The sequence below is a fragment of the Hypanus sabinus genome, unplaced genomic scaffold (assembly GCF_030144855.1).
Source record: "Hypanus sabinus isolate sHypSab1 unplaced genomic scaffold, sHypSab1.hap1 scaffold_793, whole genome shotgun sequence".
Lineage (NCBI taxonomy): Eukaryota > Metazoa > Chordata > Chondrichthyes > Myliobatiformes > Dasyatidae > Hypanus > Hypanus sabinus.
In genome coordinates, this window is record NW_026781644.1 from 49270 (window position 1) to 121358 (window position 72089).

General features: G+C 42.8%; 2 long non-coding RNA genes across 2 annotated transcripts; one reads left to right on the top strand and one right to left on the bottom strand.

Annotated features, from left to right (window-relative positions):
* Nucleotides 1-5628: 5628 nt before the first annotated feature.
* Nucleotides 5629-60519, bottom strand: LOC132390155 (uncharacterized). Its single transcript, XR_009510808.1, has 6 exons — nt 60056-60519; nt 49328-49420; nt 26200-26269; nt 20171-20522; nt 6886-6950; nt 5629-5766 (listed from the first exon to the last, which is right to left on the bottom strand). It is a non-coding gene; the product is annotated as an uncharacterized LOC132390155 (long non-coding RNA).
* Nucleotides 41423-47302, top strand: LOC132390154 (uncharacterized). Its single transcript, XR_009510807.1, has 3 exons — nt 41423-41474; nt 43123-43197; nt 47289-47302. It is a non-coding gene; the product is annotated as an uncharacterized LOC132390154 (long non-coding RNA).
* Nucleotides 60520-72089: the final 11570 nt, after the last annotated feature.

Here is a 72089-nt window from a genome sequence, read left to right on the forward strand (position 1 = left end):
TGAAATTTCTTTCTAAATTTGACCACAAATGAACGTACATAAATTTGCAGAACCTACTCCCCCTTTTTTTCCTATATATTGGCGTCTGAAGCGTAGACAACATAGAAACATAGAAAATCTACGGCACAACAGAGATCCTTTGACCCACAAATTTTGCCGAACATGTCCTTGCCTTAGAACTACCTAGGCTTTATCATTAGACCTCTATTTTTCTAAGCTCTACTTAGTCATCCACGAGTCTCTCAAAAGACCCTATCATTTCCGCCTCCACCGCCGCCGCCGGCAGCCATTCCACGCCGTCACAACTCTCTGTGCAAATAAACTTACCCTGAAATCACCTCTATTCCTACTTCCAAGCACCATAAAACAGTACCCTTTTGTGCTAGCCATCGCAGCCCTGAGGAAAAAGTGTCCGACTATTGTTACGTACCCCGTACCTGGGTGTTTTACCAGCAAATATAGAAGTATCCGTTAAAGTCTGGTGGTACTATTTTCAGCAGTGTTTATTAGTAAAATATACAAGTCAATATCAAGGCAAATATACAGATAATACACGTTAGCAATACTAAACCTAAAATAACAATCAATGATAAACAAGCTCTATCGTTGTCTAGGGGATAATGAATTATCATGAGAAAGTACAAAGTTCAGTTCAATTCATGTAGGCTCAGGTAGTTGCTGGTCGATGTGTTGTAATTGTTGGAGAGAGAGAGAGAGCGAGAGAGAGAGGACGATCAAACAGTGACAGCTATTGTCTTCCAAACCTTCCTTTACTTTCTGGATCCGTCGTTTCGTTGTGGCCATTGAGGTATGACTCCTCTGTTCTTTAGCTAGACCGTTCTTCCGTGGTGGACTCGTCACTCCGGCAAAGGTGGGCACACACACAAGCCCCCACCGGCCTTGCTATAACCGCTGTGAGTGAAATTGACCGATCCGTTCGGTCCCCGATGCCCCACACTTTCTCGTGGGTTTCTGATGCTCACTAGTGTGTCTCCTGCTGCGTCTGAGGGGGTGACACCCCAGACCTCACTTTTATCCCCACTCACGGGGTCTCAGGTGTCAATCAGTTTTGAATGGCTTAGCCCATCAAACCAGCCCACTCCGGCTGCCCACTGAGGAATTTTAATGAACAGAATAGTACCAAGAAAACAGCCCTCTCCGCAGCCATACGTCTTTCGGGAGTCATAACATGGTGGATAAACATAACTCTCTCTCAGGCTGTTATCGGTAACAGATGTCCTGGCATGTTTTCTTTTGTCTCTCCTACTCTCTCGTTAGCAGCGTGGTAACAGCAACAGTTTGTGATTCTCCCAGGGGAGGGGGACATTGACAACCTTGCACCCTTCTGCCCACCAGAGTTATTCATCCTTCGTAACACTATCCACTGATAAATGCCTCTCATTATCGTATACACGTCGACCTATTCATCTCTCTTCCTCGGTCGCTGCAAGGAGAAAAGGCCGATTTCACTAAACCTCATAAGGCATTCTCCCCAATCCTAGCTATATCCTTGTACTTTGGGGACCACATACCATTGAAAAATCTCGTTCTCATCCACAGTATCTCTTTTCTGTTCCACTAACAAGGAACACTCTATCGATACAGCTCGCCACATCTCAACCCATTACCTGCTGAGCCACAGAACCACAGTCAGTGCCAGAGACCTGACCGTTGAGACTTTCCCCAGCTTCAGCATTTGCACCTCTGTCCTCCCATCCAGAAGTATCCAAAGGGTCTACCTGCTATTGAGCGGGTTGGTCACAAGGGGTCTCTGCACGTCTCTGGATCTGCACTGTCTGTCACCCAGGTTCCTGTATCCTGCACGTTCGGTCTAAATACATCACTAAATATCTCTATCACCCCTATGCACACAGCGAGGAAGTTTCCTTGTTGCAGTACCGGGACTATCAGTGTGTGGCTGTCACTATGAGGGGCGTGTTCGTATTACGACGAGGGTTGTGTCTGTGATACAAAAGCATTGTAAGGGGTTTTTCTGTGTCCCTTTGAAGATGGTGTCTCTGTGCGTCTTTTTCATGCCGTATGCCTTCTGTGAATTGGTCGTTCCCTCTTGTTATCGATAAATCGTCAAGTTCCTTTTCACAAACTAACTCCCTGCACTTTCCACCGGATGAGGTCAGATCACTCTGCTCTTTCTACAGAGCAGAGAAGGTAAATCACACAACAGAACAGACCCTTTGGTTCAAGAATTGTGATATCTCAGTTCTGAATTTGTTCTCCCGACATCTGTCTCCTTCCATTCCTTGCACACCCACGTACCTATAGAAGAGCCAGTTAAAAGTCTGTATGGATTTACCTCCACCACCAGAACTGCCAGAACTTTCCAATTACCCGCCAATCTCTGTGACGACAAAAACTTGCCAAATTCATCTCCTTTGAACCTACCCGCTCTTACCTCAATGCAGGTCTTCTAATATTAGACATTTCCATCCTACGGGTAAAAGATACAAGCTCTCTGGTCTACGTGCGTCCCGTATTGTTATAAACCTCAAAACTAAACTTAACTCGAGGTTGCATCTATCCTTTTCCATACTTATCCTGTATCTAATGGCATTACCAACACTAGATGCAAATTGTTCCCTGACACACACTTCTGACCCCTGGCGTGTCCTAATCGCTAGGATGAGATCAAGTATTGCACTCTCTCATTGGGACTAACTATCTGCTGATTAAAGTTCCTTCCTTAACTGATTAAGAAACTATCCCAGTGGTCCTTTCACAGTCAGTACCAAGAATCTTAAACTCACCCGATGCCACAACCTGATGTCTCTTACAACAGACTCCGAACTCTCCACAGATTTGTTCCTCTAAATCCCCCGACTGTACGGTGGTCGATAATGTTGCCCCATGAACGAGTTCATACCCTTCTCATTCCTCAGTTCCACCTCTGAAGCCTCACCTTAGCTTAAATTATATAAACATTAGTACGACAAAAACAGCGGTAAACTGGAAGGCTGAGCTAACAGACTTGCCCCTCCTGCAAACAAATCTTACTAATGGCTAAACTATCATGCTTTCAATCGTTGGCTCCGACCCTGAGCTCATCTGCTCTTCGTATAATACTTATTGCTTTGAAATGGACATAGCTCAGAACCTGAGATCCAGCAGGTTCAACGTTTTGCTCGCTGACTTTATCTGAGGTCTTAACAACATCTGTCCCAACAATGACTCAACTTTCTGTTCAATCATTCTGGTTATCATCCCCCTGCAACTCTGGCTTAAACAACACATCGACCCCTTTCTTAATGGCAAACCTTCCCGCTGGGATATTAGTTCCACTCCGGTTCAGGTGTAAACTGACAGAGTTGCCAGATGGCGGAGAAAATGAAGGAGCTGCACAACGAGGGGCGGTGTGGCGCGATCTCCAGGCAGGAGTCTGTGCTGTCTGCCAGTGTTCATTCGGCAGAACACAAGAGCAGTTGTTGTAGTTTCTAGATTTCGGTGGCTTTTACACTGTCTAGGACCTCAAGCTGATTATATATACATGTGCTCGTGCGCGCGCGTGCGTGTGTGCGCCTGTACATAAAGCATGAATATATCTCACTGATACCCTACATATGCTTGCTAACTTGCTATTTTATACATATTACGTGATCTTGGTGTATCGTGTGACAGTTGGTGTTGTGTTTTTGAAGCTTGGCCCTGGCGGTCATATGTGATGGAATTGCAAATAAACTTGAAATGAATTGAATTGAAATGAAATAAACCGCTCGGTTTGCAGAGGTCGCAGCTTCCGAGCAGGAGCGCCCAGTGATACAGATATCTCAAGACTTCGTTCCAAATCCTAACATTTCAGTCACAGTTTAAACTGAATGTTCTTTCAAAGTTTGCAGAACCGGCTCCATTTTCCTGCCTATATACTGGTTAGTATATCGACCGCATACCATTGAGAAATCTCGTTCTCGTCCTCAGTACCTCTTTTCTGCTCACCTAACAAAGACTACCCTCAGGATAAAGCTCGCCAAATTTCACTCCTTTCCTTACTGAGCCACAGAGCCATAGTCTCTGTCAGAGACCTGACCGGTGAGACTTTCCCCTGCTTGGTAATTTGCACCCCTCTCCTCCCATCCAGAAGCATCCAAAGTGGTCTACCTGTTATTGAACGGATTGGCCGCAAGGGGTGTCTGCACTGGCTCTGGTCTAAAGTGGTCTAACGCATCTTTCCGCACATCTACCCTCATCCCATCCGCCCACCACCCCACTCGGGATGAAGTTTTGTCCATACAAACGATCGGCCTGTTCACACAGAATAGAGCAAAGGCTCAGAAACGAGAGATCAATATCCGTTTGAAGGGAGATGGTTGGTGTAACACTGGACGTCACCTCTCCCCCTTCCTCGCCATACTTCTATATAAACAGTGAGAGGGGGACGTGTAAAGGAGGAAGACGGTTAATGGAAGCGGGGTGGACCTGCAGGGGATCAAGCAGATCAGGGAGACGTGGACAGGTGTTGGAGAAGGAGGAGATGACGAAGACGGCACGCAGCGCAGTGAACGGAGGGTTGCTAGAGTCAAGAAGTGTGGAAGAAGAATGCGGTGGCGGAAACGGAGAGGACTGCAGAGGAAGTCGTGGCGGACGGTGACAAGGATGGTCGTCTGGGAAGGAGGGTTGACGAGAAACAGGAGGCCGAAATCTCAATGATCCAGAAACACCTTCTTCCCTTCCGCTGGCATTTTCTTGAACGTATGAGCACCACCTCCACATTTTTTGCGGCATTTATTAGCTTGTTGCATTTGTCGGTAATTTTTACATATTAGCGCCCCACTGATCCTTCAAAAGAACAAATCTCAGGTGGTCTACGTCACAGATAATAAAACAGACCGTGAATCCGGTAGAGAAGATGCGATACTGGTGGACAGGATATTTGACACGCTGCCCTTCATCAGTCAGGGCACTGAGTACGGGAGTCGGAGGTCACGTTGCAGTTGCAAATGACGTCGGTCAGGCCGCACATGGAGTATGGAGTTTAGTTCTGCTTGCCTTGCTCTGAGAAAAATCTCAACGAACTGGAAAGATTACAGAGGGAGAATTCCGAAGTTTCTGCCAGGATTTTAGGAGCTCAGTTATGGTGCAGTCGGAAATTTTCAGGCTTTATTTTGTGACCATGTAGAGCTGTACAAAACTACAAGGGGCACGGATAAGGCGAATACATGCACTCTTATTCCACAGGACTGGGGTATCGAGAACATTGACGCGCATGATTGAGGTGAGAGTAGCTGAAGACAGAAGCGGGAGAGCGAGTTGAGTTCGATAAAAGGGAAAGAGAGGGATTGGGAGAGTGTGTAGAGGGGGAATAGAGAATCGAGAGAGAGACAGGGATAGAAGAGGAAGAGTTCGGGGAAAGGGAGGCGAGATGCGGGAGGGAGAAAATGCGGATGAAATGGAAGAGGCGGGAGTGGAGTGGGATGAGAGAGAGTGTTCAGAGGAACGAAGGTGAAGAGTGGGCGAGATGGTGGGTAAGATTGCGATAGAGGGAAAGATAATAAGGCAAGGGTGAGAGGCAGAGCTGATGATGTAATGTGAGTCGGTGAGATAAAGACGGTTTTGCCACTTGTTTAAGTCGACCCTATTGACTGTTGACAGAGATCCTGGATCTTTTCAGAAAGATCTGAGCACAGAAGCGCCGACTTCTCGCAGATGAAGCAACGCTTATCCTCACTGCAATGTTCAAAGTGAGGGTACCATCCACATTCAATGCATTCGAAGACTCCAGCCTTCATTTGGAACACGATATTCGAGGCCACTCTCCTATCAAGAAGGGGTAAGCAATATCAGCGTACCTTCAGCAGGAAGCCGTGTGTTAGTCCCCAAAATCACTGACGCCCACTCTCGCCAACGACCTGCGGCACCCCAAAATTTCCCACAATCCCACTTTCCCAGCACAGCCCTGTCTCAGTATCCAGAATTTTCTCAATGGTCCACTTTCTCCCTGCAGCCCTTTGTCAGTCCCCAAAATATTCCCACAGCGTCAGTCTCTCCCAAGGCCCCATGTCAGTCCTCAAAATGCTGCCACATCTTCAATGTCTCCCCACAGGCCTGTGTTTTCTGCCTAAGTACTCAGACTCACCACTCCCACCACACAGATCAGTGTCAGTCCAAACTACACTGCCTGACTCTCTCCCCACAGCCCCGTGCCGGAACCCAAAATAATCCCACTGCTCAACCCTCTTCTTAGAGACCTGTGTCAATCACCAAAACACCTCCCGCTTCCCATGATCTCCCCACGGACGTGTCTCAGTCCCCAGAGTACTCCCACTGAACTATTCTCTCCCCTCAGATCTGTGTGTGTCCCCTATGTACACCCCTCCCTCATTCCCTCACCACAGACATGTGCTAGGCCCCAAAGTGTTCCCACTGCCTCACTCTCTCCTACAACCTGGGTCAGTTCCCAAAAGAGCTCTGCAGCTCCAGTCTCTCCCCACAGACCCGTGTTAGTCCCCAAAATACGTGTGCATCCCACTTTCAATCCGACCCCGCGCGAGTCCCCACGATAAACCCAATGCCTAGCCTTCTCCCTAAAGATCTGTGGCAACCACCAAAACACTCCCACTTCGCACTCTCTTCCCACAGCCCATGCAAGTTCCCACATTAATTCAACTGCACACCCTCTACCAACAGACTTTGTCAATCCCCAAACAAAGCCAATTGCACACGCTCTCCATACAGCCCTTATCAGTCCGCAAACTAATATCAATGCCCACTCCTTCTAGCAAACAGCGTCAGTCCCCAAACTAATCTCACTGCCCACTCCCCTCTCGCAGACTGTGTCAGTCCCCAAACTAAACACATTGCCCACTCCCTTCACTCAGCCTGCACCGATCCCCGACTCACTCTTTTCTCAGAAACTTGCAATACCCCAAATCTCACCCATAGTTGCATTTTCCAATCCAGTATGAACTGCCTTGGTCGCGGACAGATTTCTCAACAAAATTCTGTGAAAATAAATTACTATCATTAAAGTTTGAATTTAAGGAGCGTCACGTTACGTCTGACAAAGGGAGAGCGCGAAGGGATGGTGTGGAAGGAACTCTGTATCTCACACCAGTAGAATGTGATGGCAAGATGCAGGGAGCCTCACTCTGTGTCTGAACCGGGGAGTGTGTAATGCGACGGTGTGGTGGGAGATCACTCTGTGTCTGACACCGGGAGTGTGTGATGAGACGGTATGGAAGGGAGATCACTCTGTGTCTGACCATGGGAGTGTGTGATGGGACGTACTGGAGGGAGACTCACTCTGCGTCTGAACCGGGGAGTGTGTGATGCGACGGTGTGGAGTGAGCTTCACTTTGTGTCTGATCAAGGGAGTGTGAGTTGGGACGGTGATGCTGGAGCCTAACTCTGACTCTGAGCCCCGGAGTGTGTGATGAGACCGTATGGAGGGAGCTCTGTCTCTCTCTCTCTATCTATCTATCTATCTATCTATCTATCTATCTATCTATCTATCTATCTATCTATATATATATATATATATATATATATATATACTGCTCTTCAGTTCATCTGACAAATACCTCTTCCTGGCTTGAACTGATTTCAAGTAGATTCGATTTAGAGTTGCAGCAATGCAGATCGGCCTCAGTGTAGGATCATTCAAACGTGGATATGTAATAAAGCCGGTCTTCATTTCTTTTTTTAAAAACTTATTTTATTGCATTTTTAAATGTTTACAAAGTAAAGTATGAAAAAACAATGTATGTAACCCTTACCCCCTCCCCTTAACCCCTCCCCCTAACTGCCCTATAGAAAAAAAAGAGAATGAAAGAAAAAAAAAGAAAGAAAGAAAGAATGCCTGGTTGTTGGAAGAACTCCACATGCTCCATGGAATTCGTAATAACTTTAATATGTATATTTATTTCTTTCCCCTAATAAGCAATTGTTTCATCTTCAGAGCATCTATATATTTATTCCTGTCTTTTGTAAATAAGGGCTCCAAAATTTCAGAAATGTTTCATATTTATCTCTTAAATTATAAGTATTTTTCTCTAATGGAATACAACCATAGATTTCTTTCTTCCAAGAGTCTATACTTAAATGTGTATCCGATTTCCAAGTAACTGCAATAGCTTTTTTGGCTACTGCCAGTGCAATTTTTATAAATTCTTTCTGATACTTATTTAGTTTGAGTTTCGGTTTTATCCCTTCAATATCACCTAGTAAAAATAATATTGGATTATGAGGAAATTGTGTTCCTGTAATTTGTTCCAGTAAAAGTCTTAAATTTGTCCAAAAAGGTTGAATTTTAGAGCAAGATCATGTCGAATGTAAAAAGGTACCAGTTTCCTGGTTACATCGGAAACACTGATCCGATAAATTTGGATTTATTTTTTTTTATTTTTTTGTGGTGTAATATATAATTGATGTAGAAAATTATACTGCGCTAATCTTAACCGAACATTTATTGTATATGTCATACTATCAAGACACAGTCTTGACCAATTTGTTTCTTCAATTTTAATATTCAAATCACTTTCCCATTTTTGTCTTGACTTATGGACTCCTTGTTTAAATACCTGTCTTTGAATCAAATTATACATACAATATATAATTTTTTTATTATTTCCTTTTTGAATTAAAATTTCTATTTCATTAGATTTCGGCAATAACATTGTTTGACCTAATTTTTCTCTTAAATAAGCCCTTAATTGAAGTAACAAAATGAAATGTTATTTGATATTTTATATTTATTCTTTAATTGATCAAATGACATTAATATACCTCCTTCAAAACAATTCCCTATATATCTAATCCCATTTTGAATCCAATTATATAAAAGTTGATTGTCCATTGTGAAAGGAATAAGTCTATTTTGAATTAAAGATCTCTTTGCTAATAAAGATTTTTTTGTCTCATCATCAACATTTATATTATTCCATAAATCAATCAAATGTTTTAATATAGGAGATTCTTTCTTTTCCCGTATCCATTTAGATTCCCATTTGTATATAAAATCTTCTGGTACGTTTTCTCCTATTTTATCTAATTCTATTCTAATCCTTGCCGGTTTATCTTTCTCGAAAAAAGATGCAATAAATCTAAGTTGATTTGCTTTATAATAATTCCTAAAATTTGGAAGTTGTAATCCTCCTAGATCAAATTTCCATGTCAATTTTTCCAACGATATTCTTGACATCTTTCCTTTCCAGAGGAATTTCCTCACATATTTGTTTAACTCTTGAAAAAAATTCTGGGGTAATTGTATTGGTAATGATTGAAATAAATATTGTAATCTAGGGAATATATTCATTTTTATAGTATTTACTCTACCTACTAATGTTATTGGTAATGCCATCCATTTTTCAAGATATTCCTGAATTTTTTTCAAAAGTGGTAAATAATTTAATTTGTATAAGTTTTTTATATCATTATCAACTCTTATACCTAAATATTTTAAACCATTTGCTGGCCATCTAAATTGAGTTATTAATCGACATTGATTATAATCTCCTTTAGTAAGAGGTAAAATTTCACTTTTATCCCAATTTTATTTTATAACCCGATATTTTCCCACATTCTTCTAGTCTATAAGATAATTTGCGTAGTGAATGTAATGGATCTGTTAAATAAAGTAGAACATCATCAGCAAATAAGTTAATCTTGTATTCTTCCTGATTAACTCTGAAACCCTTAATATCTGGGTCCATTCTAATTAATTCAGCTGGTGGTTCTATTGCCAACACAAGTAAAGCAGGTGATAGTGGGCAACCTTGCCTTGTTGATCTTGTTAACTGAAATGATGTTGAAATTTGACCATTTGTCACTACTTTAGCTTTGGGATTAGTATTTAAGGTTTTAATCCATTTTATAAATGATGTTCCTAGTCCATATTTTTCCAGTACCCTAAATAAAAAATCCCATTCCAATCTATCAAATGCTTTTTCTACATCTAAAGCAACTGCCACACTCATTTCCTCCCTCTTTTGTGCTAGATGGATTATACTAAATAACCGAGTTACATTATCTGCCGATTGTCTATTTTTCATAAATCCTGTTTGATCCATATGCACTAATTTTGGTAAGCATTTAGATGATCTATTAGATAAGATTTTTGCTGTTATTTTATAATCGGTGTTTAATAAATAAATAGGTCTATATGATGTTGGTTTTAAAAGGTCTCTATCTTTTTTTGGCAACACTATTAAAATAGCTGTTGAAAAAGATTCTGGAAGTTTATGCGTTCTTTCCGCTTGATATATTAACTCCATAAAAGGAGGAATTAATAAATCTTTAAACTTTTTTATAAAATTCAGGTGGAAAACCATCTTCTCCTGGAGATTTATTACTTTGAAGTGATCCCAAAGCTTCTTCAACTTCCTTCAATGTAAAAGGCATACCTAATCCCTTCTGTTCTTCTGTATTTAATTTTGGAAGAGTTATTTGTGATAAAAATTCTTCTATCTTAACGTCATCATTCTTTGATTCTGATTCATACAACTCAGAATAAAAATTCTTAAAAGCCTCATTAATTTCTAGAGGTTTATAAGTAATTTCATTCACTTTTGTTCGAATTGCATTTATTGTTTTAGAAATCTGATCTGTTTTTAACTGCCATGCAAGAAATTCACCTAGTTCATAATATCTCTGTTTAGTTCTCATAATTGCTTTTTCTGTTCAATATGTCTGGAGTGTATTATGTTTTAACTTCTTATTAATAAGTTGCCTTCGTTTTTCTTCTGTCATATTTCTTTGAGATTCTTTTTCTAATTTTATAATCTCTTTTTCCAATTGATCTATTTCTATCATATATTCCTTCTTAATTTTAGAAGTATAACATTATCTGGCCTCTCAAATATGCTATCATTGCTTCCCACAATATAAATTTATCATCAACTGAATGTAAATTTGTATCTAAAAAGAACTGAATCTGCTTTTTCATAAAATCACAAAAATCTTGACGTTTTAGTAGAATTGAATTAAATCTCCATCTATAAATTGATTCCTCTTTATCTATCATTATCATTGTCATTATTAAAGGAGAGTGATCAGACAATATTCTTGCTTTATATTCCACATTTTTCACTCTATCTTGAGTATTTGTTGATAATAGGAAAAAATCTATCCTTGAATATGTTTTATGTCTATTTGAATAAAATGAATAATCCCTTTCTTTTGGATTGATTCTTCTCCATATATCAATCAAATTTAAATCTTTCATCAATGATAGAGTTAATTTTGCTACTTTTGATTTTGTAATAGCCTTTGTTGATCTATCTAAAACTGGATCTAAACAAAATATTAAAATCTCCACCTATTAATATTTTATCATGTGCTTTAGCCAAATTCAAAAAGACCTCCTATATAAATTTTACATCATTTTCATTTGGTGCATAAATATTCATAAGAGTCCATAGTTCTGAAAAAAATTGACAATGTATAATTAAATATCTTCCGGCCGAATCAATTAATATATTTTGTATTTTAATTGGTAAATTTTTATTAACCAAAATTGCAACTCCTCTTGCCTTTGAGTTAAGTGAAACTGCAATAACATTTCCAACCCAGTCTCTTTTTAATTTCTGATGTTCTATATCCGTTAAATGAGTTTCTTGTAAGAAAGCTATATCTATTTTCATTTTTTTTATTATATGTTAAAATTCTTTTTCTTTTTATTGGTCCATTAAGCCCACTAACATTAAAACTTAAAAAAAATCAATAAATTAGTCATTATTTTTATTTATGTCACTCCAATCTATAATAATACCTAATCTTTCAACTTTCATTGCATCCTGGGAAATCTTTTTAGAAGTCATCATGTTGCTATGTGTGTCCCCACCAATCATCCAGGCAAAACAATAGAAGAAAAATAGAAAATAAAGAAAAAAACAAAATACCCCCTTACTAATGTTGTGAAAGAAAAAAAACACAACATTACCCCCCTCTATTGTACGGGTCATGGCAATCGCCATGATTACACACGTGAATCCCGTAGTAACCGATTCAAAGCTCCGCAGGCCCCCGCAACATAAAAAGTATATATTAAAAAACATACTATTCTCAATTAATATTTCTAAAATTTTACTTTTCTCCCTTATATCGTCCTTAAATGTCCATCAGTTCCATTTGCTTTCTCTGTCTTCGTCTTTAACCATTACATTTAGAAATCGCTACGTTTAATTAACGAAGAGATGGAAGGTTTTGTGCAAACACCTCCGCATCTGGATAATCAGAAAAAAATCTTTTTCCTTCCTCCAAAAAATTTATCAGTGTTGCTGGGTGACGCATTAAAAACTTATAACCTTTGTCCCATAAAACATTTTTAGCTGGATTAAATTCTTTCTTTCTCTTCAAATGGTTATAACTTATATCAGGATAAAAAAGAACTGGTTTCCCTGCTATCATCAACGGACCTTTTCTACTTTTAGCACCCTGGGCAGCCGCCCTCAAAATCTTTTCTTTATCCTGGTATCTTAAACATCTTATCAAAATTGATCGCGGATTTTGATCATCTTGAGATCTTGGTCTTAAGGCTCTGTGCACCCTTTCAATCTCAATTAAAGTTTCTTCTCCCATTTCCAATTTCTCAGGAATCCATTTTTGAAAAAAAATTATTGGGTCTTCTCCTTCGGTACCTTCTTTAAGTCCAAAAATTTTAATATTGTTGCGTCTACTAAAATTTTCAAGCTTATCAATTTTTCCCACGAGTTGTTTTCTTTCTGATGTCCAGGCATCATTATCATCTTCCATCTTCTTCATTCTTCCATCCATTTCTTCCATTTTGACGTCCAAATCTGTAATTTTCTTTTCCATTTTTTCCTGTTTCTTTGTCATTTTATCAAACATAGCCTCCATATTTGTTATTGTTTTCTTTAATTACTTTTTGGTAACTTTTAATGCATTTAATTTATGCATTATTTGCCTCAAAATCTTTTTTGTATTTTCAGAGGAACTTTCATCTTCTTCTTCTGCTCCATCTTCGCCTGATTTTTCCAGAGAGTCCGCCTCTCTCTCAGACTCGATTCACTGTCGATTTCAGTCGTTGCTGGGTTTTGTAGTTCTGGTTGCTCTCTTTTGCGCATGCTCGTTCCTTTACGGTTGTGCAGTTCTCGTTGATCTTTTCCTTTAGAAATGGCCGATGCTGCCGCAGTCACCTTTTCTGTTTCACCGGTGCTGTGTTGTAACTGAGTCCGCGGTTCTTCAGTAGAAGTAGGCCTTGATTCTGTTCCAACTTGAGCGGTCTTCGCGGTAGCAGTTTTCTTCATCCTCTGTTTATGAGGCATAGCTTAAAACAATCCAAAGTAATTTATAAGTAACCTTAAAAAAGTATTAATTAACTTTTCTTCACTTAAACATTAATTTATTAACTTTTTTACGGGAGGGCTGGGTTCCAGCGTACCGAGCCTACGTCATCACGTGACTTCCCCCCCCCTCCTCCCCGGTCTTCATTTCTGATCCAGTCCTTGGAACAAGCATGCTCTGGAATTCAGGAACAAGGAACAGTGATTCTCCCTCTGCCCGTCTGGGAGTCAGTCATTGAATCGTTAACCCCTCCACACCGTCCCATCACACACTTGCGGGGCCAGACACAGAGTGAATCTCCCACCACACCGTCCCATCACACAATCCCGGTGTCAGACGCAGAGGGAATCTCACTCCACACCGTCCCATCACACACAACCGGTGTCAGACGCAAAGTGAACTTCCCTCCACACCGTCCCATCACACAATCCCGGGGTCAGACACAGAGTGAATCTCCCTCCACACCGTCCCATCACACACTCCCGGTGTCAGACGCAGAGTGAATCTCCCTCCACACCGTTCCATCACACACTCCCGTGGTCAGACACAGAATGAATCTTCCTCCACCCCGTCCCATCACACACTCCCGGGGTCAGACACAGAGTGAATCTCCCTCCACACCGTCTCATCACACACGCCCGGGGTCAGACACAAAGTGAATCTCCCTCCACACCGTCCCATCACACACTCCAGGGGTCAGACACGGAGTGAATTTCGCTCCACACCGTCACATCACACACTCCCGGGGTCAGACGCTGAGTGAATCTCCCTCCACCCCGTTCCATCACACACTACCGGTTTCAGACACAAAGTGAATTTCCCGCCACACCATCCCATCACATACTCCCGGGTTCAGACACAGACTGAATCTCCCTCCACACCGTCCCATCGCACACTCCCGGTGTGAGACACAGATTGAATCTCCCTCCACACCGTCCCATCACACACTCCCGGGGTCAGACACAGAGTGAATTTCCCTCCACACCGTCCCATCACACACTCCCAGTGTCAGACACAGAGTGAATCTCCCTCCACACCGTCCCATCACACACTCCCGGCGTCAGTCACAGAGTGAATCTCCCTCCACACCGTCCCTTCACACACTCCCGGGGTCAGACACAGAGTGAATCTCCCTCCACACCGTCCCTTCACCCACTCCCGGGATCAGACACAGAGTGAATCTCCCGCCACAGCGTTCCATTATACACTCCCGGGGTCAGACACAGAGTGAATTTCCCTCCACACCGTCCCATCACACACTCCCAGTGTCAGACACAGAGTGAATCTCCCTCCACACCGTCCCATCACACACTCCCGGCGTCAGTCACAGAGTGAATCTCCCACCACACCGTCCCTTCACACACTCCCGGGGTCAGACACAGAGTGAATCTCCCTCCACACCGTCCCTTCACCCACTCCCGGGATCAGAAACAGAGTGAATCTCCCGCCACAGCGTTCCATTATACACTCCCGTGGTCAGACACAGAATGAATCTCCCTCCACCCCGTCCCATCACACACTACCGGTGTCAGACACAGAGTGAATCTCCCTCCACACCGTCTCATCACACACGCCCGGGGTCAGACACAAAGTGAATCTCCCTCCACACCGTCCCATCACACACTCCAGGGGTCAGACACGGAGTGAATTTCGCTCCACACCGTCACATCACACACTCCCGGGGTCAGACGCTGAGTGAATCTCCCTCCACCCCGTTCCATCACACACTCTCGTGGTCAGTCACGGAATAAATCTCCCTCCACACCGTCCCATCACACACTACCGGTTTCAGACACAAAGTGAATTTCCCGCCACACCGTCCCATCACATACTCCCGGGTTCAGACACAGACTGAATCTCCCTCCACACCGTCCCATCGCACACTCCCGGTGTGAGACACAGATTGAATCTCCCTCCACACCGTCCCATCACACACTCCCGGGGTCAGACACAGAGTGAATATCCCTCCGAACCACCATGAGAGGCCTTGTTGAAAGCTTTTCAAATTCGACTAATACAATATCCACCCCGGGCTTCATCAATCAACCATTTTTCATAAACGATGTGATCAAGTTTGTAAACTATAATCTCACCCACACAAAGCCATTTTGCAAACCTCAAAAAAATATGCCTTTACCGATGTGAGTTGAGTCTATGAGTAAGAATTAATGTAAAGACTAATGCACGAGTCAACCATTTACCGGACGTACAAAAAAGCTGGATGAGCTCAGCAGGGCCGGCAGCATCAGTTGAAAAAAGCAGTCAATGTTTCTGGTCGAGAACCTTCGTCAGGTCTAAAGAAGCAGGGGCAGGGGCCCTATGAAGAAGATGGCGGAAAACCAATCAGAGGAAAGATCAAGGGTGGGGAGGGGAAGCAGGGCGGGGTTAGGCAGGAGAGGAGAAGAAGGAATCTAAGGGGAAAGCACAATGGGTTGCTGACCCCACCAGACCACCACACCAGCCTCCGGAACCAGCATATTATCCTACGCAACTTCCGCCACCTTCAACAGGAGCCCACCACTAAGGACATCGTTCCCTCTCTACCCCTCTCTTCTTTTCGCAGGGATCGTTCGCACGCATCTATCCGAACTTCTCTTAAATATTGAAATCAAACTTGCATGCAACACTCATTCTGGCAGCTCGTTCCAACACCCTCACAACCGTCTGAGTGAAGAACTTTCCTTTCCTGTTCTCCTTAAACTTTCACCCATCATCCTTAACTCATGCCCTCTGGTTGTAGTACCTCCCAACCCCCATGGAAAAAGCCGACTTGCATTCACCCAATCACTGGGACTTCATCTGTGCAGGGGTGATCGATACCAAAGGGATGGTTTCCATCTTCACTAGAAAGGGGTGGTGGTCAGTATCCTGAGGTTCTGCGCTGTTTTTTCACCACACGTTTTCTGACAAACGATCATCGCAATTGGCAAACAAGAGGAAATCTACAGCTGCTGGAACTTCGAGCAACAAACTCAAAATGCTGGAGGAGCTTCGCAGGTCAGGCAGCATCTTTGGAAAAAAAAGTACTTCTCCTGTTAATGCTGTCTGGCCTGCTGAGTTCTTCAAGCAATTTGTGTGTGTAGACCATCGTACGTTATAGTCTGTAACTTCCTTTTGGAATTGAAGACAATTCGATGTGGCTGAACCGAGGCGAGATAGCCGATCCTTTGCTGAGAGCAAGGAAGACACAAGCTTCGATCGATGTCAGCGCCGTGCGAAAGCCAGTTGCAGGTGCTGAGGTTTGGGCAAGATTGAGTCTGTGTTTTACTTTAGTAGCAATGTTAGATCTGTGAAGGGAGCACTGGTCTGAACTGCCCAGAGAAATTACACTTGCCAATGGAACTGTTTTGAACGCTGACATTAAATTTCTTATAATGGTCTGCACGAATCCTAATCTCTGAAACTACTTCACGAGAATGAGCGTGAAGTCTGTTATTGCAACTACGGGGTAATGGGATCAGATTTAGCTAACTGTACGGACAATAGCTATGTCACCAGTAATATCACAACTTCTGCTGATGGCAGTTACAGAGTCGGCTGGCAGGCTGAACAAACGCTGTCAAGGGGTTATTACAATTCGGCATATGTAGTACCAAATAAATACCATCTGCCAGCGTTGAAGGATGAAGGAGACTGAGCAACGTTACTGGATTGCAGTGTTCCTGTTCTGGGACCGTGGATAGACATGAAAAGCCAGAGAAAGTAGCACCTCCTAGTGGCCCCATATTTTAATTCCGCGTCCCATTCCCATTCTGATATGTCTATCCACGACTCCTCTACTATCACGATGAAGCCACACTCAGGTTAGAGGAACAACACAGCATATTCCGTCTGGGTAGCCTCCAACCTGATGGAATGAACATTGATTTTTCTAACCCGCTAATAACCTTCCTCCCTTTCTTAGCCCATCCCTGATTGATTTATTCCCCACCCTCCCTTTTTACGGAGACACTAATCTTACCTCCACTAATGCCCACTTTAAAGTACTCACCCTGGCATTTTAAAGCTGCACCTTGTCATATTTGATACTTGCACTCTGGGTAAGTTATTCTGCTTGTCTACTCCTCACTTAGTTTTATAAACTTCTACCATTTCACCTGTCAGCCTCCTTCACTTCGTGGAAAACAGTCCAAGTCAGTATGATCTTTCCTTGTAACTGAATCCCGCGGTCCATGTAACATTCCTGTGAATCGTTTTTGCATCGTTTCAGCTTAACCACATCCTTCCTCTCGTGGTGACCAGAACTGCACAGGGTACTCCTGGTGTGGTTTCATTATTGATTTGTACAACTGTATTATGATGTCCCAGCTCCTCCCAAAGCCTTTTGCCGATGAAGGCAAGCATGATGTGCACCTTCTTCACAACCTTGTCTACCTGTGTTGGCACCTTCATGAAATTATGTACCTGTACCCCAAGTCTTTCTTTTCGTCAACAATCCTCAGGAACCTATTATTCTCTGTCTGTGTCATAACCTGCTTTAACTTTCCAAAATCCATCATTGTGCATTTGTCTGACACTGTAAAAAAACCTCTCTATAAATATCTTCAGCAATAAATATCAATGAACCATTCACCTCTGAACCTTGGTCATATATGTTTTTATGAACCACTCACTACACTCATCTCTACTTTGTTGTGCAGGAGAACACATTGCCGCCTCTCTATTTCTCTCATTGACAATTTATCTCTACATAAATAATTGTCTGACTTTTGTTTCCTCCTGCTTCTCTGCATGCCATCACACTTTACCACATTAAGCTTCATTTACCAAGTATTCTTCTCACCAGCTTCCCCCTGTCTTGTTGGAGAGACCAAATGTTCAATCACAACACGTCCCCTCATCACGTTCCCCATCATTGACACCGTGGATTCCGCACATTCTGACCTTCCATCGGGTCATTAATATCAATAAGTCACTGATGATCCAGAACTGGTCCCTGGAAAACTCCACCAATTATATCCTCCTTACACGTTATTCTGTCTCAGTATGATAACCTGACTTCAATCAATATTAACACACTTCCATCCCAGCACAGAGCTCTTGTCTTGTGCACTTGCCTTACATGTGGTAAATGCTCCAGAAAGTACAAAGACACACTTCTCCAACTTCCCCTATAAAGTCTCAAAACTCTGGTATCACACAGAATGCTGGTGGAACGCAACAGGCGAGGCAGCATCTATAGGGAGAAGGGCTGTCGAAGTTTCGGGCCGAGACCCTTCGTCAGGACTAACTGAACGGAAAGATAGTAAGAGATTTGAAAGTGGGGGAGAATGCAAAATGTCAGGAGAAGACCGGAGGGGGTGGGGTGAAGCTGAGAGCCAGAGAGGTGATTGGTAAAAGGGTTACAGAGCTCGAGAAGGGAAAGGATCATGGGACGGGATGCCGAGTGAGAAAGAAAAGGGGAGGGGAGCACCAGAGGGAGATGGAGAACAGGCAGGGTGATGCGCAGAGAGAGAAAGAAAAAATAAAGGGAAAAAGGGGAAAAAAACTAAATATGTCAGGGATGGGGTAAGAAGGTGCATTAACGGAAGTTAGAGAAGTCAATGTTCATGCCATCAGGTTGGAGGCTAACCAGCTGGTATATAAGGTGTTATTCCTCCAACCTGAGTGTTGGGTGAAGGGTCTCGGCCCGAAACGTCGACAGTGCTTCTCCTAATAGATGCTGCCTGGCCTGCTGTGTTCCACCGGCATTTTCTGTGTGTTGTTTTAATATTCAGTAACCCAGGTTACAGGGTCCAAGACCAGGTTCCAGATGGACAGGGTGGTGAAGAGGGGTTTGGAACACTGTCCTTCAGTCAGGGCACCGAATATAGAAGCTGGGAAGAAATGGTGCAGATGCACACCACGTTGGTTTCGCCGTATTTTGCAAATAGTGTTTAGTTCAGGTCGCCCTGCTGTATGACAGACACCAATCAGCTGGAAAGAGTGCAGAGGAGATTTACTGGGATGTGACTGGATCTCAAAGGACTGAATTGTGAAAGGTGTTTTGGACAATTTTCCCTGGAATGTCAGAGAATGAGTGCTGGTATTGCAGAGGTGTATTGCAGTGTGGGTCGAATAAAACAGTCTTTCTGCCAGTGTTGGGGAATCAGGAACCGGAAGGCATTGGTGTAAGAGGAGATCTAATAGGAACCTGAAGGGCAACATTTCCAAGCACAGGCTGGACAGCAAATGGAATGAGCTACTGGGGGAGTGGTTGAATGAGGTACATCGAAGCAGTACTCGGACAGGCTAATGGGAAGGAAAGGTTTTGAAGGATATGGGTCAGAAGGTGGGAAATGGGACAAGGACGGAGGATAACATTGTTCATAATATCGTTGTGAGGCGGTTACAGACCAGAAGCTCAGATGGGAATTTTGGTCAGTGTGGACCATTTGAGCTGAAGACTTGTTTCTGTGCTGTGTGAATCTGACTGTAAACCCTCTTGGTTTAGTTCAATGACATTAAACTTTTCTAAATGACTTGTCATTTCTTCACAGATTATAGACTCCAGTACAGTTACCTACTTTGTTTTCCTTTCTCTTCCACCCTTCAGCAATGGTTTTCAGCTCCACTGGGACCTTTCTGTAACAGTGATTTTTGACAGATTCCAATGTCTCTACTTTCTCTCCAGCCTTCCTGTGAAACCGTCTGGTGCAGGTCGTTGGGAACTGGATATTTTTGCTTTTAGTCCCATTAGTTTATCACCCCTGATGGTGATTGCTACACATTATGGCACAGCATTGAAATGTCACCGTTAGATATCTGTAGGATGTTTGCTGTGTCCCCACTGAAAACACTAATGGAAATTATTGAGTTAACTAATCTGTTTTTCCTTGATATTTTTATCTTTTGTCGCATCATGAGTTACTGGAAAAATCCCGACTGTTTTGTCCACCCTGTCTTTGCCTCTTTGTTTGTTCTCTGAGTTAATATTTACCTTGAACTCTTTTAACCACAGACTGTTGTTTGCTCCCTGTGATTCCTCTGTCTGATCGGGATAAATGTCGGCTCTAACGAACCTTCTCCTTAAACATCTGCCACTGCTCATATTCAGGATCCTTCACCGCAAGAACTCTCTGTAATACCACCTCTTTACACAGATTACAACTGAAATGGCATGTTCCTGGGTAAATAAACTACTGTATGAAACTGTCTCTGACCATTCCACAAATTCCTCTTCCACTGAACCAGTCTGATTATTTTAATCAATAAACAAACAGAAGCAAACACACAGAGAATGTTGGAGGAACTCAGCAACCAGTCGACAGCTCGGGCTGGGAACCTTCATTCTGATTAAAGAGAAAGAGACAAAAGCCAGAATTAGGTGATGGGGGAGGAGTAGAAGGACAAGTGAGTGCGGGAGGGGTCTGGTTTCTGGAGGAACGATTATGTGAAGAGCTGAGTGACAGGCAGAAAAGGCAAAGAGATGAAGAGAAAGGAATCTAACAGGAGAGACGCAGGACCACGGGATTACACAAAAGAGATGGAGAGCCAGACAGAATTGATGAGGAGGTCATGGCGGTGCGTGAGGGGAAGTGAAGGAGTAAAAAGCCACCAGAATGGGGCGGGGGGATCCGAAGGAACGCTGAGGTGGAGTGGGCGGAAGAAGCACAGGATATTCATTTCTTGAATTTGAAGAAATCAATGTTCATGCCGTCGAGATTGGAGGCTACACAATCGGAATATGAGTCGTTGCTCATTCAACATATACTTGGCCTCATCGCAGCAGGAGAGGGGGCCATAGTCAGACATGCTGTTGATGGCCCTCCGCTGGTCAGGTTCGACCATGGATATTGTACCTTCGCGGATGAAAGTCAATATGCAAGTCAGGGTAGTACGATACATAAAGCAAGCTGTTGCCCATGCAGGGGTGAATGCTCTCCACGCAGCTGATGAATCCAGAGCAATGGTCGAGACCGATGCAGTCAGGCACCAGAGGTGTCGCAGAATTAGCGGTGTGTCTCGAAGTAGGGATGACCGTCTCTAATGACATTTGAAATATTTCTGTCACAGCCCAAGCTGTATCTACACTAACTTCCCTCAAGGTCCAAGGGAAAATCCTGTCAGGACCCAAAGGCTTTTGCCATTTTATATTCGTTAAAAGCGCCAGTACTTCCTCTTTTTTACTCATCATAGTTTCCACAACTACCATACTTGTTTCCCTTATCTTACACGATACAATTTACTTCTCCTTATTGAATACCGAAGAAAATAAATTGTTCAAAATCGACCCCATCTCTTTTGGCTCCACATATAGCTGTCCACTCTGATTCTCTAAGGGACCAATTTTCTCCCTTACTATCCTTTTGCTATTGATATAACTGTAGAAACCTTTAGGATTTATTTTCACCATACTTGCCAAAGCAACCTCGTATCTTCTTTTAGCGTTTCTATTTTCTTCCTTAAGAAAATTTATTTATATTCTTTATATTCCTCAAACGCGTCATTTACACCATGCTGCCTATATTTATTATAGATCTTTCTCTTTTTCGAAATAATCTTCCAATGTCCCTTGAAAACCATGGCTCTCTCAAACATCTCACACTCTCTCATACCCGGACTCCAGCACCATCAATACTGGTTCAAAAGACCATGTAATGGCCCCCCGTCGATCTCGGCTGCCACAGCAACCCAGGGCATATTCAAAATCCGGACTCCAGCACCATCAATGCTGGTTCCAAAGACCATGGAATGGCCCCGCCGTCGATCTCGGCTGCCACAGCAACCCAGGGCATATTCAAAACCCGGACTCCAGCATCATCAATGCCAGTTCCAACGACCATGGACACCTTCAACGCAATTGCGCAGACCCCAACTGCGACTCCAGCCTTGAACACCAGGCCGGGTCTTCACGTGCAGCGGTTGTGACTCCTGTCTGACCTTCCCCAAGCACCACTCTGCATTCTCCTCTCCCTCAATCCCATCGTCAGCTCCTGGACCCTCAGAGGCTCCACCTTCCTCTCACCCTAATCCTCCCCTCTCCACCGACTTCACCAGCCTCTCCCCTGTGATCTTATCTCTCACCCGTGCCGGGAATTTACCATCCCCTCCGACATTCAACTCCCTGAGGCAGAGTGCTCTGTCCTCAGTAAAGACCTCATCTTTGTGCTCCTTCGCCCACACCTCAGCGAGTTCGACGTACGCCATGATGCTGAACTTTTCTTCCGCCGGCTCCGTCTACGAGCCTAATTCTTCGGCAAGGACTCCCACCCCCACCGATGACCCGTCTTCAACCAAACTCCTCTTCATCAACACCCCGCTCTGGTCTTCTGCCTGCTCTGGATCTCTTTATTGCTAGCTGCTGACGGAACATCAACCATCTGGACTTCCACTTGTTCCACTTCCAACCTCACTTCTTCCGAAAGCTCTGCTCTCCGCTCCAACCCCAAACTCAGTATCAAACCCGCTGATAAGGGGGCGCTGTCGTGGCCTTGTGTACTGACTTCTACATGGCCGAGGCACAGCGACAACTCACTGATACCTCCTCTTACTTACACCTCGATCATGACCCTACTAAGGAGCACCAGGCCACTGTCTCCCACACCATCACCAACCTTGTCAGCTCAGGGGAGCTCCCATCCCCTGCCACCAATCTCATAGTTCCCACACCCTGTACTTCCCGTCTCAGCCTCCTGCACAAGATCCACAAATCCACATGCCTGTCCAGGTAGACCTATTGTCTCAGCTTGCTTCTGCCCCACCGGACTCATTTCTGCGTATCCTGACACTGTTTTATCCAACCTTGTTCAATCCCTTCCCACCTATGTTCGTGACACTTCTCATGTTCTGAATTTTTTCAGTGATTTTTAGTTCTATTGCCCCCCACTGCTATATTTTCGCCATAGACGTGCAGTCCCTATATACCTCCATCCCCCACCAAGAAGGTCTTAAAGCTCTCCGATTATTTTTGGATTCCAGACCAAACCAATTCCCGTCTATCACCACTCAACTCCGTCTAGAGGAATTCGTTCTCACTCTCAATAATTTGTCCTTTGGCTCCTGCCACTTCCTCCATACCAAAGGTGCAGCCAGGGGCACCCGCATGGGTCCCATCTACGTCAGCCTTTCTGTTGGCTTTGTGGAGCAGTCCATGTTCCAAGCCTATACGAGTATCTGCCCCCCTCTTTTCCTTCGCTACATCGACGACTGCATTGGTGCTGTTTTCTGCACGCATGCTGAACACGTTGATTTCATTAACTTTCCCTCCAACTTCCATCATGTTCTCAAATTTACCTGGTCCATTTCCGACACCTCCCTCCCCTTTCTTGATCTACCTGTCTCCATCTCTGGAGACGGCTTATCTACACATATCTTCTATAAGCCGACTGAATCTCACAGCTACCTGGACTATTTGTATTCCCACCATGTCTCTTGCAAAAATGTCATCCCCTCTTCGCAATTCCTGCGTCTCCGCCGCATCTGCTCTCGGGATGAGGCTTTTCATTCCAGGACGAAGGAGATGCCTTCCTTTTTCTATATACCGTCTGGGCAGCATCCAACTTGATGGCATGAACATTGACTTCTCTAACTTTCGTTAATGCCCCTCGCCTTCTTACCCTAGCCCTGATTTAGTTATTCCCCCCCGCCACTTTTTGTTCTCTCTCTGTCCATCACGCTGTCTGTTCTCCATCTCACTCTGGTGTTCCTCTCCACCTTTCTTTCTCCCTAGGTCTCCCGTCCCATGTTCCTTTCCCTTCTCCAGCCCTGTATCCCTTTTGCCAATCAACTCTCTAGCTTTTTGCTTCAACCCACCCGCTCAGGTCTTTTCTTATATTTTTGCATTTCCCCCTCCACCTCCTATTTTCAAATCTCTATCTTTTCTTTCAGTTAGTCCTGACGAATGGACTCGGCCCGAAACATCGACAATGCTTCTTTCTATACATGCTGCCTGGCCTGCGGCGTTCCACCTTCATCTTGTGTGTGTTTCTCGAATTAGCAGCATCTGCAGATTTCCTTGTGTTTACATTGATTTCTTACAATTTTAAAAGTAAGGTTGCTATTAATTGATACCAAATTATTCAAAGGAAAATTTTCATTCTTATGAAAATTTATTTTATGTCCTGAAAACTGGCAAAAACAGGAGAATGAAGGAAGTACGAAAGGTAATGAAGTCTTAACATTAGAAATATAAAGCAAAAGGTCATCGACATAATGCAAAAGTTCTAAAGAGTAGGACATATTTGACACAGCTTTGTGGACCAAGGAGCCTGTATTGTGCTGTTGCAATTCTATGATCTGTATGTTCCTATTCTACCTGTTTCCTCAACACTACATGCCCTTCCACGAATCTTTCTAACATCTGAAACTTGGCAACACAGCCATCTATTCTATCATATGTCATTATATACAGCAAAAAAAAGAAGTGATCCCAACACCGACCACTGCGGAACACCACTGGCCACTGGCAGGTAACCGGAAAAGGAGCATTTTATTCCCAATTGCTGCCTCTTACCAATCAGCCAATGACCTAGCAATGTTAATAACATTCTAGTAATAACGTGGGCTCTTACTTTGGTAATCAGCCATCTGTGTGGTAACTTAACGAAGGCCTTCCTAACGTCCAGATAAACAAAATCCGCTGCATCCCATTTATCTATCCTACTTGTATTCTCCTCAAAGAATTCCAACAGGAAGACGTGAATTATTCAAAGAGTAAATAAATAGACTAAGCTCAGAGATAGTGCTTAGCCGATGACGAATTATTTTGACACAACTAAAGCATCCATTTATCACTGACTGAAGAGTCGTAGAAGATTGAAGATTGTCACTATCCAGACTTTAGGTGATCCTAACCCTCTGTGCAATTCCCAATCTACAATACAAGGTCAGCAATATTCATTTGTTACTGAAAGCTTGGAGCCATAAAAATGTTATAAAATAAACATTTAACATTGAATCGGATAGAAAACCTGATTCATAAAGGTTTGGATACAGGAGGAAGTGGTTTATGATGAATGTTAAATTGTGCCAATGCTTAAAATAAGGGATAGCAAAAAATAAAGGCCTGAAAGAGGACCACAAGCTTTAGGTTTGGAGGCCATTGTGCCTCAATGACCCTGAGTTCTATGTTGTCTGGAGTCAGGGGCTTCCGCTTTGGCTCTCGGTAGTATCAGCCGTACCAAATAGGTCAATAAGTAGAGGCCAGGCTAAGAGAGGTCCACGGGTCTGGGCGTTCAGCCAAGGAATAACAACTCTGACTGGTAAGACCAAACTGCTCCAGAAACAGCAATGAAGAATTATTCTAGATCTGAGTGTAATGCTTCTCCTCAGTCTCCACGTGGGATGTGTACTGGACTGCACTGAAACCCAAGAGGAAGCTACTGACATGGTGAAGAAAGCCCTGACCACGGCCAGAGAAGGAAGACATTTATTTCTGCCCTAACTGTCAGTAGTGTAATTGGCAGAAAATATAAATAAAATAGTTGCACTTGGACTTTTAGCATTTTTCATTCCCAAATTATAACAGCTCAGAAGTGGTAGTCGGATGCAGCAAATAGAAGTACTTTATTACACAGAAGGAAACAACTCCAATGTCATGATGAACATCCTCTTATCATTAGTCGTGTGCTCTGAATCATTCACCAGGAAACGCTGATGGATATTTGCCATACACACACATACTCATTGCAGAAATCAAAATCATATTTCTGGAGGTGTATTTCCTCAGCATCAGCTTGGCTTACAATTGAGACTGGATACAATTGGAAAGGAAGCTGAAATGTTTTCTCTGGAACACCAGAGACTGAGGCGGGATCAGATAAAAGTTTATAAGATTAAAAGAGGCACAGATAGATTAGACAGGGAGTATCTGTTTCCCGTGGTTGAAATGTCAAATACCAAAGGGCAGGCATCTAGAGTGAGAAGGCATGGGTTCAAGGGGCACATGAGAGGTAGGCTTTTGACTCAGAGAGTTGTGGATGACTGGAATGCATTGTTCTTACGAGCTCTTAACAGATCTTTACTTACCAAACGGTTACCTGCTGTGTTCTGGACAGCTATGTGGGAATATGCATCTCAGACTTTCGCACATATTTTCCTGTGAATTGACAAGAAACAAAGAACAGTGAATTCAGCTTGCAGCTCCGTTATCTTAGACTATTGACTTTGTTGCCCATGAAAGAATTCCACAGCATGCTTTCTGGAGTGCTGTTGCACTGAAAAGGGTTCAGGTATGAGGACAGGTGACAGAAAATAGTTGAGAGAATAACACACGCCAATCCTCATGGAGGGATCAGAAATTAAATGAGGGAGCTAAGTTCCTGGGTGTGAAAATATCCGAGGACCTAACCTGGACCCAACATATTTATGCTGTTGTAAAGAAGGTATTTCGGCGGCTATATTTCAATAGAAATTTGAGTAGATTTTGAATGTCAACAAAAACGCTATACTTTCTTGGAAGCTTGACAAAATTTGACATGTTAGCTGAAACATTTACAAATTTCCACAGATGTATGTTAGAGAGTATATTGACTGGTTTTCTCGTGGCCTGATGTGGAAGCATCAATGCCATTGTACGGAAAAGCCTGTCAGTAGTAGTAAATATGGCCCAGTCCGTCATTGGTAAACCAAACCCACTAATCCCTCCTACCTACACCATGTCCAAATCCCTCCATCTTCCTGCATCAGATCACCTCTCAGTCTCTGGAGTTGCAGTGACAACAACTATTTTATTACCCCTCTTGTGATAGTACACACCCTTTAACTGAGGCAGCATCCTGGTAAACATACTCTGCACCCTCTACAGAGCCTCCACATCCTTCCAAGTGTGGGGCCACCAGAACTTTATGCAGTGATCCTGACGTGGCCCAACGAGAGCTTTACCAAGTTGGAACATGAATTTTGAACTCAGTACCTCGACAAGTAAATGAAAGCATTCTGTAAGCTTCTCTGAAGCAACATATCAACCTGTGTAGCTACATTCAACTAGCAATGAATGAGGATGCCATGATCTCTGCTCAGCAACACTCTAAAAGACCTTGTCCATAACAGTGTTCTGTCTCTTTGCATTTGCCCTGCAGAGTTGCAGTTCCTCACATTTCTCTGGGTCAAATTCCATCTGCCATTTCTCAGCCTATATCTGCAACTGATCTATATTTTGTTGTATTTATTGCCACTCCCTTGTGCTATCCACAGCTCCGTCAATCCTGGTATCATCTGCTAATTTACTAACGAATCCATCTACATCTTCATCCAGGACATGTAGAGACATTACAAGCAGCAGAGGTCCCATCATAGATCGCTGTGAAACTCCACTAATCGAAGACCTCCAGCTCCAATGTTTTCCTTCAACCACTCCTCCTGTCCCTGCCAACCACATGCATCTGAATTTTCCGGATTACCATCCAAAAAGACTTTGCCCAGCGCCTGAGTAAAATCAATGTAGATACATGCACTGCCTACCCTTATCAAGCTCTATGTAAATAGCTTCTATTTGGATAAACAAGTTTGCCAAGAATAATCAATTGAAGGTGACCATGAACAAACAGATCCTGACTCAGTGTCGTCAGTTGGGGGTCGTATGTCCTCACTGTCCCTGGGATCAAATCCACATATTTAGACATCAAAGTTAACACTATTGCTGCCAGAAGAAGTGAGAAACAAGATACACTTAAACATCATCCATAACATTTCCAATCTGTTGAACCCATTTCCCTGCAATTTAGTGAAAGACTGTCTATAGCTGTAGTTATGTGACTTGTCAGGACCTCAGTCCGAGCATGATTCAGCTGTACCCTGTCCAATCAAATCATCTCCATTCCTCCCCAAAAGTGGGACCAAAGTATCATGAATATCAGCAATCTTCCTCCAGTCTTTGAGGCACACTTTTAACTCCCTAATCTAATTGATCCTGTAACAAGCGCACACACTTTACATAACAATGCAGAGTATATTAACCTTTTGATTCTGATTCCTATATTTATTTCTTAGCTGCTTAGCAGTCACTTTTCAGTGGTTATCCTATTTGCTGGACTCACCTGGACCAGGACCACTGATCATTTTTTTTCTCCCACCCCAAATTCTTCCGCAGTTCAGATGTGATGCCCCAAATCTATTATTTACTTATTTATTGAGATGCAAGATGGAACAAGGACTTCCATCCCCTCAAGCTGCACCACCTAGTAAACCAAGGTACAAGCTGTGTAATCACAGGACAATTTGTAATGATCAATTCCCAAGCCTATCGGTCTTTGAACCGTGAAAAGAAACTCGATCAGTCGGGAATATCCCAAGCTTTCCACTCAGTGGATGTAAAGAGACTCCGAGCATGATGGGACTGGAATTGTTCTCCAAACTCCGGAACGTCCCAGTCGCCCCACTCTTTGAGAAATGTGAAAGGCAGAAGATAGGAAACAAGGGGCCAGATAATCAGACATTAGTGGTAGGGACGATGTTGGAGTTGATTGTAAAGGATGTGGTTTAGGGATTCTGGGAGGCACGAATAGCTTGACGGAGGCATGGTTTCCTTGAGAAAACCTTGCCTGACTAATCTGTTGGAATTCTTTGAAGAAAGAAAAAAATAAGATAGACAAATATGTTGATGTTGTGTCGATGTAGATACGTTGATGTTGTGGACATAGATTTTCAGAAGGATTTTCACAAGCTACCACACATAAGGCTGTTTAACAAACTATAAACCCATGGTATTATTGAAAAGATACCAGCACGGATTCAAGAAGTGCTGCTTAGCAGGAGGAAAAGAGCGGGGAGAATGGGATCCTTTTCTGATTCATTACCCTGACTATTGGTGTTCCTCATGGCTTTGTGTTGTGACCAATTTTTTTTTATTATATGAGAATGATTTGAATGATGGGATTGATGGACCTGATGGAATTGATGGCCTTGTTGCAAAGTTTGCAGACGATACAAAGATAAGTGAATCGGCAGGTAGATTTGAAAGAATAGGGAAGATACAGAAGAATTCGACACATTAAGGGAATGGTCAAATAAGTGGCAGATGAATCCAATGTTGAGAGGTTTATGGTTGTAAACTTTGTTAGAAGAAATAAAAGTTTTACTGCTTTCTAAATGGAAATAAAACATAAAAATCTGAAGTGCAAAAGCATTTGGTATTCCTGTGCAGCATTTGAAAACTTAATTTGTTGGTTGATTCTGTGGTCAGGAAGGTAAACGCCGTGTAAAATTTTATTTCAAGAGAATCAGAATATAAAACCGAGGATTGAATGTCTTGTAATATGAAGAGCATTTAGAACATAGAACATGGAAAACTTCCTGCACAATGGTTTACCGAACATTTTTTTGAATTTCGAATTTACCCCGGATTACACATAGCCCTCTATTTTTTCTAAACTCCATGTTCCATCCCAGGAGTCTCTTCAAATACCCTATTGTATCCTCCTGCACCATTCCACAAACTCATCACTCACTGCTTAAAATACTTACCCCTGACATCTCCTCTGTATCTACTTCCAAACACCTTCAAAATGTGCCCTCACACATTAGCCTTTTCAGCCCTGGGATAAGACCTCTGACTATCTGCACAAACAAAGCCCCTGATCATCTTATACACCTCTATTATGTCACCACTCATCCTTCGTTGCTCTGAGAAGAAAAGGACAAGATCATTCAATCTATTCTCAATGGGCATGCTCCTCACTACCGGGACCATCCTCGTAAATCTCATCTGCACCCTCTCTGTAGTCTCCACATTCTTCCTTTTGTGCAGCGACCAGAACTGGACACAGTATTCCAAGTGGGGTCTGACAGGGGTACTATATAGCTGCAATATTAACCTCTCGGCTCTTGATCTCAATCCCACAGTTGGTGAAGGCCAATGCACCGTATGTCTCATCAACCACAGTCAACCTGAAGAGCAGCTTTGAGTGTCTTATGGACTTGGACCCCAAGATCCCTCTGTTCCTCCACACTGCCAAGAATTTTACTATTAATACTATATTCTGACATCATAATTCACCTACCAAAATGAACCACCTCACATTATCTTTGTTGACCTCCATCTGCCAACTCTCAGCCCAGTTTTGCACCATATCAATGTTCTGCTGTGAAATCTGACAGCTTTCCGCACTATCCACAACACGCCCAACCTCTGTGACATCAGCAAATTTACTAAATCCTCTTCCACTTCCTCAAGTAGACCATTTATAAAAATCAGAATGAGAAGGGCGTCCAGAACAGGTCCCTGAGGCACACCACTGGTCGCCGAACTCTATGCAGAATATGACCCGTTTAAAATCACACTTTTCCATCTGTGGGCAAGCTAGTTCTGGATGCTCAAAGCAATGTCCCTTGGATCCCATGCCTGCTTAGTTTCTCCATAAGCTTTCCATGGGATATCATATGAATTGCATTACTAAAGTCCATATACACTACGTTTTCCGCTCTACCTTCATCAATATATTTAGTTACATCCTCAAAAAATTCAATCAGACTCGTAAGGCACAACCTTCTTTGACAAAGCCATGCTTTTAATTTATAATCATATTATACCTCTCCATATGTTTATAAATTCGACCTCATGGGATCTCTCCACCAAAGTACTAACCATCAACTGAAGTAAGACTCACTGGTCTTCAATTTCCCGGGCTAACTCTGCTTCCTTTGTTGAATAATGGAACAAGATCTGCAACACTCCAATCCTCCGGAACTACTTCTGTCCCCATTCATGAAGCAAATATCATTGCCATGGGCTCCACCCCTCGCCTTCCACAGTCGCCTGTGTTCCATTCACACGTATCCCCCGGCACTCTTTATTGGTCCTATTCTCTCACATCTTATCCCCTTGCTATTCCTGTCATTGTATAATGCCTTGGGGTTCTCCTTTATCCTGCTCATCAATCCTTCACCTGGCCGCTTCTGGCCTCAATCTTCTAGATCTCAATCATTATCTAGTCTTTCGCACCTTTCATGAGCTTTTGCTCTCCTCTTGATTAGAGTTACAACAGCATTTGTACCCCATGGTTCCTGTCCCGTACCATCCTCTCCCTGTCTCATTAGAACACATCTCTTCAGGAATCCACACAAACATCCACTGAACATTTACCACATTTCTGCCATACATTTCCTGATAACATCTGCTCCCAATTCAAGCTTCCACGTTCCTACCGGATAGCATGATATTTCCCCCTACTCTTATTAAACGTTTTCCTAACTTATCTGTTCCTATCCCTCTCCAATGTTATGTGATTTCTATCTCCAAAATGCTCTACCACTGAGAGACCTGACACCTGACTAGGTTCATTTCCCAATACTCGATCAAGTACAGCCTCTCCTCATGTAGGCTTATCATCATATTTTGGCAAGAAACTTTCCTGAACCCACCTAACAATGCCACTCCATCTGAACACCTTGCTCGATGGAGATGCTAATTAATATTTGGGAAATTAAAATCGCCCACTAAGTCAACCCTGTTATTATTGCATCTTTGATGTCCCTGTCATCTGAGTCACAGGGGCAGACTCTGTGTCAGAAGTGCCACCATAGTTGCTTCCCCCATAGACTGTCTCCCCCAACCGTACTCTGCATTGTTTTCAAAGCATTTTCATAGCACCAGACATGTTAGACTGCCACCAACATAATAGAACTCTAACCCCATAACCAACATTTCTACTTCATATCCAAGATCCACAAACCCGCCTGTTTCAATGAATTTCTCCCAGAGCCATGAACAGTGAGATCTCTTCCTAAAGGTAAATGCCTTTTCAAAATACACTTGGCCTCTGTTTGTTAACCCTGAGTTTTCCAGAGTTCAACTTATACTCAAAAGTATCAGAAGCAAAGTGGATCTACCTCAGTCTGCACAGGTGAATTTGACTTTCCTCCACTTCTGTAATTTGTGCATTGTTAACCTACACCGACAAATAGACTAGCTCAACAGGTTCAGTAACTCAAGTTCAAGTACAGACAACCAAATAAAGAAATGTTCCTCCAAACCATGGTGCACTCAGAAAACATATACTCACAAAGCACAGCACATAAAACACACCATTATCACAAATAAATGGCTAAAATAAAATTCACAATACATGCAGTGGGCAGCACGGGTGAATTGTAAAGAGTAAACAGTAAACAATAAACAGCTCACATTGCTCGTGATGAGACCTTGGTGGTGCGAGGATATTTATTAGGTTCTCAGCCTGAGGGAAGAAGCTTTTACCCAGTCTGGCAGTCGTAGACCTGATGCTCCAGCATTTCATTCCTAAAGATTGTGGGTGTCAAAGAGATTGGCGGATGTGTGGTACGAGACCTGAACAAATTCAACTTCGTTATTTCACTAATGCTGCCCTCAAACGTTGTTAACATTCATTCTGTCTTTGTTCCTTGAGCGTGTCCTGTCAACCAGCCAGTCCAGAATTCTTGTTGTCATGGAGAATGGCTGGGAACAGAAGCAGTTCTTGCAGTCTCCATTTCTCTAAGTTCATCTTTCTCCCTCTATGATACGTCAGTCTTCCATCAGCTGAATAACAGAACTGAGCAGCAACAAGATAAGCAAGGCCACATGGTCGACAGGCACCAGTAGAACACACAAAGGGTGAAATATACATTGATCGATTTGTACTTTTTATGACTGCACAGAAAATATATTGGAATACGATGCACTGTTTCGATGTAAGTGAACAATTGGTGAGGTGTAGAAGAGGATATTTTAGGTCCGAATGTAAATGTCTGGGTCAATACGAGTGGCATTCAGATCTGTCACTGAAAGGGTAGCGATGAGCGTACTGGAAATATAGGTGCAGCAGATAAACACCAGTAACATTTTTAAACCTGATGTGGATGTAAGACAAAGAACACCATGTTTGACAATACGGTTAGATATCTGTTTATTAAGTTTAACTAAATCAACAGGGAGTGAAGAACCAAGAACTGAAAATAGAGAATATCCTTGTGTATCAGTACATTCTAAATTTATCCACTGTGGGCACAATGGTAAATCTAAGTCTAATTTCCAGTATAATAAATTCCGAATATTATTCGCCCAATAGTAAAATCTAAAATTGGGTAAAGCTAAACCACCATCTTTTTTAGATTTCTGTAACTGTCTTTTACTTAATCATATTTCAACGGAAAAATGGGAAAATACAAATGGTTAATTCCTCTTCTATATGTGCAAAACATGCTTTAATACAATTTAAGGTTGTACATAGAGCTCATATGTCTAAAGATAAGCTTGCTCGGTTTTATTCTCATGTTAATCCTCAATGTGACAGATGTTATTTAGATGTGGCTTCATTGACCCACATGTTTGGTCATGTCCTACTTTACATAATTATTGGAAGGACATATTTGCTACCATTTCCTCAATTTGGAATATTGATTTACAACCTCATTTTATTACTGCGATTTTTGGTATACTAAATGAAGATGATACTCGATTCTCCCCTTCAATTAGACAAATGATTGCCTTTGTAAAATTAATGGCCAGGAGATCTATATTACAAAATTGGAAAGAAGTAAATCCTCCTACCACATTTCAGTGGTTCTCTAAAACTATTTCTTGTTTAAGTTTAGAGAAAATTAGAAGTACTATTTTTGATTCATCAATTAAATTTGAAGAAACTTGGGGACCGTTTATTCGACACTTACATAAGAATTAATTTGGCTTCTTCCAGACATTTACTCTTATTATTCTTGTTCTGGTATGGAGTTCCGGAGTTTTTTGACACTATCATATACATATAAACTATTATTATTGCCCATGTTAGTTTAGGTTTTATTTTTATTATTTTCTTAAATATACATTTTTTCTTGTATGTTATACTTTTTTTTTCTTTTGACGATTATTTTAATCCTTTACATGTATAATCAATGTAGGTTAGATTGATTATTGTATGATCTTCTTTTTGCTGATAGTTTAATAAGATATTATTATTTTGTTACCAATTTCAGTTTCAAATCTATTGTATTCATAACCTGTTTAATATAATATTATGTTATGTTTTTTTTATAAAAACTAATAAAAAGATTGAAGAAGAAAGAAGACAAAGAACACCATGAATGTATCAAGTTCAGAAAGTGACCAGCCTCTGATCTCTGCTGGATAGTGGAACAGGTTTAGTAGTCCCACAGGAAAGACTGAGATTCTAAAATGTTTGAGATTATCACTCATCATTCACTCAAAATCTACATTATGCAAGCTGTCCTCTTACTACAATTGTTCTCTGGAGAGCCTGCTCAGCATGGCCTAAGACAATTCATCTGGGTATGTTTCCATCTTGGCCCACAGACACTTCATAACGCCAGTCCATGGGGTTAATTCAGTATTAAGCCCGAAGGCTGAGTGCTGCTTACTATATATAAAGTCACACTCGATAACGGAGTCAGCTTACAGGGGAGCTGGAAGCACTAGTGACAGTAGATCAGTTTGACAATTGATCCTCTGCACTGGTTTGCCAGCTGACTGCACATCAGCTAGACTCAAAGAGCACAGGGCCAGTTCCAGAGCGAGCAGCTGCTCTGCTGACATCGGCAATCAGTGAGGAGCTTTTTCCACAGACTCAGTGTTAAAGATTCATCGGCTGAAAACACATGTCCACTATTACAAAAAGAAAATAATTTGAACTACTTAATACAATAGATTTGGAGAAATATACTGCACAGAAAACAGGCACTACGGCCAAACACATCCACGCTGAGCAAGTTACCTGAATGAGCTTCTTATTTGCCCTCAATGACCCTCTAAATCTTTCTAATCAATGCACATGTCCAAATGTCTTCTAAATGGTAAAAAAATGTCTATTAACTTAGTTTGTACTTAGTAAATCTGAGATGAATTTAGCCAGGTGATTTCCCAGCTTGTGAACTGGGAAGATCTGTGGAATGTCACTCTCTCTTTTTGGACTCTATGGAAAGTCTATGGTGGAGCTGAGTCCGATGCAGGATTTACAGTTGTCCATTTATGGGGATTTCCCTCCACAGATACGTATTAGTCGCAATTAGAGATCAGACTTGACATCTATTGCACAAAGACCAGCTCGTTCAATTCATACAAAGTCTGCAGGGTAACATAGTATTCCTCAGCTGACGAGAAATAAATCTCAATAATTTATTCACGATGCCTGATGACCTACCTTTTTCCCTTCAGGAGCTGGGGTTTGGATTCAAAGATATTAAGTGGTGTAAAGTGCTGACCACTGATTTGCTACGTGGAAGTGGGTGAGATGATTCTGCATTGACAGAAAAGATGATGTCATCCTGTTACGTATTCCGGCAACAATGAATATATGAGTTCGGCAAGGGGTTCTGTATAACAAATAACACGTTTATTAAACACAGAAAACAAACCCCCCAAAAGTAAACAAACACTAACGTAACCGGAAACAGCTGCTGTGCGGCAGCTCAAACAGTTCTTAAAGCGATATTGCAAAAACAGTTCTTTAAAGTAGTATTGCCAAAAGTTCGATATGCTCACAGTTCAGCTAAAAGGAGAGACTTTATAAGACTATTTAAATTTTCTTTCACGTCGCTTCACTTCGATACCCGATGTCGAACTTCTCCCACGACGAATTTACAAAACGGAACGGCTTAAAGGCACTGAACTTTCCTTTATCACACTGTCCTCAATCTCCTGCTTTCCCGCAGAGATTAACACGTGAACAGTCCACGAAATCCTTTCGAATAAGGATTAAATAAGGTCGAACCCGTTTCACCGTCGAAGTAGATCCTCCTCGATCTTCGATCTTCACTCTCCACTGATTTCGGAACTTGCAGTATTTCAAGAACCTGCTGGCAATGATCTTTTAAACTTTTGGCATTTGATAAAACTTCACCCTTCAGCTAAACTGCGTCATCCCATTAAATCACGCAGTGGCATGAAATCAACTTGACAAATCCAGCCTCGAGCTGTCCCTCCTCACAGGGTGGAGTCTTCCTTTTATAACCAGTTAAAAAAAAACTGTCACATGATCTCTACTGGCGGGAAACTGACGTCATTTCACCATCACAAGACCATTACATCAAGTCCAGTACAGCTTCAACCCCTGTCAAGTGACAAGGGTACCACTGTCATGTCACGAGTACGTAAAAATCCATTCATGGAATATACTGTTTTTAACTTTCCATTTGTTTTACAGTACCCAGAGAAAAGCATCCACTTCATGTGACAGAAGCCATAACAGATCATAAGTCTGTTGTTTATTCAAACTCTATCTGGAGACCTAATAGAGAAATCCCATCCTTACCCATTCTGGTTTTTCATCACTCTCATCCCTACATCTAGACTCCTGACTCTTATCTGCCTCCTGACAAGCCTTTTGATAGTATCAAGTCTCCAGGAGCTTGTCAGGACGGGGACAGGATTGGACCCAAATGCAGAACGCAGGCACTGAAGTACTAGGGGTAGGACAGGATGGGGATGCCATGGCATGCAGGGGTTTATGCAGGCGGGGCTGGATCCCCGATTTCGTGATAGGGCAGGAGGATCCCAGAGCTCGTGGCGGGCCGCATGGACCCCGGGCAGGGCCACCTCCCAGGCTAAAAACACGGAGGCATCTGCAAGGAGCGGACACCTGGGCAGGTGCGGGGCACAACCCTTAGTGAGCAATGGGTGGAAAGGGCAGAATCCCCACCCGGCAGCGGCAGTCCAGCCAGGCCTGCCCGAGGGAGGCAAGGAATCAGAAGAAAGCTGGGTCCAGGGAGAGCAGTAGGGCTACCGTGATACACCGGTTTATTGGGAAGGGCAACCGACAGCGTGACAGCGCAGGCAAGGCGACTAAGGCGGAACAGCGGGACCAGCGCACACGAGAGAAGCAGTGGAACAAGTCCAACCGGACAGAACAGATGCAGAAGAGGCCGGCAACCAGGGCAAAACAGGATTCCGAGCAGGCCGGCAACCAGGGAAAGAGCAGAATTCAGAGCCGGCAGCCCAGGTACAGATCGGGTAAAACCGGCTTCGGAGTAGGACAACCCACACCCAGGCTCAGTCCGCGAGTCCCTTATAAACACCTGTCCCCTATTAGGCGACAGCTGTCCCTCCTTAAGTCAAGACGATCCAATGGCTCCGGGTGACAGGAGGACTGGCTGGAGGAAGAGAAGAATGCTTAGATTCATGGTACTTTGCTTCCACTATTGGGGAAGGATGGAGATGATTTGATTGGACAGGTTCCAGCTGAAACATGTTAGGTCTGAAGTCCTGACAAATCACATAACTAGGGCTGTGGACAGTATTTCACTAAATAGCAGGGAAGTCGGTTCAACAGATTGGAATTGGAATGTTTTTATTATTGCCATAGGTACCGCAATAGTGAATGTTTTTGCATGTGTACCCTTGAGACAAATCAAATCATATCGTTACACAGTGTAATGAGGTAGGATAAGGTAAAACATTAATAATGCAGAAGGTGTAGAATAATGTGCTGAATAATTACAATAGAATTAAGGAAAAGTATGGATGAAATAATAGCATCCATGACATCACTGACGAGCGCTGCCTCTAAAAGGCAGCATCCATCATGAGGGACCGCCACCACCCAGGACATGCCTTCTTCCCATTTCTACCATCATGGAGGAGGTACAGGAGCCTGAAGGCACACACTCAATGGTTCAGCGACAGCCTCTTCCCATCTGACATCGGATTTCTAACTTATTTAACTTTTTTATACTATTTTTATAGAAATCTAACTGTGATTTACTGGTTTTATTATAATGTATTACGATGTACTTCTCGAGCATAACAAATTTCAAGACATATAGCAGTGATATTAAACCTAATTCTTTTTGTGAATATTAAAGAAGATACAAAGAGTACTTTTACAGATGTATAAACAGTAAAAGAAAGTGTAGAATGGATATTGGACCTCTGGGGAATGACACTGGAGAAGTTGTCAGATACACTGAAACGGCAGAGAACTGTACACGTACTTTGTGTCAGTGTCCAATGTTTTCCGACATGAAGAGCATGCCAGAAATTGAAGCCTGGGCGGCATCGAGTATAGTCCTTTTAATAAGGAGAAATTGCTTGGAGAGTTGTAAATCCTGACGGTGGATGGACAAGACACCACAGATTCGCAAAAAGAGGCTGAAGCGATTGTAGAGGCATTCATAGTGCAAGAATACTTAGTCAGGAATTGTTCCCCGAGACCGGGAAATCACAAATGTCACTCTACTCCTGAGGAACACAGGAAGGAAAAAGATAAGAAATTATTGGTTGCTTACCAAGATTGCAGTGGACGGTGCAATTTGAGAGTCCATGCTACGGATGTGGTATCAGTGCATCTTGGTTCTTACTTCTCCTAACAGTAAGAGTGTTCACTTTGATTTTGTAAATATGTGGATTTCATCTCCAGGCACAGTGAGTATATAAGATCCCCATTTGTAAACACTAAGATATGAACTGTTTGTTCATAGTCACAGTGCATTGATTACTCTTCACAAACATGTTTATCCAAATATTTGCGCAATTGCAAAATACTCCATTTGAGGTTTCTCCCCTCCCTGAATCACAATATATAGGGGACAACCACCGAAATCTGATACAGCAGGTCAACGAAAGCAACTTCGATTTCTTCGTTACAGGTAAATCTGAGTTTTCTGAGTCTTTCTGAAATTATTATTGTCAAGCATTAAATGGAGATGGCTTCATTGGTAAATTGGCAGATGATGAAACAATTGCTGGAGCTGTGGATAGTGTGGAGAACTGGCAATAAATTTAGCAAAATTTAGATCAATTGCAGATATAGGCTGGGAAATGGCAAATGGAAATTGACCCAGATAAATGTGACGAATTGCACCTCAGTAAGGCAAATGCAAGACAGAACACTGTTATGGGCAAGGTCCTTTGGTGTTGCTGAGCAGAGAGATCATGGCATCCTAGTTCATTGCTAGTTGTAAGTAGCTACACAAGTTGGTATGTTGTTTAGAAATAGGCTTACAACATGCTTGCATTTATTATTCGAATAATTTAGTTCAATAGTCATGTTCCTACTTTGTAAGACTCTCGTTGGGCCACATCTGGATGACTGCATACAGTTCTGGTCACCCCGCACTTGGAAGGATGTGGAGGCTTTGGAGAGGGTGAAGAATATGTTTACCAGGATGCTGCTTCATTTAGAGGGTGTGTGCTATCACAGGAGGCGTAATAAAATGTTGTTTCCACTGGAGCTCCAAAAACTGAGGGGTGATCTGATAGAGGATTGCAGCAAGATGGAGGGTATGGACATGGTATAGGCAGGAAGGATTAGTGTTTGGGTGTTTTTGATTTGTTTTATAGCTAGTTCATCACAGCAATGTGGCCCAAATGGCCTGGTGTTGTGCTGTACTCTTCATTGTTCTATGTTCTCAAAGCATTTTCATAGCAAACTGACATGTTTGACTGTTACTTTGTAGCTGTTGGTTAAATCCTTTGCAATTTACAACTTGCTATTTCTAAACCCAAGGTAAAGATTCCAATTAGAATTTTAAATCTCTCACAATATCATTAAACATGTTGGCTCCTAAACTACACAAGCAGCAATGACGTTAAATTAGTTTCGACATTCCATGTTCATGAGATGTTCTTCTGCACACCATTGATTTAACATGTGGTAATTTGAGTTAATAGCACCTTTCTGTCACCTTAAACAGTCTGAAATATCACAGAAATAAATATTTTCACCCATAGAACTGCCAAAGATCAGATGACTTATCTTTAAACGCTGGAATCTCTTGTACATGAAAGTCGCTGAGGGTTCTGAGATTCTCAAACCACCCTGCCTGGCACAAGTGATCAATCCATGGTCAAGGTCACGAAGATCTCATTTCTCTCCTATGCTGATGTTTGGTCTCAACAACAAATGAATCTCTTGACCATTCCTGCATGCTTTTATGCATTAAGTTACATCGAAAATTTTGGATGATGAGATATCGGCACTAACAAGTGTAATGGGATGTACGGGTGTCCATAATAAAGTGGCCACTGAATGTATTATGCTCTGCTTGGGCTTTCCGGAACCATTTCTCTGTCATTGAGGTATTTTAGAAGTAGAGTTTCTGATAAATTGGAAACACAGCAACAAATCTCACTCATGCAGCAATGTTACGACAATGTGTTTGATAATGACACTGATAGAAAGGACAAGGACTGAACACCAGGGAGAACTTGCCCATCTTTTCCAAGGTACATGGAAATCACTCAAAAGGCTTTAACTTCTCTGCCTGGATTGCTTCAGAGCTGCATTGAAATAGCATCCTAGAATTTGAACTGTTCACAAGATTGGACCTTGAACCCATTCTATAGCACCTGGTCACACTTGACACTTTTACGAACTCAGCATGAAAACAACATTAGGGAAATGGAAAACAATCAGCTCAGCAAAGGCAGCAGTATAGGAACTTGCAGCTCATACTGAATGGAATCTAAATTCAAACTCTCTGTGATTAAAGAAGAGATTAGTAATTTTAATATTATTCAATCTGCAATTGAAGGGTGTTCTAAAGTAGTCTTCAAGGCTACTAGAGTCTGTACTTCTGCAGATAATCTATTACCTTCAGTGACAGGAATCTGATTGTACAAGACAATATGTGGGAACTGAATTCAGCACAGATATACTATAGCCTATTGTTGAACACACACAACTTAAACTACAAAAATACAGTATTGCCTTTAAAACTGATCTGATCTACTGTCCCAGCTATCCAACGATAAGTCATTCTTGTCATATAGTAGTATGTCTGTATTCATTTTACCTGCATTCTCAGTTTTCTGAAATATTCTACCTCTCAATTTGAAGTTTCAAAAGTCATAGAAGCAGAATTAGGCCATTTATACCCAACGGGTTTGCCCCACCATTCCATTTTGGCTGATTTATTATCCCTCTTAACCCCATTTGCTTCCCCTGGTCACGAACCTTTCACAAACATATTAATGAATAATCTATCAATCTCCACTTTACACATCCCCAATTACTTAGCTTCACAGCTGTCTGTGGCAAGCAATTCCACAGATTCACCACCTTCTGGCTCGAGAAATCCCTCCTCATCCCTGTTGTAAAGGGACATACTTCTACTCCAAAGCTGTACCGTCTGGTCGCAAACTCCTCCACCACAAAATACATCCTCTCTACCTCAACTCTATCTAGGTCTTTCAATATCCATCAGCTTTCAATGTCCTTCTTTTCTCTTTACCAGAGCTATCAAAAGTGAGATATCTTCCCCAGATAATGGCCTTCCAAAAAACACTTGTCGTCCTGGTGTTTCTCCTGCTGATTGTTAACACTGAGTTTTCCAAAGCCCAAGTGGCCGGACGTCTTGATATCGGATTGAACAGAAATGCAGAGAGACTTTCTAAACAGGTGGGATTGTCTTACCTCCACTTCTTTAACATTGTTCACTGTTGAAATTGCCTGCAATCCCAAAAAATGAACAGGTTCAGGAACTCAAGATCAAATTCAATTTTCTTTACAGATATACAACCAAACGAAACAACATTCCTCTACAACGTGCTCCAACCACAGAACATCGATCGCACAAAGCACATAAAACTAAATACTGTCAAAAATAAGTGAATAAAATATAATTCACAATGCATGCAGTGTGCAGCACATAAAAAAAAACAACTAACAGTAAAGAGCTCACTGTCTTGAGATGAGAGGTCGGGAGTGGCAGGGCATTCATTGGTTTTGTAACCTAATGGAAGAAGCAGTCTAGCAGTGATAGTTCTCAAGCTCCAGTGCCTCCTTCCCGATGATTATAGGTCAAAGAGATTGGGTGATATGTGCCAGGGATCCTCAATGATGCTTTGGGCTTTGACTAAATCAAATGTGTCAGATCATTAATATTCCAAACAGCATTTTATTTAAAGTCAAACATCTATTCTTTGATATAATGAACATACTGAAATGCAATAAAAAATTAATTTTTCCAAGTCAAATTGAGTTTATTCTTATTATCATAAGTTCAGTGAGGTACGGATTTAGTACCAAGGAAAATTTGCATGCAGCAACATCACAAAGATGAAGGGACAGACAGCACACAGAATATAGATTATGCATTAGCTCTTCCTTAAGTCATGCCATACGCAATAAAGTCGATTTGCCATCATGAGTATATATTTTCAGAAGTTAATTGGCTGGAATAGTAATGAATGGGAGATTGGTTTGACTATACAAAATAGATGAATGTTACTTGAGGCAGGCATCCCCAACAGGACTGAAAACAACGTCAATTACAATTTCCCACTAGAAGTTACTCACGGACAGTTATAGAAAATCGTGTTGGTCTTGCAATGAAAATGTTCCCATGATACTTCAGGGTTTATTCATCGAGAAGATACTTTGATTGATGCACAAGAGAGGTGGGAGGTGGACGGGGTAATATTTTGGAAATACTTTCTGAGGAGCTGTCTGGTCAAACTAAATAGTGAGAACTGGTGCCGAATACTTTCCTGTGTTCAATGGTGGGTGAGGTTCACCAATGACGGGCTGGGCCATATTTAGTATATATTACAGGCTTTTCCGTACAATGGCATTGATGCTTCCATATCAGGCCAAGATGAAACCATTCAATATACTCTCTAACAGACATCTGTAGAAATTAGTCAATGTTTCAGATAATAATTCAAATTTTGTCAAGCTTCCAAGAAAGCATAGCATTTTTGTTGACATTCCAAATCTCCTCAAATTCCTATTGAAATATAGCCGCCGTCACACCTTCTTTACAGCTGTATCAATATGTTGGGTCCAGGTTAGTTCCTCGGACATACTGGCACCCAGGAACTTTAAATGGCTCCCTCACTGCATTTCTGATCCCTCCATGAGGATTGGTGTGTGTCATTCACTCAACTATAATGTGTCATCTGTCCTCATACCCGAACTCTATATTCTCAAACCCGACCTCCGGAAAACACGGTGAAGAATTCTTCAATGGGCAAGAAAGTCAATGGTCTGAGATAACTGAGCAGCAAGTTGAATTCACAATTCTTTGTTTCTTGTCAATTCACAGGAAAATATGAACGAAAGTCTGAGAAGCGGATTCCCACCAAACAACAGGTGACCTTGTGGTTTGTTGGAAGTAAAGGTCTGTTAAGATCTATTAAGAACTGTGCATTCCAGTGATCCACCACTCTCTGAATAAAAAAAAAAAAACCTACGCCTCACATGCCCTTTGAACACACGCCTTCTCACTTTAAATGCCTGCCCTTTGGTATTTGACATTTCAACCCCGGGAATCAGATACTCCCTGTCTACTCTATCTATGCCTCTTTTAAACTTATAAACCTTCATCGGAATTCCACACAGGCTCTGGTGCTCCAGAGGAAACAACTCACCGTCCTTTCCAATTGTATCTAGTCTCAATTGTAAGCTAAGCTGTCGCTGAGGAAATACAGCTCCAGTAATATAATTTTTATTTCTGCATGTGTGTGTGTGGCACATATCCATCAACATTTCCTGGTACATGCTTCAGAGCATCGACTGATGATAAGAGGATGTTCACCATGACACTGGAGTAAACTCTAGATGTCTCATTCTCCTGTGTAGTAAAGGACTTCAATTTGCTGCAACCTACTACAAGTTCTGAGTTATCATAATTCGAAAATGAGCAATGCTAAAAGTTCATGTGCAACGGTTGTATTTATATTTTCTGCCCATTACACTACTGTTTTTTTTGGCAGCAATAAAGGTCTTCCTTCTCTGGCTGTGATCAGTGCTTCCTTCATCATGTCAGTGTTACGCCTGTGACAATAGACAATAGGTGCAGAAGTAGACCATTCGGCCCTACAAGCCTGCACCGCCATTTTGAGATCATGGCTGATCAATTACTATCAATACCCTGTTCCTGCTTTGTCCCCATATCTCTTGATTCCCTTATCCATGATACCTATCTAGCTCCTTCTTGAAAGCATCCAGAGAATTGGCCTCCACTATCTTCCAAGGCAGTGCCTTCCAGACCCCCACAACTCTCTGGGAGAAGAAGCCTTTCCTTAACTCTGTCCTAAATGACCTACCCCTTATTCCCAAACCAAGCCCTCTGGTACTGGACTCTCCCAGCATCTGGAACATATTTCCTGCCTCTATCTAGTCCAATCTCTTAATAATCTTACATGCTTCAATCAGATCCCCTCTCAATCTCCTTAATTCCAGCGTGTACAAGCCCAGTCTCTCTAACCTTCCTGCGTAAGACAGTCCAGACACCCCAGGAATTAACCTCGTGAATCTACGCTGCACTTCCTCTACAGCCAGGATGTCCTTCCTTAACCCTGAAGACCAAAACTGTACAAAATACTCCAGGTGAGGTCTCACCAGGGCTCTGTACAAATCCAAGAGGATTTCCTTGCACTTGTACTCAATTCCCTTTGCAATAAAGGCCAACATTCCAATAGCCTTCTTCACTGCCTGCTGCACTTGCTCATTCACTTTCAGTGACTGATGAACAAGGACTCCGAGATCTCTTTGTATTGCTCCCTTACCCAACTCTAAACCGTTCAGATAATAATCTACCTTCCTGTTCTTACTCCCAAAGTGGATAACCTCACACTTATTCACATTAAACGCCATCTGCCAAGTATCTGCCCACTCACCCAGCCTATCTAAGTCACCCTGAATTCTCCCAGCATCCTCATCACGTCGTACTGCCACCCAGCTTAGTATCATCAGCAAATTTGCTGATGTTATTTTTTATGCCTTCATCCAAATCAATAACGTAAGTTGTAAACAGCTGTGGTCCCAATTCCGAGCCCTGTGGCACCCCACTAGTCACCACCTGCCATTCCGAGAAACACCCATTCACACCTACCCTTTGCTTTCTATCTGCCAACAAGTGTTCTATCCATGTCAATGCCTTCCCCCCGATGCCATGAGCTTTGATTTTACCCACCAATCACCTATGTGGGACCTTATCAAATGCCTTCTGAAAATCAAGGTACACTACATCCACTGGATCTCCCCCGTCTAACTTCCTGGTTACTTCCTGGAAAAACTCCAACAGATTAGTCAAGTATGATTTACCCTTGGTAAATCCATGCTGGATCGGGCCAATCCTATCACTGCTATCTAGTCATGCCACAATTTCATCCTTAATAATGCACTCCAGCATCTTTCCCACCACCGATGTCAGGCTAACAGGTCGATAGTTCTCTGTTTTCTCCCTCTTCCTTTTTGAGAATTGCAAGATCGCTATTAAGTCAGGGTAGGAGACCCAGGAAATGAGTGAGAGAAGTTTGGAATGTCCTGGCCCCCAGCGATACAAAGCCACGGAAAAGGTCATTGTTTCTTGGAGGCGGAATTGTGTATTGAGTACTCTGCTTCATGGAAGCCCTCTGGAAACGTGGGCAGGTTAGGGGATGGCATCATTCCACCCTGAGTGACATCTGAGACCCTTTGAGTGGGGATAAAAGAGGGTCTGGGGAACAGCTCCTTGAGACGCACCAGAAGAATGGCTAGAACTCCTGTAACAGCGTAATAGTGAAAGCCGGCGGAAAAGCCCACGTAGAAATATAGAAATATAAAACCATAAATAATTAAATAATAATAAATTATGCCAAGTGGAAGTAATCAGTGATTCAAAGTCATTTTATTCGTGACAACATTAATTCGTTATCAGCTAAGCACTGTTTCTGACTATTCATTTACTATAATAATAATTCACATGTCAAGACAAGACAAGGTAAAGGAGCAGAAGTAGGCCATTCGGCCCCTTGAGTCCGCTCCGCCACTTCACCATGAGCTTAAGTATTCTCCCATCTCCAATTTCCGACATTTTCCCCATATTCCTTGATACCCTGACTAATTAGATTCCCATCAATCTCCTCCTTAAACACCCTAAATTATTGGGCCTCCACACTGCATGTGGCAACGAATTCCATAATTCCACGACCATGATGCCTCAAACAGAATTACAGGACAATGAGTTCCAATCAATTTGCAATCAATGCCCACATTACACAATAATCCGTTTTGCTTTGGTATCATACTACAAACTTTCTCAATGTTTCTGTTGACATGTCACTCATTAAGTGAATACCAAATCGTCAGTCCTGTTGAAGTGATTTGAAGTGCTTTGTAATTTAATTAAAATTGTCATTTGATAACGTATATTGATAACTTTCAACAAAAGTAATCAGTCTATAATATTAGCTAAGCAGAGTCTGCTGTGTCACATATCGGGGAATGTTTCTGTTCTCTTGATAAAACTAGATCTATGTAAAGGCAACAAAGGAGCACATTATGAACTTTAATTAATATTGTATAATACAATAGTTGTATCCAGTCTAAATTGTAAGCCAAGCTGACACTGAGGAAATACAGCTCCAGAAATAAGATTTTTATTTCTGCAAGGAGTATGTGTGTGTGGCAAATATCAAGCAGCATTTCCTGGTGCATGATTCAGAGCACACGACTGATGATAAGAGGATGTTCACCACGACATTGGAGTAAACTCCAGATGTCTCTTTCTTCTGTGCAGTAAAGGAATTAAATTTTCTGCATCCTACTACAAGTTCTGAATTATCATAATTCGAAAATGAACAATGCTGAAAGTCAAATGCAACTGTTCTATTTATATTTTCTGCCCATTACACTACCGGTGTTTTTGGCAGCAATAAAGGTCTTCCTCTCTGGTTGTGTCCCGGGCTTCCTTCATCATGTCAGTACTTCCACTTAGTTTTCTCTACTTTCTAGTATGCATTTCATGTGGAGACTCAGGAATACAGTTACACTCAGATGTAGAATTATTCTTTATTGCTTTTCCACACCAGTTTTGATTTACCAGTCTGAATTTTTATTGCTGAACTGAAACCCTGAACGGGCAGGACCCATGGACATCTCTTCGCCTGTCCTCTACTTATTGACCTGTTAGGTATGGCTGATACTACCAAGAGCTAAAGCAGAAGGCCCTGACTCCAGACAACATAGAACTCAGGGTCATTGAGGCACATGGTCCTTCAAACCTGATGACATGTTTGTGGTCTTCTTGCAGCCCTTTATTTATTGCCATCCCTTATTTCAAGCATTGGCACAATTTAACATTCATCATAATCCACTTCCTCTTGTTGCAAACCTTTATGTGTCAGGTTTTTTTTATCCTATTCAATATTAATCATTTGTTGTATTCCAGGTTTTAAGGTACTATGCTTTCAGTAACAAATGAATATTTCTGAACTTGTGTTGTAGTTGGCGAGCTGCCCAAATGGAACGACCACTCCCAACAATGATCCATCGGAAGTTATTCAGTCTGCCAGAAACTTCAATCAGACAGACAGACTGAACGACATACTTTATTGATCCCGAAGGAAATTGGGTCTCGTTACATTCATACTAAGCAGGAATTGTGTAGAAATATAGCAATATTTAACCATAAATGATTAAATAATTATAAATTATGCCAAGGAGAAATAATCAGTGATTCATAGTCATTTTATTTGTGACAACATTAATTCGTCATGAGCTAAGTACTGTCTCTGTTATAGTCTATTCGTTTACTCTATTAATAATTCATATTACATTTCAAGCAAGGTAAAGGTGCAGAAGTAGGCCATTCGACCCATTGAGTCTGCTCTGCCACTCCACCATGAACTGAACTATTCTCCCATCTAGATCCAATTTCCGACTTTTTCCCCATATCCTTTGATACACTGACTAATTAGATACCTATCAATCTCCTCCTTAAGCACCATCAATGATTGGGCCTCCACACTGTATGTGGCAACGAATTCCATAATTCCACCACCATCTGGCTAAAAATATGTACCTTTTGCGATAATTTGATGAGAATGCCAGTAGGATAGATAAAGGGGATGCAGTGTATTTTGTATATCTGGGCGTTAAGAAGTCCTTTGACACAAGTGCCACACAGAAGGCTGCGTATTTAATTAAGAGCCCATGATATTACAAGAATGTTACTAACATGGGTAGTACATTGGCTGATTGGTAGGAGGCAGCGAGTGGGAATAAATGGATCCTGTTCTGGTTGGCTGCCAGTGGCTAGTGGTGATCCGCAGGGTTCCTATGGGGCCACTTATTTTTATGCTGTATATAATGACTTAGATGAAGGAATAGATGGTTTTCCTGCCAGGTTTGCAGATATTAGGAATATTGGTGGAGGGACATGAAATGTTGAGGAAACAGATATGATAGAAACATAGAAACACGGAACTACTGCACAATACAGGCCCTCCAGCCTACAAAGCTGTGCCGAACATGTCCTTACCTTAGAAATTTTGCATTATGCCGATGACCTTTTGCTTTATATTCCTAATGTTGAGACTTTATTAGCTATCGTACATTCTTTTGTCTCCTGTTTTAGTCAGTATTCAGGATAAGAGTGAACTTTTTCTATTGAATCATTTAGTATCAATTAATACTAACCTTCCTTTTAAAATTGTAAGAAATAAACTTACTTATTTGGATGGAACAATTACTAAGAACCATAAATAGTTATTTAAAGAAAATTTGGGCCTGGGACCCCAAGATCCCTCTGATCCTCCTCACTGCCAAGAGTCTAGGCATTAACTCTACATTCTGCCATCATATTTGACCTACCAAAATGAACCAGGCCACACTTATCTGGGTTGAACTTCATCTACCATTTCTCAGCCCAGTTTTGCATCTTATTAATGCCTCATCTCATTAAATTACCTCGTCTCAGTCATTTATAAAAATCACGAAGAGTTGGGGTCCCAGAATAGATCCCTGAGGCACAACACTGGACTCTGGCCTCCATGCAGAATATGACCCGTCTCCAAGCACATTTTGCCTTCTTGGGGTAAGTCAGTTCAGGATCCACAAAGCAATGTCTCCTTGGATCCCATGTATCCTTACTTTCTCATGGGGTTGAGGAGGAGATAAAACAAAGGATCATCAGTGATTGAATGGCAGAGCTGATTCAATGGGCCCGATTATCTCATTCTGCTCTTATGTCATATGGTCTTAAATAAGTATGTCTAAAATTAATTATTTATAATAATTTTGTGTTTAATGGGGACAATCTCAAGAGCACAGATATTAGGTATGGTGAATAAATGTTGCCAATATCAGTAGTAACCACTTCCAGTCTTACAATAAATGCTAATGAAGAACACATTGTATGTATGTTTCATTGATTGTTAATTATTATTACAAGTGTTGCACTATTTCACATTTCTTTAACACACATTATACAGTGTTGAACTTCTATTGGCTGGAACTTTTGGTAGTGACACTAAGTTTCTGACCTTGTGCTGTTGATCAGTTTTAACCCAGATGCTCACTGTAACTTGCGGAGAAGATATTCCTGATGTCACTTTCAGGGTCTATGGTGCAGCTGTCTGAAAAAAAATGAACAGCACAAATGTCATTATTGTAATCGACATACGGCAACATACATCATCTCCAATAACTATATGATTTTCACTCCAATGGAAGAACTGCAGGAACGAGACTGCAGGATTTTCTGGGATTTGAAATCAGATGCTGTCATTCTCGTAAATGCTTATGTAGTGTTCTCGCACAGCTGTAAAATAACTCTGAACTAAACACCAAGCATAAACCAATCAATGAGGCGGTCCCAGTAAGATTAACCATTTACTGTTCACTCTTCCACATTAAGGTATGGTGAAAACTGTTGATAAAACAATACAAAAAATATACTGTATTTGTTTCCTTCTTGACATCACATTTACATCATAAACACTTGCAAAAGTAAAACTACAACAACAATCTTACATTAAAGTGCAACATACAGTCAGAATCTACCCACGCCATCGACTGGCTTTAAATACACTTCAACACAAACTATCCGCCACTCTTTAAATAACAAAAAACATAAACTTTATCAATCATCATTACTTTTAACAGAATCAGCGTTAACATTTTTAATTCAACATATCGATTATCTCATGAACTTAGGGCGTTGATTCACTAATGTTTCTAGTGCGTAGAAAGAAAACTTTTCTCGCGCTGATACTGTACACATAAGCCCCCTCCCTCCTGTTTCTCCAAACCGGTATTCTCCCACAACACACGGCGTAACTGGGAGTGACGTCATCGCATGCCGCTATATATCACAGAAAACGAATTTACTTTAAACAACCTTAACTTTAACTAGAAATTGATAACAAACAAATTACTAAAGCAAAAGTATAATAAACTAAACAAATGCCTTAAAGGCAACACAGCTTAAGATCTCAAATGACTGCTCCGAAGATAAAATAATTGGTTATTTGGGGAAAGAAATAAGTATATATAATAAAGTTATTACGAACTCCGTGGAGCATGTGGGGATCTTCAGATATACAGGCACTCTCGCTTTCTTTCTTTTTTTTTCATTTTCTTTTTTTTCTGTAGGGTTGTTAGAGGGGAGGGGCTAAGGGTATATTTGTTTTTCTTTCTGTAATTATTTGAAAACGCAATAAAAAACGTTTTAAAAAGAGGATCATTAAAAAAGGTCATTTAGTACAGAGTTAAGGAAAAACTTCTTCTGCAAGAGAGTTGTGGGGGTCTGGAATGCACTGCCTCGGAAGGTAGTGGAGGCCAATTCTCTGGATGCTTTCAAGGAGCTAAAGAGGTATCTTATGGATAGGGGAATCAAGGGATTAGGGGACAAGGCAGGAACAGGGTATTGATAGTAATTGATCAGGCATGATCTCATAATGGCGGTGCAGGCTCGAAGGGCTGAATGGTCTTCTTCTGCACCTATTGTCTATTGTCACAGGCGTAACACTGACATGATGAAGGAAGCCCTGAACACAGCCAAAGAAGGAAGACCTTTATTGCTGCCAAAACACCAGTAGTGTAATGGGCAGAAAATATAAATAGAACAGTTGCACCTGAACTTTTAGCATTGCTCATTTTCGAATTATGATAACTCAGAACCTGTAGTAGGATGCAGCAAATTGAAGTCCTTTACTACACAGGAGAAAGAGACATCTGGAGTTTACTCCAGTGTCATGGTGAGCATCCTCTTATCATCAGTCGATGCTCTGAAGCATGTACCAGGAAATGTCGACGGATATTTGACACACACACACATGCTCCTTGCAGAAATAAAAATCATATTTCTGGAGCTGTATTTCCACAGCGTCAGTCTGGCTTACAATTGAGACTGGATACAATTGGAAAGGACGGTGAGTTGTTTCCTCTGGAGCACCATAGCCTGAGGGGAATTCCGACGAAGGTTTATAAGTTTAAAAGAGGCATAGATAGAGTAGACAGGGAGTATCTGATTCCCGGGGTTGAAATGTCAAATACCAAAGGGCAGGCATTTAAAGTGAGAAGGCGTGTGTTCAAAGGGCATGTGATGGGTAGGGTTTTATTTATTCAGAGAGTAGTGGATCACTGGAATGCACAGTTCTTAATTGATCTTAACAGACCTTTACTTCTAACAAACCACAAAGTCACCTATTGTGTCGAGGGAATCTGATTCTCAGACTTTCGCTCATATTTGAATTAACAATTAACAAAGAATTGTGAAGTCAACTTGCTGCTCAGTTATCTCAGACCATTGACTTTGTTGCCCATGGAAGAATTCCTCAACGTGTTTTCCGGAGTTCGAGTATGAGGAGAGATGACACGTTATAGTTGAGTGAATGACACACACTAATCCTCATGGAGGGATCAGAAATGCAGTAAAGAAGGTGTGACGGCGGCTATATTTCAATAGGAATTTGAGGAGATTTGGAATGTCAACAAAAATGCTATGCTTTCTTGGAAGCTTGACAAAATTTGAATTATTATCTGAAACATTGACTAATTTCTACAGATGTCTGTTAGAGAGTATATTGAATGGTTTCATCTTGGCCTGATATGGAAGCATCAATGCCATTGTACGGAATAGCCTGTAATAAGTACTAAATATGGCCCAGTCCGTCATTGGTGAACCTCACCCACCATTGAACACAGGAAAGTATTCGGCACCAGTTCTCACTATTTAGTTTGACCAGTCAGCTCCTCAGAAAGTATTTCCAAAATATTACCCCGTCCACCTCCCACCCCACTGGTGCATCAATCAAAGTATCTTCTCGATGAATAAACCCTGAACTATCATGGGAACATTTCCATTACAAGACCTACACGATTTTGTATAACTGTCCGTGAGTAACGTCTCGTGGGAAATTGTAATTGACAAAGTTTTCAGCACTCTTGGGGATGCCTGCCTCAAGTGACATTCATCTATTTTGTCTAGTCAAACCAATCTCCCATTCATTACTATTCCAGCCAATTAACTTCTGAAAATATATACTCATGATGGCAAATCGACTTTATTGCATATGGCATGACTTAAGGTAGACCTAATGCATAATCTATATTCTGTGTGCTGTCTGTCCCTTCATCTTTGTGATGTTGCTGCATGCAAATTTTCCTTGGTACTGAACCCGTACCTCACTGAACTTATGATAATAAGAATAAACTCAATTTGACTTGGAAAAATTAATGTTTTATATTGCATTTCAGTATGTTCATTATATCAAAAAATAGATGTTTGACTTTAAATAAAATGTTGTTTGGAATATTAATGATCTGACACATTTGATTTAGTGAAAGCCCAAAGCATCATTGAGGATCCCTGGCACATATCTCCCAATCTCTTTGACCTATAATCATCGGGAAGGAGGCATTGCAGCTCGAGGACTACGACTGCTAGACTGGGTAATAGCTTCTTCCATTAGGTTACAAAACAAATTAATGCCCTGCAACTCCCGACCTCTCATCACAGGACAGTGAGCTCTGTACTGTTAGTTGTTTTTTTAATGTGCTGCACACTGCATGCATTGTGAATTATATTTTATGCACTTATTTTTGACAATATTTAGTTTTATGCGCTTTGTGCGATCAAAGATCTGTGGTTGGAGCAAGGTGCAGAGGAATGTTGTTTCGTTTGGTTTTATATCTGTAAAGAAAATTGAATTTGAACGCGAGTTCCTGAACCTGTTCATTTTTTGGGATTGCAGGCAATTTCAACAATGAACAATGTTAAAGAAGTGGAGCTAAGACAATCCTACCTGTGAAGAAATTCCCTCTGCATTACTGTTTAATCTGATATCAAGTCGTCTGACCCCTCGGGCTTTGGAAAACTCAGTGTTAACAATCAGCAGGAGAAACACCAGGACGACAAGAGTTTTTTTGGAAGGCAATTATCTGGAGGAAGGTATCTCAATTTTGATAGCTCTGGTAAAGAGAAAAGAAGGACATTGAAAGCTTATGGATATTGGAAGACCTAGATAGAGTTGAAGTAGATAGGATGTATTTTGTGGTGGAGGAGTTTGCGACCAGACGGTACAGCCTTGGAGTAGAAGTATTTCCCTTTACAACAGGGATGAGGAGGAATTTCTCGAGCCAGAAGGTGGTGAATCTGTGGAATTGCTTGCCACAGACAGCTGTGAAGCTATGTAATTGGGGATGGGTGAAGCGGAGGTTGATAGATTATTCATTAATATGTTTGTGATAGGTTCCGGAGCAGGGGAAGCAAATGGAGTTGAGAGGGATAATAAATCATCCAAAATGGAATGATGGGCAGACCCGTTGGTTCTAAATGGCCTAATTCTGCTCCTATGACTTTTGGAAACTACAAATTGAGAGGGAGGATATTTCAGAAAACTGAGAATACAGGTAAAATTAATACAGACATACTACTATATGACAAGAATGACTTATCTTTGGATAGCTGGGACAGTAAATCAGATCAGTTTTAAAGGCAATACTGTATTTTTCTAGTTTAAGTTGAGTGTGTTCAACAATGGGCTATAGTATATCTGTGCTGAATTCGGTTCCCACATATTGTCTTGTACAATCAGACACTGTCACTGAAGGTAATAGATTATCTGCAGAAGTACAGACTTTGGTAGCCTTGAAGACAACTTTAGGACACCATTCAATTGTAGATAGAATAATATTAAAATTACTATTCTCTTCTTTAATCACAGAGAGTATGAATTTAGATTCCATTCAGTATGAGCTGCAAGTTCCTGTACTACTGCCTTTGCTGAGCTGATTGTTTTCCATTTCCCTAAAGTTGTTTCTATGCTGAGTTCTTAACAGTGACAAGTGTGACAAGGTGGTGTGATTATTTCCTTGAGGCTATAGCGTGGGTTTGAGGTCCAATCGAGTGAACAGTTCAAATTCTAGGATGCTATTTCAATGCCATCCTGAAGGAATCCAGGCAGATATGTTAAAGCCTCTTGAGTGATTTCCATATACCATGGAAAAGATGGGCAAGTTCTCCCTGGTTTTGAGTCATTTTCCTTTCTATCAGGGCATAACATTGCTGCATGTGTGAGGTTGGTTGCTGTGTTTCCAATTTATCAGAAACTCTACTAAAATATCTCAATGACAGTGAAATGGTTCAGGACAGCCCAAGCAGAGCATAGTACATTCAGTGGCCACTTTATTAGGAACACCCGTACATCCCATTACACTTGTTAGTGCCGATATCTCATCATCCAATATTGTCGATGAAACTTAATGCATAAAAGCATGCAGGAATGGTCAAGAGATTCATTTGTTGTTGAGACCAAACATCATCATAGGAAAGAAATGAGATCTTAGTGACTTTGACCATGGATTGATCATTTGTGCCAGGCAAGGTGGATCGAGAATATCAGAGCCTTCAGCGACTTTCATGTACAAGAGTTTAAAGCGTTTACAGATAAGTCATTTGATCATTGGCAGTTCTATCAGTGAAAACGTTTGTTTCTGTGATATGTCAGACTGTTTAAGCTGACAGAAAGGTGCTATTAAATTACCACATGTTAAATCAATGGTGTGCAGAAGAACATCTCATGAACAGGGAATGACGAAACTAATTTAACGTCATTGCTGCTTGTGTGGTTTAAGAGCCAAAATGTCTAATGATATTGTGAGAGATTTAAAATACTAAATGGAATCTTTACCTTGAGTTTAGAAATAGCAAATTGTAAATCGCAAAGGATTTAACCAACAGCTACAAGGTAACTGTCAAATGGGTCAGTTTGCTATGAAAATGCTTTGAGAACTAAGGAGAACATAGAACAATGAAGAGTACAGCACAACAGCAGGCCATTAGGGCCACAATGTTGTGATGAACTAGCTATAAAGCAAATCAAAAACACCCAAACACTAATCCTTCCTGCCTATACCATGCCCATACTCTCCATCTTCCTGCAATCCTCTATCAGATCACCCCTCAGCCTTTGGAGCTCCAGTGGAAACAACATTTTATTACGCCTCCTGTGATAGCACACACCCTCTAAATGAAGCAGCATCCTGGTAAACATATTCTTCACCCTCTCCAAAGCCTCCACATCCTTCCAAGTGTGGGGCGACCAGTACTGTATGCAGTCATCCAGATGTGGCCCAACGAGAGTCTTACAAATTAGGAACATGACTATTGAGCTAAATGCTTCGAATAATAAATGCAAGCATGTTGTAAGCCGATTTCTAAACAACATACCAACTTGTGTAGCTACTTACAACTAGCAATGAACTAGGATGCCATGATCTCTCTGCTCAGCAACACTAAAGGACCTTGCCCATAACAGTGTTCTGTCTTGCGTTTGACTTACTGAGGTGCAATTCGTCACATTTATCTGGGTCAAATTCCATTTGCCATTTCCCAGCCTATATCTGCAATTGATCTACATTTTGCTGTATTTATTGCCAGTCCTCCACACTATCCACAGCTCCATCAATTGTTTCTTCATCTTCCAATTTACCAATGAAGCCATCTACATTTAATGCTTGACAATAATTATTTCAGAAAGACTCAGAAAAATCAGATGTACCTGTAACAAAGAAATGGAAGTTGCTTTCTTTGAGCTGCTGTATCAGATTTAGGTGGTTGTCCCCTATATATTGTGATTCAGGGAGGGGAGGAACCTCAAGTGGAGTATTTTGCAATGGCGCAAATAGTTTCTATTTGGATAGACATGTTTGTGAAGAGTAATCAATGCACTGTGACTATGAACAATCAGTTCATATCTGAGTGTATTCAAATGGGGATTTTATATCCTCACTGTGCCTGGAGATGAAATCCACATATTTGCAAATCAAAGTGAACACTCTTACTGTCAGGAGAAGTAAGAAGTAAGAAGTAATGTTTTCTTTTCTTCTTGACCAGCCTTTGTACACCAGAGTTTCTGCACACTACCATCACTTCCGTGTCTCATGGGAACGTAACTATTGCAGAACTTCACTCAAGTATTCCCTGAACATTTGCCACACTACCGTACTTTTCCTTGAGAGCATTTGTTTCCAAATTCCTGTCTGATAGCCTCATAATTCCCCTTATTCAAATTAAATTCTTTTCTAACTTGGCTGCTCCGAATATCTCTCCAATGATATTGTAAAGGAGAAAGGATTATATTCACTATCTCCAAAATGCTCTCCTACTGAGAGATCTGACACCTGACCAAGTTCATTTCCCAATACCAAATCAAGTGCAGCCTCTCCTCTTGTAGGCTTAACTACGTATTGTGTCAAGAAGCCTTCCTGAACACACCTAACAAACTCCACCTCATAAAAACCCTTGCTCTAGAGAGATGCTAATCTATATTTGGCAAATTAAAATTTCCCATCATGACAACTCTGTTATTCTTACACCTTTCCAGAATCTGATTCCCTATCTGCTCCTCGATATTGCTGGTAATATAGGCTCTGCCCTTCTCTGTTCACTGTTTTGGGTGATTTTCACTGATTTTGAAGGGCCGTGCCTCACACAGCCAGACTGTTGCAATACAATGCTCTCCTCTAAGGTATGAGCAGAATGGTGGGTAAATATTCGATGGAGCAGAAACAAGTGGGATCAGCAAAAAGGAGGCTCTAGATGTGATGGAGGCTCGAGTTGATGGGGAGTAGAAAGAGGGAACCAGAGCAGGAGGATGAGGCTACAAATGAAAGTTCAGCAACATCTGGAAACTGATTGACTGAAAAAAAAGAGGTTTATGTTTGCAAAATGCTGGCGGGTCTCAGTAGCCCCAGCAGCATCTATGCAGAGGAATAAACCGTGAATATTATGGGCACAAACACTTCATCCTACCTAGACTGTTTATTTCTCTGCTGAGATGCTGCCCGACTTGCTGAGCTCCTGCAGTATTTTGTGTGTTACTTTGCACTTTATTCTCAGCATCTGCCGAACCTCGAGTTTCATATCTGCTGTGGGACTTTGACAGTTGTCATACAGAATGCCTGTTGACATTGAGTAATAAAGAGGAGAAAATCTGCAGTTATTGAAATCCAAGGAGAACACACAAAATGCTAGAGAAACTCTGCAGGCCAGGCAGCGTCTGTGGATAAAGTACAGTTTACATTTTGGGCCAAGATTCTTCAGTAGGACTGGGGAACAAACAATGAGGAGTAAATTTAAAGGTGGGGGAGGGGGAGAGAAACACAAAGTGATAACTGGAACTGGGAGAGGGAGAGATGAAGTAAGGAGCTGGGAAGTTGATTGGTGAAAGAGCTACAGGGCTGGAGAAGGGCAAGTCTGATAGGAGAGAACAGAAGGGCGTGGAAGAACGAAAAGTGGGGGGGGGGGAGAAACACCCGAGGGAGGTGATGGGCAGGCGACAAGAGGGAAAAGTGGATGGGGAATGATGAGGGAGGGGAGGCATGACCGGAAGATCAAGAAATCGATGTTCATGCCATCAGATTGGAGGCTGGCCAGCTAGAATACAAGGTGTTGTTCCTCCTACCTGAGTGTGGCCTCATCGCGACAATATAGGAGGCGATGGATTGACATTTCCACTGACTATATTGTTTCTGGAAGCTTGCTGTGTTGAAGTAGATGCTGAGATTTCTGCATAAAAACATTGACTGCTTTTGGGACATGTGCTGTTGAACCAGCACTTGTCCCCTCAAACTAATCCAGTATATTAACAACAACATGTCCCCTCCCTTTTCCAAAATATAATTCAACCACTCTAATACCATATATCCCATATGTTTACACAAATGGGAAATCAGGAATATTGGTCTATAACTAGGAGGATCCAACAGGGGTTTACCAGGATCCTGAATAGACACTACAATTGCAATTTTCCATGAGGAGGGAAGATGGCCTGAATGCCAAATAGGATTCAAAAATGTAATATTATCTCCAAAGAGCTCTGGCCATACGTTTAAACATGCAATAACTAATATCATCCTTTCCTGGAGCCGTCAGCCCAGTATTAATAATCGTTTTCCTAAATTCACACAAATAAAACTCTACATCACTGTCATTGCTACAGCAGGTTTCCAACACGTCTGGGTATTCACTTAACAGCTTATCCCTACATTGTTTAGTCTCTTCATTATTTTGATTATGAGTTACAGCAAATGACCAAGCCAGTAACTAAACCCTCTCCGTTTCAGTCACAATTGTATCACCTTCTTTAATCAATACTGGGAACCCTATGAATCCCTCACCCCCCATTTTCTTAATCATTCCCCTAACACCTCCAAGTTTAATAGTCCTTCGAATTCTAGCACAATATGACCTCTAGTAAATATTTTTCACAACCTTCATTACTTTCCTCACCACGGCCTGTGACCTGTTACACTTAATAAGATCACGCGGACAGTGATACTTCTTAACTTTCCAAAATGCCACATTTTTCTGAATAATTGCCTCTGCACACTCCTCCGTCCACCATGGTACAGCTTTTCTCCTATTAATGCACTTTCTAATATGAGTCTCTTCCAGCAAATTTGAGGAATAACGTGACAACCTTTCTTTGCAGAAATCGACATCATGCTCTCCATTCCATCCACACAGATGTTCCATTCATCACATAAAACATTAAAACTTCTCCAATTTGCTTTACCGAAATTCCACCTCCTCAAAGTGGCATCTTGGTCTAAACCCAGGCTTATAAATAGAGGAAAATGATCACTCCCCACTGTTTCATCTCCCATGACATACCACTCACTCACTGCAGCATGAATGTTTGAAACCAAAGTTAAGTTTACAGCAATTTCAGAACTATTATGAACATTAAATCTCATAACTCTCCCACAAGTTAGACACAGTGAAATAGCTAAAACTCTTCTGCAATCACACCAGCACCATCATTCTGAGAACAAGCCCACAGTGAAGTCTATGCATTAAAATCCCCAACCATACATCCCTTAGTGAGTTGGAGCTACATAAATACTCTCCAAGACATCAATCGAAAGCTTTCCACCATGGTTATAATAATATACCTCTTTAATGTCGCTCCCTGTTGAATCAAATACTTCTACAAGTGTCTCATACATTTCATTCACATCCACAACTGTATGCCTTCTCCCTTTCTGTATAAAATTTGCAATAGCACCTTCTCTACCAAATAATCTATCAGGCCTAATTACAATATAATCCTGGAAGGAAGAATTTAAATGTGGGAAACCAGGTTTCCGGAATACATACAACGTCAGATAGATTTGATAAATCAGAAATAAACTTGGAGTCTTGACCGTGAAAAATTCTGGCTTCCGGAAATATGCGTATTCTCCCTTCATATACAGTCTGGAGAAATGTAGCGGGACGTTTATGATTGGTGAAACAGATTTAAACTAAGTGTAGTTAATATTGCCACGGTGTCTGGAGATTTAGTTCACCGATTTCTTTCAATTGATAAATGTTCGCGGACGGTCATTGTGTAAACTCAAGTCAGTTTACCAACGGATGGCTCTTCAGAAAGTGGGGCTTTAACAAATACAGTCTGAACAAACCGTGAGTGTTCAGCTCTCGTGTTGGAATGGGGTTAAGAGAAGTAACCAAAATGGGACAAAACTCAAAGAACCGCATTCTCCACGGTAAATAAACCAGAAGCAACAATGAGTGTCTTCTTCAGAGAAACCTGATGAACGAGAGGAAATGAAAGGGAAGGGGTGCGTCACGATTCCGTGCCTGTGCAGTACGCAGGAATGTAACAGAGAAATCTGGATTCTGCTGAATAGTGGACAGCAATTTCTGAGTAACGGAGATAAGATTCTGAATGAGCGCATCAAAAAGCAATTTTCAAACTTACCTCAAGTCCATGGCTCAATATTTTGTAACTCTTTTAATGAAAGCGTGAGTGGCTCTTAAATGATCCTTTGAATTTCCCGTTTGTTTTGTCAGTAAAGTTGTCTTTACTTGGAGCTGGTGTACTTGGTCACCGCCATTGTTCCTTCGGACACGGCGTGCTTGGCCAGCTCCCCGGGCAGCAGCAGGCGCACGGCGGTCTGGATCTCCCGGGAGCTGATGGTGGACCGCTTGTTGTAGTCGGCCAGGCGGTAAGCCTCACCCGCGATGCGCTCGAAGATATCGTTCACGAATGAATTCATGATGCTCATGGCCTTGGAGGAGATGCCGGTGTCGGGGTGAACCTGCTTCAGCACTTTGTAACTGTCCTTCCTCGACCTCTTGCGCTTCTTGCCAGACTTGCTCGCCGGTTTGGACGGAGCTTTCTTGGCGCCCTTCTTGGGAGCGGGTTTCGGTGGATCAGGCACTTCCCCGTCGGTTTCAAACACAATAATAATCAGAAACTGTTCGGAGCTCGGACTAAATAGGCAGCGCACAAAATGGTATGTTAATTAGAATGGTGACGCTGAGCATTCCGATTGGCTGCTTGGAGAAAGGAATCACCAAGCGGAACGCTGGGGGATGGGAAGCGGCACCAATGTGTGACGGTTCGCGCTGCGTTTAATACAGGAGGAAGGACAGAGGGCAGAGACAGGCGGGGGTGCGGGCTGCAATTGAAAAGGGAAACGCAAATTTCAAAAGCAGTACGGAAATAAAATTAGATGAAATATTGTAAAGTTAAACACGAAGACGTTCAGTTCATGACACAGGGCAGCAGGAGAGCGAAGGAGAGATTTGGACATTTCAAAGTAAAGTTCAAATCGAGTTTATTTATGCACACAGGTGAAAGGAACAGCGGATTTGTAGCAGCATCACAGACACATTTCATCAGACACAACATTGACAAGAAACACTGGAATTAAATATGAATTATACCAACATATTCAAATAGTCAGAGGACTATCAGAACAAAATCTAAATAACAAGGAGATTATGCGTGCAGTCGGAGAATCACCCCTCTTGTGTTTCTTCATCTCGTCACTCTCGATTCAGTGTCACGCAACGCTGCCACATTGATCCGGCCCATGCCTTCATCCACCAGGTCCAACACTTGACTTTGTTGGATCTTACTCCTCCGTACACTCGTCGTCGGGTTTGTGGGTGTGTGGCCAGGGTTAGAAGGGGTGGGTGCCCCTTCTTAGGATTGGGTTTGAGGGTAGGGCTGGTGGATGTATATGTGAGGCTGGAAGAGATAAAGCTGTGGAGTTTTGTATGGTGAGATATGTGGGACTATGGTGGATAGTGTAGTGTAGTGGAGCCACTTTAATCTAGCCGATGCCTTTCATTAACGTGGCCTGACTCCCACTTGGCTTAAAGAACCGGGTGTGCAAAGGGGCACATCATCAGTTCTGCAACCTGGGGTCATTGGGGGTTTCGGGTCGTTAATCATGAGACTCTCTTGCCCAGGTGACCGTGCCAGGGTTGATCAGACCCAGCTTGTGTTTATCCCATGGACCAAGATAATCAGAGGCACTGTAATTCTGCAAGTTGTGGGTATTTTCGAACTTGTTACTTGGCTGTATTTTGACCATTTGGAGAGTACAATATTTTGAGGCCTTGTAATCAGGCTTTACCTCCTCGTAAGGTTCCACTTTCCTGCTTTAAATTTACATCTGTCTTTATTTTGCATCTGTGTGCCTGGGATTGCATGGGTTAATGATTGAGGTTTGCAGATTTGTCCATTATTCCAAAATACAAAAATCTCTGAAATCCAGAACGTTTTCTGCTGACATGACGTCACAAATGGAGAATTTTACCAGGATTAAATGGCTTGTCATATGAAAAGCGTTTCATAGCTCTGGGCCTCTATTCCCCGTGACATTGAAGAAAGAAGGGTTACCGAATTGAAACCTATCAAATAGTAGAAGGGCTTGATTGAGTGGATGTGGAGAGGATTTTTCCTATGGTGGGAGTGTCTAAAGCCAGACCACCCAGCTTCAAAATAGAATATCCTTCCAGAATGGAGAGGAGGAGGAATTCCTTCAGCCAGAGAGTGGTGAATCGGTGGAATTTTTTGCCACAGGCAGCAGGAGAGGCCAAATCACTGGGTATAGGCAGAGATTCATAGATTCTTTAGTGGTCAGGGCATAAAGGGATACAAGGGCAGATAAGAGGTAAGAGGAAACATTGATCAGTGATGATGAAATGGCAGAGCGGGCTCGATGGCCTAAATGGCTGAATTCTGCTCCTATATCTTATGGTCTTATGGACTGAGTGACGAAAACTCTCCCAGAGACTGGTGATCTCAGTTTTGACACAACCCAGCACCTGAGGATCCAGATTACTTATACAGCGAATACAGAATTTTTTCATTTTCTGATTAAAGAGATATAATTCCATTTCCATCCTGAATGCATGTCACCGCATTCTGATGTGAATGAGTAATGATGCTTTGGGCTGAGAACCTTCACACTGAGATCTGATGGAAGGGTCTTGGCCCGAAGTGTTAACTGTTTACTCTTTGGCATACAGGCTGCCTGTCCTCATGAGTTCCACCAGCATCTTGTGTTGCTTTGGATTTCCAGCATCAGCAGATTCTCTCGTGTTTGCGATTTACACCTCATTCTGAGGGTATTTTCCTCAATTATGGAACTCTCATTCAGGGGAAAGATCCCCCTTGCCTACTGTCTGTCACATCCTGAAAGAATCTAACAGATTTCCTCGTTTTCTCATTAACTGCAAGGAATACAGACCCAGCCCACTCACTGTCCTCTCACATAACCAACCCTCCATCCCTGGAACCAGCCCAGTCAGTGCGGGGAACAGTCACTGCACTCCCTCTATTGCAGGGATATCCTTCCTGAGGAAGTGTGACCAAACACGGACACTACATTCAAGGTGTGCTCTCACCAGGACCCTTCAGAACCCACTGAGATATCTGTACCCCTCTTCTCCACTCCTCCTGGATCACAGGACAAAATACTGTTTGCCCCTCTCATTACTTGTTGTATCTGCATGTTAACTCAAGTGATTTGTTTACAATGACACCCAGGTCCCTTTGAACATCCCCATGTGGAAATGACTCTTACAGTTTGATCCTGGGAATAGGTGATCTCACTTTTCCCCACATTCTTTTCCATCCGCCCCATCCTCAACCATTCACTCTCCTCTCTACATCCCCCAAACCTTCTCACTACTGTCACTGTCCGTCCCGCTCTGCCAGAGCAACAGACGTTGTCACTGAGTTGTGCAGCACAGAAACAGGCCCTTCAGCCCAACACATCCATGCTGACAAAGTGGACAAACAAAACCATTCTCAGTTACCTACATTTGGCCCATGACCCTGTGAAACTTCCCTCTCCACAGTGCAAGAGATATTGCAATGGTGCCGACCTATGCCATCACTGTAGGTAGTTTGTTCCATGTAATTAGCGCCTTCTGTGTACAAAACCTGCTCCTCATGGTCCCATTTAAATCTTCCCTCTCTCACTTTATACCTGGAATCTCTAGCGTCCGACTCCATGACCCTGGAGATAACAGATTCACTACTGACCATATCAATGTCTGCCATTATTTTATCAACCTCTCTAATGTCACATACACTCTGATGAGGAATTTCCAGCCTATCTAGCCTCCTGTTAAATCCATTTTGCACCCTCTCCAGTTTAATGTCACCCTCTGCTCACAGGGCAACTATAAATGTACGTCATGCTCCAAGAGTCGTTTCCCCAAGGCTGGTAGAGCTGTAATGTGACGTCACGGCCTAGTGACCAATACTCTCCCGATGAATGCTGGTGTGGCAAACACCTTCTTCACCGTCCTGCCTACCTGTGTTTACACTTTGAAGGAATTCGATATCTGCACCCCGATATCTCTGTTTTACAGCACTTCCAGGGACCGACCGTTCCCCACGGCAGTTCTGCCCTGGTTCGTGAATGACAATGGAACATCTCTTGTTCTTGTTTGCAGGCTCGAAGGGCAGAATGGACTACTCCTGCACCTATTTTCCATGTTTCTATCTCACATTCCTCAAATCACTGAGCTCATTGATCACCGTCCTGTTGTATTGCTAGTTACACTTTTTCACTCTTTAAAGGGATCTGCATATTTGCTGAGCCGGGCATTGACATTGTCAGCCGAGTCTTTAATGATTGAACTGCAGCAGCAGACCTGACTCAGCTCCCAGGCTTTTCATTGCAGCGATTCACGCACAGTGCTGGGGGAACTCAGCAGGCCAGGCAGCATCTGTGAGAAACAGTAAACAGCCGACGTTTCAGGCCGAGACCCTCCAGAATCTGAACAATGTTTGGTTTTCCTTCGATCCTTTCCTAAGTTACTGGATAACATAACCCATCCTCCAGTCCTCTGCCACTACTCCTGCCCAAGAAACACACAGAGAGACAGAGCGGGGAGGGGAGGGGACAGAGTCAGAGTGACGGACAGAGCCGAGAGCGGCCTCTCATCGTCCAGCTCCGCCTTCACTTTACTTGGCCCGGCAATTTCCTATCCGCAGCACAGCGCTCGAGCGGAAAAAAAAAACTCCCTCACACACCACGTACACACTGAAGGTTTTCTGGAAATTTGCTGATTCTCATGCTTTAAATTATAGGAAGTGCTTTTCCATTCCGGAAATACCCGAGAAACTCGGTCTGTCGCTCCCCGGCCCCGTGACCAGTGCGAGCGCCCACACACACAGCAGTTGGTGGGCGAGGGTGCAGTCACTTCCAGTGATAAGAGGGTTAATTCATCAGAACAATTGTTCCTCTAGGTCGCGAGGGAAATGAAAGTCCGGTCACATGAAGGAACAGGATAAGACTGATATTAGGATATATAGACCACGCATCTGGCGCCTTCTAAACCCCAGGTAAAGTGGTGGCTGAGGAGCTGGTGTGAGGTGGTTGATGCACCATCAATAACTCACTCTGAGACGAAAGGCGAGATATCGGCTTTTATTGACTGAAGAAGGAACCAGCAGCGAGTGACCATCATACTACATCTTGGAGAATGAGGGAGAGGATCAGACCTCGATCGCCTTTATACAGGGGCCAGTGGGAGGAGCGTGTCCAGGCAGGCAAATAGTTCACCACATTCACCCCCCCCCCCACTTTGTTTAAACGTGTACCCATGTGGCGAAGTTTCTTACACGTCAAGTCTATCAGGTGGTCGAATCTGTCGCTGCGATCTCCGTAGCACCGGCTGTGATTGCACCGATGCCGGCGATATTGGTGATTGCACAGGAGACGGAGGTTGTGCTGGTTCCAGCTCATGCATGCGCGAGGCACCTGGTATATAGGTGTCATGAGGAGTCTATGTAGGGCCTGGTGAGCGCGGTGTCACCTCGGGTACAGGTTTCATAGTTACCGGAGAGTGTTCAGGGTAGTGGTCTGCTGCACCTGCGGGCGCCAGGTCGCGGATGGAGACCGTGTCCTCCCGCCCATCAAGTAAGACCACGTAGGCATACTGGGGGTTCGTATGCAGAAGGTGAACCCTCTCGACCAGCGGGGAGTATTTATTGCTGCTCACATGTTTCCGGAGCAGCACTGGCCCCGGGGACGTCAGCCAAACTGGTAGAGTGGTCCCAGAGACAGACTTCCTGGGAAAAGAGAATAGGAGTTAGTGAGGGGGGGTTGGGGCCGCCATCCAACCACCTGGGCCCTCCAAGGGCTTGTGCTTGGCTCAATGATCCCCTCCCTGAGCAGCCACTGCACCTCTGACTGAATGAAGGCCCTGTCCCCGGCACTGTAGCGCCTGCTTTTAGTCGCCACAGGTTTACAGTCGGGGTCAGGTTGGCTGACAGCGGTGGGGGAGGACCCTGGAGAGTGGAGAGACTGCAAGTGGTGTCGGTAGCGCAGCTGTCGTGCTGGATGGGATGTGTGTGCCGCTGTGTGTGTGTGTGTGGTCAGCAGTGATGAAGTTCCACAGAACTGAGGATTCCGGACAGTGAGTGGTGGGAGGGGCCCGTCATATACCACAGTCACACTTTCGAGATGGCTCTGGAAATACAGCCCCAATAGCACAGGTGCGCACAGATTAGGCATGACCAGTTGCGCAAAGTTCCGATATGCTGTGCCTTTCACCACCAATGTCGCTACACAAACCGCCCGGGTGTCTGTGGAATGCGACCCAGAAGCCAAATGGATCTTCTGACTTACTGGCCGTGTTGCGAGTCCGCAGCGTTGCACTGTGTCCGGGTGAATAAAACTCTTAGTACTGCCCGTGTCAAACAGGCATCTAGTCCTGTGCCCCTCCACCCGGATGTCCATCATTGACCTTGCAAGCTGGTGTGGGGCGCTTTGGTCGAGGGTCACAGTGGCCAGAGACGAGCCGTCGGGGTACCCGATAAGCATCGGAGCGTCGGGGCGGGGCATGCTGACGCCGACAAAGATGGCCGCCCACATCCGGGCATGCAAGATGGCGGCCCCCACGTCTCACCAGCAGCGCTGCACTCCGCTCGCAGTTTAGACTTACAGACCTCGGCGAAATGGCCCCGCTTTCCGCAGCTGGAGCAGGTCGCTTCTCGCGCTGGACAGCGTTTTCGGGGGTGCTTTTGGAGGCCGCAGAAATAACAAAGCACAGGCTTCTGACGGGCCACCGCCATGGTCGGGTTCGGGGAGCTCGTGGCATCGCGACTGGCAGCGGCGATTTCGCTTGCGGGAGCCGGCGGTGGCGGGGTCGGAGGCGTCCACGGAACCGGCGGGGAATCGAGCGACTGGACAGCGTCGGCGTAGTGCAGCGCAGCTTCCAGAGCGTTGGCCGTCTCGATCGCCGAGCGTAAGGTAAGATCGGAATGTTCCAGCAGTCGCTGGCGCACGTACACTGACCTCAATCCCGTCACAAAGGCGTCTCGCACTAGCAGCTCCGCATGTTGTTCTGCCGCGAGCGTCTTACAGTCACAAGCTCGGACGAGTGTCTGTAGTGCTCGCAGAAACTCGGCGCTCGATTCTCCAGGCCGCTGTCGCCGCGTAGCGAAACGATGTCTTGCGTAGAAGGTGTTCACATGCTGCACCTACTGTCTGTTGAGGGCGTCCAGTGCCCCTTCGTAGGTCGGCAGGTCCCGGATAATGGAATAAACTTTTGGGGTGACCCTCAAATTCAGAATTCTGTGCATAAGGGCGGGTTCAGTTGTACGAACCTCCTCCAAGTCTGATTGGAAGCATGCAAGCCAGTGTTCAAAAGCCAGAGCTGCTTCAGGGTCTTGAGAGTCCAAATCCAACTTTTCCGGACGTAAAACGGTTTCCATGTTTTAAAACTTTCAGTCAATGTAATTGATGCACCATCAACAACTCACTCTGAGACGAAAGGCGAGATATCGGCTTTAATTGACTAAGAAGGAACCAGCGGCGAGTGACCATCATACTACATCCTGAAGAATGAGGCAGAGGATCAGACCTCGATCGCCTTTATACAGGGGTCTGTGGGAGGAGCCACAGGAGCAGTCAGAAGGGGGCGTGTCCAGACAGGCACATAGTTCACCACAGTGGTTGAGGCTTCAGCTACAACGCCTCTCAAAGGGAAGATGGAACGAGTACATCGAGAGGGGTTCTTTCTTCCTGCTACACGGAAGGGGTTAAACGAGCAGGAATGAGGTCCTACGAAGTGATTTTCGGGAACTCAGGAAAAAGCAGGACTTCCAGCATTGAAATCTCGGAATTCTGCCACAAACTATGTGCTGGTGTGGTGAGAATTCCATAACTTTAATATGTTGATGATGATCTGATGCAGGAGCGAGGGCTTCAGATTCATGGATCAATGGGCTCCCTTCCAGGGAGGTGGGAGACCGGGACAAACAAGGCCATTTGCATCTGAACCGGAGGGGAACCAAATTCCTCACCAGGAGGTTTAATGGTGTCACTTGACAGAGTTTGAACTCGAGTAGTAAGTGGGAGAATATACGTATGACAAGACCGTCTGGAAAGAACGAGAGCTAATAAACATGCTGGAACTGATGGGCTGAAATGAGTTTATTTCAACATTATGTTGTCGGAGGGATAAGGCTGGCAGCTCAACATTCCTGGCTTTCATTTTCTTACACGTGAGTTGGGGTAGGGTGGATTTAGCAGGAGCAGAGGTTACCCCACTGGGAATGTACCAACGAACTGGAAGGCTCATTTGCAGAGGCAATCTGCAGTTACACTGATAGGATTATCATATTGGACCCCAATGACCAGTGCAGGGACTTTTATCTTCCCTAGAATTGATTGGATCTTGCTCAATACTAAGATGCACAAGATTTCTTCACTGAATCTGAAGAGTGTTTGAAACGTTATGTACAGAGCCCAACCAGAGGAGACAACAGACAGGAGGAATTAGTTTTGGGAAACGAGCCAGGCCAGCTGACAGCTAAGAGTCAGTGAATATTCTGGGATCTTATTTTCTTTCTTAGTGATGAGGAAGAATAAAATCAGATCTAGTATGAAGGTACTGAATTGCAGGAGTGCAGGTTAGTAGGGAGTAAGACAGAAGCCAAGGGGCATTGATTGGGAGCAGCCACCGTCAGACAAGTCCACATCTGACGTGCGGGAGCTGTTTAAAGACCAGCAGATCCGAGTTTGAAATTGAGGTACAGGATTTATCCACATTTGAAAAGGCATGGCTTGCTTAGGGACAATCAGCATGGTTTTGTGTGGGCAGATCACGCTTGACAAAATTGATCGAGGTTTCGGTGGTAGTGATACAGATTATTAGATACAGGAGTAGAATTAAGCCATTTGGCGTATCGAGTCTGCTCTGTCATTTCATATTGGCTGATACATTTTTCCTCTCAGCCCCAATCTCCTGCCTTCTCCCTGTATCCCTTCCTGTACTGACCATTCAAGAATGCATCAAGCTCTGCCTTAAATACCTAAAGTCCTGGCCTCAACAGCTGCCGCCTGTGGCAATGTATTCCACAGATTCAACATCTCTAAAGAAATTCCTCCTCATCTCCAATCTGAAAGTGAGCCCCTCTCTTCTGAGGCTGTGTCCTCTGGACTTAAACATTCCCATACTCTCCATATCAACTTTATCAAGGCCTTTCACCATTTGATATGTTTCAATTAGTCATCGCTCATTGCTCTAACTTCCAGGGAATAAAGGCCCAGAGCCATCAATCACTCTTCATATGACAAGCTGTTTAATCCTGGAATCATTTTTGAGAATCTCATTTGAAACCCATCCAGTTTCAGCTCATCCTTCCTAAGATAAAGGGCCCAAAACTGCTCCCAATACTCCAAGTGAGACCTCACCAGTACTTCATAAAGTCTCATCATTACATCCTTGCTTTTATATTCTAATCCTCTTGAAATGAATGCTAACATCATATTTGCCTTCCTCACCACAGACTCAACCTGCAAATTAACCTTTAGAGAACCAGCACAATGACTCCAAAATCCCTCTGCAACTCATTTTTGTATCTTCTCTCCATTTAGAAAATAGTCAACCCTAATATCTCTTTAACTGAAGTGCATGGCCATACACTTCCCAGTTCTGTATTCGATCTGCCACTTCCTTGCCCATTCTCTTCATCCATCTGTCCTTCTCTATTTCCTCAGAAATACCTGCACCTCCACTTGTCTCTTCATATCATCTGCAAGTTTTGCAACAAATCCATCAAATCCATCGTCAATTTGGATAGGCATATAGACAGGAAGGGAATGGAGGGTTATGGGCTGAGTGCAGGTCGCTGGGATCAGGTGGGAGTAAGTGTTCGGCATAGACTAAAATGGCCGAGGTGGCCTGTTTCCGGGCTGTAATTGTTATACGGTTGTAAGAGACAGGTGGAGGCGCAGGTATTTTTCAGGAAATAGGGAAGGACTGGCAGATGAAGAGATTGGGCAAAGAAATCATTGACAGATAACGTAAAAAGAATCAGTCCCAACACCTTGGTGCTTGATGAAGGCAAGACTGTGACCATGATCTCTGTAGACCTTAGTGGGATTCAATATAGATTTTAATTTCAATTCAGAAATGGATTCCTCATAGAAGTCTATGTAGGGCTGGAAGTCCGTGTGCAGAGGTGATCCACGAGGCCTGATGCTGGGAATTAAGTTGTTTCTGATATATATCAATGTTTGGATGAAAATGTTGATGGGAGGTTTACAAGTTTACATGTGACAGCAAGATTGGTGGAATTGTGGACAGTGTAACTATTGATCAATGCACACAGTGGGACTTAGATCACAAACATATGCAGAGTAATTGCAGAATGAACTTAATCTGGGAGAGAATGTGTTATTGCACTTTGGGAGATCAAATGGAAGAAGGAAGTATAATGTTAATGATTGACCCCTTCACAGCATTGATGAAACGAGTGATCTTGGGGATCTTGGGATCCAGGCACATAGTTCTCAGAACGTGGCAAAACAACGGGTTAAGGTATACGGAATGCTGGTCCCCACTGGTCAGGGTGTGGAGTATAAGAGTAAGGGAGTCCTGTATTAAGACAGGCATACAAACGTACAGGGAATGGACCACGTCCAGGTAGGTCAACTTCTGGCAGAGTGAAGGATTAGAGGGACCTTGGGGTCTGAGTCCATAGGATGCTCAAAGCAGATGCCCAGGTTGACTCCGCGGTTAAGAAGGCGTATGGTGTATTGGCCTTCATCAATCGTGGGAATGAATTTAGGAGCTGAGAGGTAATGTTGCAGCTATACGTGACCATGGTCAGACCCCACTTGGAGTACTGTGCTCAGTTCTGGTTGCCTCTCTACAGGAAAAATGTGGAAGCCATTGAAAGGGTGCAGAGGAGATTTACAAGGATGTTGCCTGGAATGGGGAGCTTGCCTTATGAGAATAGGTTGAATCAACATGGTCTTTTCTCCTTGGAGCGAAGGAGGATGAGAGCTGACCTGATATAGTTGTACAAGATGATGAGAGGCATTGATCATGTGGATAGTCAGAGACTTTTTCCCAGGGCTGAAATGGCTGCCCCAAGAGGACACAGGTTTAAGGTGCTGGGGAGTAGGTACAGAGGAAATGCCAGGGTTAAGTTTTTTTTACTCAGAGAGTGGTGAGTGCGTGGAATGGGCTGCCGGCAATGGCGGTGGAGGCGGATACGATAGGGTCTTTTAAGAGGCTTTTAGATAGGTACATGGAGCTTAGCAAAATAGAGGGCTATAGTTAAGCCTGGTAATTTCTGAGGTAGGGGCAGGTTTGGCACAACATTGTGGGCTGAAATGCCTGTACTGTGCTGTAGGATTTTTTGTTTCTATGACTGAACTGGACCAAGGGTATTGAGTGAATTGAAAATATTCTTGTATCAATCTCCTGACGCACTTTTGAATAAGCTTTTATGCAGAGCTACTAGGAGTGTTCTTTTGTCTTCATGGTCTAGTTTTTGCGGGGATACTGACTACCAACAGTAGTGTAATTTTATTACAATCAATTGAAACACCTTGACTGCACATGGTGATCTCCATTTAACTGATAATGTAACTCCTAAAACCAACTGGCTGCACCAGAGATGATTTGGTGTGTGACATTAATGGGGGTGAATACATATACAGACAATTATTTTGTGTTTTATATCTGTAATTAATTTAGAGCACTTTGTAGAGATCTGTTTTCACTTTGACACAAGAGACTTATTCTGTTGATCAGTAAGAAAAAGCCAAATTTAATCTGCTGTGACTCAATATTGTAAAACAATAAAACATGAAAACTTCCAAGGGGCATGAATACCTTTCATATGCACTTTACATGTAGGGACAGTGATGAGAAAGGGGAGGGAAAGAAGACACGGGGAGGAATGGTCTCAAGATCCCCAGGAGCTCCTCCCGATGGGATAAAACACAAAAAGTGAAATATCCAAGAGAGATGAGAATGGAGCTGTGATGTTCAGGAGAGATATAATCAGAAGCAGATTGGAGTACTGCTGCATCGAGTAACTTTGCTCTGAGTGCTGCAACAACCACGATCTGCCGGTGGCAACCCATTCCAACTGAGTTTCCCATTCACATACCAGCATATCGGTGTCTTACAGCTGTCTTAATCTGTGATGGGTTGGTTATGGGGCAAGCTCC